Source organism: Medicago sativa, chromosome 3, assembly GCF_051527215.1.
Source record: "Medicago sativa cultivar Bolivia chromosome 3, Bolivia_mono, whole genome shotgun sequence".
Classification (NCBI taxonomy): Eukaryota; Viridiplantae; Streptophyta; class Magnoliopsida; order Fabales; family Fabaceae; genus Medicago; species Medicago sativa.
The window spans coordinates 37005173-37077261 of NC_140751.1; the positions used below are offsets into that span (position 1 = coordinate 37005173).

Here is a 72089-nt window from a genome sequence, read left to right on the forward strand (position 1 = left end):
CAAATTCCCACGACGATGACGAGCGGTAACTATTCGTTAGGAACCCCGTTCACCTTCTCGCTGTCGGTGAACCCTAATAGTGGTCTTTTCCTTGCTACTTTTGGGGGCTCTTCATGTATCACCCTTAGTTCAGCAATCTTTCTTTTGGCTGATCCCCTCGGCCCTTTGCTCGGTGTAGAGAATCTGCCCATTATAGCTCCGAGGAAGATCCGGTCTCCTTCTCTTTCACCCCTGCTATCGTTGTCCACGTCTACCCGTGTCTCCATTGGAGGCGTTTTGTGCCTTTCTTGGCAAGGACTCGCCCGTCTCCGAGGAACATTTCTTTGTTAGGGATTTTTGGAGGGAGCCCTTTTGGCACCAATCGTTCTACGGGCGTCCTTTGTCGGTGAGGCGGCTTAATTTCCCTTTCATTATCAATTCTTCAATCGCCTCTTGGAGTTGGTAACATTCTTCTGTATTGTGGCCCCAACTCCGATGGCAGCAACAATATTTAGTCATGTTGGTTTTCGCTGACTCTTTCAACGACTGTGGCGCATTGATGCCCACTTCCTTGAATTCCGTGTTGAAGCATTCTTGGAGGATAGTTTCTCGTGATGCGTTCAAAGAGGTGTAGTCTGCGGGTCGGAGGCGTGAGCCTCTAACCTTTTTGTTGTCGTTACGGCGCCTATCGTTGGCCATGTTCGACTGTTTGTTTCTCAGTGCTTACTCCACCAACTTCTTTTCTTCGTAGTTAATGTATGGTTGGGCACGAGTTAGTAGGTCGTTCATGTCTTTGGCCTCCCAGATTCCCAACTCTTCCTTGAATTTGCAGTCGTCCTAGAGGTTGCCCTCGAATGTAAAACATTTCAAGCCGTCCTGGGTGCCCTGTACATCTACTCTCGCCTGAGTGAAACGTTCAACGATGACGTTCAAGGCCGCCATGGTCTTCGGCCTCTTTCGCCTCGCGATGAAGTGAGAGGTGAACTCGCTTCAAAGCTCCCCCCCCCCTTATCAATTGATCCAGTAGTCATGTAGGCCCTTGAACTAGGTCATTGCGGCACCTTTCAACGTTAAGACGAATAGTTTGCATTTAACCGCGCTCCTTGCCCGGTGGTAGTCTGACGGCTTAGGCGTTGGGGAGAATCTTTTCTCTCGCAGTGCTTCGAAGGCTTGTATCGTTGAGGACGGTGCGGAGGTAGACTGCTACTTTCACCTTCCGAATTCTGGGAGGTTTCCTGCCTCCTCTTTGGCGGTTCACTGGAATGGAGGCGATGTCATCTACCGCCAACAGTGTTGTACGGCGTTTGCTTCATCGAGCTTCTTCAATTCGCGTGGCTACTACCGTCAGAATCTTTTTCCTGATTCTTCTCCATGTGTTTGAGTATGTCGTTCTGATGTTAGAGCAAATTCACAAGGTTCGTAAGGATCTCGTTCATCTCCGACGGTGGTGGAGCTTGAGGATACGGCGGTGGAGGAGGAACGCCCTCTTCGCGGGGTGGAGGCGGAGGGAGCATCGTTGTGTTCAACGTGATTGTAATGCGAGTGTCAATTGTAGTACCGAGGATAACGTTGTCTTCCTCGGTATTCACCGGTCCGAGAATCGGAACCGTTCGACTTTGGAGAACTTGGATCACTGAACGCGGTGCTTGAGAGATGGAGGAACGGCTCACGGCGGTTCTCCTGCGAAAGGAGCAGTAACTGTTAACCGTTGTGGTGGAGGAACGTGTAACTGAAAACGATTACGATGGAGATGCGCGTAACAGGAAAAGGTTACGATGGAAGATCGTTGGACCGTGGCGGTTAGCGAACAATCCCCTCCTTCTAGCGCCAAATGATCTGTCTGGTGAGAACAGTTAAGTGGCAACTACAGCAGAGAATGATCCGGTGTGACGGTAACGACTTTCGGCACGACAGTGATGGTCTTCGCGTTAGGACATAAGATGCATGCTGGCACATTAGCACTCCGACGCTCAAGTCAGTAGTGGAACTGAGAAAGAGTGTGTAAGAAGTGTTGTGAAAAGTGATGTGTATCTTTGAAGCAAGTTCACCCTTGTATAGGCGCGCGTTGGCCGTAACCGTCTCTGGGTTATGCGGCGTGTGATTAGGAACGGAGTTGGACACGTGTAGGGTGATCCTTGTCCGAGGTCGCGCTCGTGTGCGGTACGGTGCATGCAAGCTGGCATACTCTTTTGGGTGCAGAGTCTTAAGGCGGTGCAAGTTCGACCACGTGTCGGGGTACGCTTGGTCTTCTGACCGGTCCAGATGAAGATGAAGTAGTACCACCATCAAAATGAGCACTAAACCTGCAAGATAAAAATGAAATTCCAAGACTCGAGACATTGGGTCAGCATCAAAACTTGTCTGCAGAGTCATGGACCCAATATCCACGTTCACACATAGGATTATACTATAGGAGTATTAAAATAATCACATATATAGCCTTTATTATATATTCCTTCTCCATTAAATAACCTTCATAATTATATCCCAAAGCAGAATAAAACGCAACAGAACCAACAACTTCTCAGTCAGATCTTATTACCATGATATCTCATACTCATTCATGTGTTGTGATTGCAACAATAATATTTCTTGTTAGAGCACAAATTACTGTAGGAGTAAATTCCTTTTTAGAAGTTGATAAGATAAGTAGTTTACCTCAGCAGCCAAAAGTAGGATTTCAACAATATGTTGGTTACATTACAGTTGATGAAGTGTAGAAAAGAGCTTTGTTTTACTACTTTGTTGAAGCAGAAGTTGAACCAGCTTCCAAGTCAGTAGTGCTTTGGTTAAATGGAGGTATGTGGCTATGAAGCTGTTGGAGTAAGCCCTAATAGCCAATCTATGTTGATTGGGTTTGGCATTGTATCATGATATTGATATAAATATATATTGTGAATATATATAATAATAAGGCATTTCTTTATTGATTTTGTTATGTTTCAAAATAATAAAGTCCCTAGAATAGATAGTTCATGTAATGGAATATTAAGTGTGACTTAATCATGAGATTACATTACGTAAAGAACGCTATTCTTAAACATATCCATAGTCAAGCTTTAATATGAATTGGGATAATAATAAAGCATAAAGACTATTATGTATGTAGACTGATGACCGCATCTCATGGGTCATTGATATTGAGATATTAAGTCTATACATAGGTATAAATATTAGGAGTAATATTTATACTGGATTGACCCACCGTGAGAATACTACATAGTATGTTATGAAAATGTCATAAGATATTCTCACAATGATAATAATGTATATCGCTCTTAGACCTGAAACCACTATGATACCTAGATGTGGACTCAAGTGCTTTGTTGCCATTCTAACGTTGTCTGTAAAAGGATAACAATAACGTTGGTTGATGGGTACTTGATGAATCATGCTGAGGGACATGAGTGTCCTAGATGGGATTTGTCCCTCCTCATAAACAGGAGATATATCTTTAGGCCTCTTGATGAAATATGACTGTAAAATTGCATGGCCATGCCGAACTAAGTCAATATAAGATATTGGACTTATTCGTTATTCAGTATATTTCGGAATCAAGGAATATAAACATTGATCTATACAAGGGTGACAATATCTATGCCTTGGGATCAATAAAGATATCGAGACAAAGGAGTAAGTGTACACATGAGTATTATCATGGAAAGGTTTCGTCAGATCACTTGACATTCTTGTCACTTGGGTAGCAATGATGTGTTGCTAGATACCGCTCATTGTTTATAATATTAAATATTAGATTTAATATTATTGCCAACGTGACTAGAACCTATAGGGTCACACACAAAGAATAGTCAAAAGAGAAATATATAAGTATGACTTATATAAGGGGTACGTTTAGTAAATAACGCTAATTAGTTAGCAGAATTACTAAACTCGTTATTGGGCTTACTGAAGCCCAATAGTGACTTCTGACTTGCAGAGCACACTAGAAGTTCTATAAATAGAACTCTAGTGCTGAAGTTTTTGGTTACACGTTTTGAAGCAACCCCTTTCTTCTCTGCACTTCCAATTCATTGGCTAGCACCGAGTTTTGGAGGAGCACTGTTCGTGTGGACTTGCTAGAGGCTTTGCTGCTTGCTGCTTGCTTGGCTGTGATCGAGATTCCAGTTTCCAGTTCCAGCTTTCAGATTCCACAGTTCAAGGTAACAATCGAATCACTGATTCATGTTTGAATTTCGTAATGATCCAAGGAATGAAAATCGAAAATTTTCCGCTGCTTCTAGTCCATTCTTCTATTCGATTTTCCTTCAGTGGTATCAGAGCCAATTACGAAACCATGAATCGGATTGCTTTGTTACTGCTTTATGTTTTAATATGATTAAACATTTTGAATCGGAATTAAATAATAAAGAGAATTAAAATTGGCATCGTATCATGTTTTCTGTGCATGGCTTTTCGATTTGTTTGATGTTTCAGAAACCGTTTCTGGTGAAGTATCGACATATCAATTATACATATTGACGGGAACATGATTGGAAACAAATCAAATTAGATTATCTTTTAAAATTGTTTTAAGAGATAATAATATTTTCGCAAATATTTGATTTGCTAATATTTTGATATTCTATAAGGAATTAATTTGGAATGCAGATCCGTTAATAAAATAGAATATTAAATGTTAATATTTTATTATTTAAATTTAAATATTAATTAAAATTGATTGATCAATATCATATATGTGATATATGATTTTAATACAACATCATTATATATGATATATTGATGATATCATTCGTTCAATAGGTTTTATATAATTGATTGTGAAATTGTAGTCAACTCGTGAGATTGAGCTTCGAATACCGATTCTGGTGAAGCATCAAAGATCCGGTTGTCATACTGAACAAACAATTGTTAAAACTATCGATGTTTGATTGTTGTATTAGGATACCTAACTATACAAGCGTTGTATTATTATGGTTGTATCATTCGATCAATTGTTTTCAAAGAGATTGTTGTGAATTTGAACAATTCGTGAGAGTGAGCTTCAATATCCAAATCTGGTGAAGCATCATAGATCCGGTTGTTCATGCTAAACAAACAATCCTTGAAAAATATTTATGTTTAATTAATTTATTTAATTGGAGAAAGGTAGTAAATTTAAAAGATCATGATTTTGAAAGAGTTTCAATATCAGATATGATTTTTGAATTTGGTAATAAAATATTTGCTTAATTTTAGCCCTGTAATTTGTTTTGGAAACAAATTGATTGCCTAAATAAAGCAGATTTAATTATAATAATTATTGAGTGTCAATATTACTATAATTAAGTAAATAAAAATTTTACCTTTTGGATTGTTTTTCAAAAGTTGTTTGAAAGGTAATAAATGATCCTAAATTGATAGTTAATTTAAAAAATCATGATTTGAAATAGTTTCAATGTCATATATGATCTTTTGAAATTATTTAATCGATTTGCATGACTTTAACTTGATTTGTTTATAATTTAAAAGAATCATGATTTGAAAGAGTTTCAATATCATATATGATCTTTTGGATTTGATCATAATATTTGCCGAAACGATTTGGGTGTTCATAAACGTGTCAAGTGTTGATGCAAAATACGCAATCTAGAATATTTTGGAACACAATCTGAGATATTTTGGTATGCAATCTAATATATTTTAGTACTTGATCTGAAATATATTTTGGTACATAATATAATATATTTTGGTACTCAATAAAATATATTTTGGTACATAATATGAGATATTTTTGTACTTAATATAATATATTTTTGTACTCAATATAATATATTTTGGTACTCAATTAAACCCCCAGCTAATCTGCGTAGTGTGATCATATGTCAAATTTTAATTTAATTTATTTAATTATAAGGTATAATTAATAATAATAAAAGTGTGTTTGTTATTATTATCATGTGAATGATTATGACTCTAGTCCTTTTATTTTATTTCTTTTGGATATTAAAATACGGCCTGCGTGTCGTGCCTCTCTCTTATATCTCTATTGTACATTCTCTTCTCATCCACTCCCTCGTATGTAAAACGAGTTTCTTTCATATGTAATGTAAATAGAATGCAAAGAAGTAATAGGGCTCATGACGTTAGGATAGTCCTAGAGGTCAAGCTTGGAGAAGCAAGGTCGTTTCTAGGATTAGTTTAGATTCTCTCATTGGCATGAGAGAGTCATACCGTTAGGATGGCCATAATCATGTCACTTTTATTATTGTATAATCGTTATGCATGTTATGATTGGAGTGCGAATATATATGATATATAAGCCGTGGTGAGGTGAGATCAAACTTAATAAAAATCCTTCAATTCAAAATATTAAGTTTAATGCTTTCCAAAAGTTTAACACCCTTCAAGACTAATATCGAAATGTGTAGGTTTCGCCTCCGCGAGGTGCACTTTCTATACTAGTAAGTTGCGGTGCGGTAATCCAATTTACCCAAGTGTTATTCTTTTGGGTTTAACTTAACTAAATTAATTTTAATAAGATTAAAATAAATTTAGAAGCAATGTTTGGGAACATCTATATGATAGATTAGAGTAAGGAGTTATTCACTCAAATGATTTAAAAGTTGTATGAGATACAATTGGAAGGAGTTCCTACCTAAATAACTGAGTTTTGAGTACAGCCCCCGTTGACTTAAAGCAAGGTGAAATATGGATTTCAACCCACTAGAAAATCTTCCAACGGGATTTTCCGAATCAAGTGTTTTGAAGGTCATTTGATTTGAGTAAAATAGTGGGAGCGTATTTAATTAAAGACCTATTTAAATATGTTTTAAATCATGATACATTTATTTTATTTATTTTCTGTATTTAGAATTTCTTTAGCATATTAATTTTATTATACTGTTAAAAGTTCTTATGAAGAACAAAAAATTTCAGAAAAGAGTTTCTGAATTGGTACAAAATTTAAGAATTGTTCTTAAGAATGAGAAAAACTGTATATTCTCGAGCAGTTATTTCCTAGCAACTTTCTATATCTATATTTGAAAAACAACGCTTATCAGAAGCATTGGGTCAAATGAGTAGATATAGGATATCTCATAGTGGTAACAGCAATGGAGAATGATATGATCATTCAACCTCAATGTTATAAGATGAATAGTTTAAAGCCTATCAAGTAGATGTACATGGATAAGAATAAAATTCAAATTCTGTTTTTCTACCTTTGAAAGGTTAAACACGGTTGCAAAAGGGGGAAGCAATTATTTCAAAAGTTGAAAAACAAAAATTGCTCGTAGTTTTGAAAGGGTCAAAATATAAGAAAGAAGTAAGACTTCTTATTTACCCATATAGTTATAGAAAGTTAAATTTCTACTTCTTCATCATAAGTATATGATACTTGATGATTAATGTCATATTTGTTGAAATATAGAGAGTTTTAAAGAAGCAGAACATTAACTATAAGTGAAGTTCACCTACGTCTGGAATGGAACAATTTGTTTCATTGACTATAAGAGCTTATGCTTGGACATAAACTTAACTTGATATGGAACCAAATAATTGTTATTAAATTCCATATAAAATAGAAACATTAAATCATAAATCTTGTATTGACAAGAGAAGGATTATGTAGTTGAATGATAGACAATATTGTCCTATTGTCCTAATAATGTTTTCTATACAATGTGCTGATCAAGTAATGGATTTGAGTTCCATGATCTTGATAAGCTAGTCTATAACATATGAGAAAAGGATCAAATGAGATTTGAACCTTTTGTATATCATTGGCATCACTGTTTAGTACAAACAAGTGTGATTCACATTTCCAAAATCCATGGATATGGACTATTGGACTCATTTGGTTTTATATCATTTGAAGGATGTGAGTTCCACCTTTCAAAATAGATTAATATACCGGTAAAGGTGAAAAGGACACATAATCTATTTGAGTTGATATACATATGAGATGTATATGGAGCACTAAACATATTTGCTGGATATTTTATTTCTCTTACTTCATCTAACATTACTAATTAATAGTATATGAGAAAAGTGTATTTGACACAATTCATGAAATCTTTGAAATTGTTCGAAGAGTTTAACAATGAAGTAAAATAAATAGGTTTGAAAAGTATAAAGACCATATGAGTAAGTCGTGATGGTAAATGCTTGATTAATGAGTATAATTATTATTTATATCGCTTCATGTTTGACATGAATCGATCTAAAATAGTTTGGTTATAACTCATTGACTCTTGATATTAAATTAAATTACAGTTATTCTTCACCCACTACAAGTTCCAATAGAGTAATCATAGAGACACCATATTAGATATGGAGGTAAGAGTACCTAGTTTTTGACTTTATGATAATTTGAGGTTATATGGTTTATTAGATAAACTAAACTACAAATTAAATGAATGTAAATTTGTGGAGGTACCCTAAGGAAACTAAGGGATACTGATTATACATCTTCTCCCTTGACAAAAGTTGTTTGTCGCTAGAACTGAAGTATTCCTTATCAAGGAATATAGCTTTGCAAGAGCCAGTGGGAGTGATGTAGAACTTGAATTAAGTCAAGTAACACAAAATACACATCTCTCTAAGAATGGAACACGAGTTGATTCAACAAAGGGTTGTTGTTAAATCACCAGTTTGAGTAGCACAAGATCTAAATGGCTTGAACTTTGAGAGGTGGCTATATGCCATGGGATCTTATAAAGAATCTATGTACACAGACCATATATGGATATTGGAATGTGAGTTTTCTTTTAGAAAACTGACATGGATGGTATTATAAATACCTTTAAGATGTGATTGATTGTAGAAGGTTTCTTGCAACTCGTGATGCAAATCATGACGAAACTGTTACATCATTGTAATGCTTAAATCTATCGATCCCAAATTCCCGTTGTTGTATAATACATGTTCTAGAAGATGGATAACGAGGTTGTATTCCTTAATTGGAATAACCTTATATATGTATTTGACATATGTAGGATTTCGTTAATCCAAAGGATACTAGAAAGGTAGATGTATTATCAAATTCATTTATGAATTAGAGAAAACTTCTCGAAGTTGAATTGTTTATTTTATTAATGAAGTTTTATGAAAACTATGATTAATAAAGAAATCTTGTGCACACAAGTAAATTAGTGGGAGCATTTGTATTAGTTTGGTGGAGTATGTAGATGACATACTAGTCACCAAAACAATTCATCTACACATGTAAGACATGGTTAGAAAATTATTTCTAATATGTACCAAAATTGATTATAGTGTTCGACACTAGAATACCTTCAAGAATATCCTTGGATGTCTTAAAGGATATTGGATTGTTTCTTGAACACGGATGAAAGAAACGTTGTAAATGAGTTACAATGTTGTTGACTTTCATATCAGTGTACAGTATATGCTAGGATATAACCTATGAAATTTGTAAAAGTACAAGCTTCATATAGTTGTTGTTTCTATTACAGATGTCAAATATATATATGATTTGGATTGTTTAGCTCATAATTGAGTGAAAGCATGTGTTTCATGCATTGCGGATTCCATTGATCTCGTCTTAGGTAAAATTGGTTTAAATCTTGCGAGCAATGAAAACTTGATCTCACCAATGATCCAAATGTATACTTTGACACTTCAATTTCTTTTCGATAGAAGATCGAAAGTGGAAATTGAAAGAAGTATGACCTACCAACATAGGAAAGAGTTCCTTATCTGCTAGTAGAGTATCTTGTCCATAGTGTGCTTGATGCTAACACTTGACCAATAGATATTGAGTTAATATTTGATTGGCTTTTAGTGCTAGTGGGAGATTGTTGGAGTAATCCCTAATAGCCAATCTATGTTGATTGGGTTTGGCATTGTATCATGATATTGATATAAATATATATTGTGAATATATATATAATAATAAGGCATTTCTTTATTGATTTTGTTATGTTTCAAAATAATAAAGTCCCTAGAATAGATAGTTCATGTAATGGAATATTAAATGTGACTTAATCATGAGATTACATTACGTAAAGAACGTTATTCTTAAACATATCCATAGTCAAGCTTTAATATGAATTGGGATAATAATAAAGCATAAAGACTATTATGTATGTAGACTGATGACCGCATCTCATGGGTCATTGATATTGAGATATTAAGTCTATACATAGGTATAAATAGTAGGAGTAATATTTATACTGGATTGAGCCACCGTGAGAATACTACATAGTATGTTATGAAAATGTCATAAGATATTCTCACAATGATAATAATGTATATCGCTCTTAGACCTGAAACCACTATGATCCCTAGATGTGGACTCAAGTGCTTTGTTGCCATTCTAACGTTGTCTGTAAAAGGATAACCATAACGTTGGTTGATGGGTACTTGATGAATCATGCTGAGGGACATGAGTGTCCTAGATGGGATTTGTCCCTCCTCATAAACAGGAGATATATCTTTAGGCCTCTTGATGAAATATGACTGTAAAATTGCATGGCCATGCCGAACTAAGTCAATATAAGATATTGGACTTATTCGTTATTCAGTATATTTCGGAATCAAGGAATATAAACATTGATCTATACAAGGGTGACAATATCTATGCCTTGGCATCAATAAAGATATCGAGACAAAGGAGTAAGTGTACACATGAGTATTATCATGGAAAGGTTTCGTCAGATCACTTGACATTCTTGTCACTTGGGTAGCAATGATGTGTTGCTAGATACCGCTCATTGTTTATAATATTAAATATTAGATTTAATATTATTGCCAATGTGACTAGAACCTATAGGGTCACACACAAAGAATAGTCAAAAGAGAAATATATAAGTATGACTTATATAAGGGGTACGTTTAGTAAATAACGCTAATTAGTTAGCAGAATTACTAAACTCGTTATTGGGCTTACTGAAGCCCAATAGTGACTTCTGACTTGCAGAGCACACTAGAAGTTCTATAAATAGAACTCTAGTGCTGAAGTTTTTGGTTACACGTTTTGAAGCAACCCCTTTCTTCTCTGCACTTCCAATTCATTGGCTAGCACCGAGTTTTGGAGGAGCACTGTTCGTGTGGACTTGCTAGAGGCTTTGCTGCTTGCTGCTTGCTTGGCTGTGATCGAGATTCCAGTTTCCAGTTCCAGCTTTCAGATTCCACAGTTCAAGGTAACAATCGAATCACTGATTCATGTTTGAATTTCGTAATGATCCAAGGAATGAAAATCGAAAATTTTCCGCTGCTTCTACTCCATTCTTCTATTCGATTTTCCTTCAGAAGCATCCTCGCATATACAAACACCGAATATGACACTGATACATAGACACAATAAATAGTTTTAGAAAATTAAAGTGATTAAGTATAACCATTAACCACATGTGTTGGTGTCGTTATTGAAACCAACATATATCAGACACCAGATACACTTTTAATCTATATTATCAGCTTATTATGCATATGGTTAAACTTTTTATGTTCTAGGAATTTGAATGAAGTATTAAGATGTTTTGTGTTTTGAAGGGCCTGGTTGTTCTTCTATTGGAGCTGGAGCTTTTGTGGAGCATGGTCCATTCAAACCAACTAAAAATGGTCTTATTAAAAATGATTACAGTTGGAACAAAGGTAATCCCACAACTATGCAATTTTGTTGTATTTTTTAGTTGAATTTTGATAATCCTTTTGTGCTTAATTACTCTAAATTGCTTTCTGTTTCCTACTTGTTGTAGAGGCAAACATGTTGTACTTGGAATCACCGGCTGGTGTTGGTTTCTCCTACTCTACTAATGAATCATTTTACGACTCTGTGAACGATGATATGACAGGTTTTTTTAACTTCTTTTTGTGCAAAATAGCATGTGAATGGTATCACAACATTGTTTACTAATTGTTAAGAAGTTGAGTTGAATTATTAACTTCTTTTTCGTTTCATTTTTGGTGAATACAAAATTGATAACAAAGGGGTAAGATAGATTTTGCATATTTAGATGTTATCGAGTAGAAATTGATTACAAATGATTTTTAAGCTTCAATTTATTGTTCAACACAATTTGTCTGAATCAATCCATTCATAATTAATTTTCGCTACGGCAGAACCAAACATACACCAAGTTTATTTTGGGGGAAGCTTTATTTTGTTGTGTTCTAATTTGGTTGTTTAAATGTCAAAATTGATTTTGAATACAAACCTAAGATTAAATAGAACTAATAAAAATTTATTTTTGTTTTAGGCTGAGAAATTTACATTATATTTAAACCAAACTAGATTTTAAAGGAAAATAAGAACACTACTGTGTGCAAGTGTGAGTAATTATGTCCCACATCGGATAGTAAAGTGAAGGTTGAACACTTTTTAAGTGAGAGGACCCATAAACCTATAGCCTTAAGGTTTTGGGTAAGAGTGTGATGTCTCTCTCACTAGTGTGGTTGTTCTAGACTATACTAGTGTGGTTGTTCTAGCCTCAATGTGAACAGGCTCCCCTCAGTGACCCAACTCTGGTATCAGAGCTCAGGTTCGACGCAGGGTACGACCAAGGCAGCCAGTCTGTTGCGGAGAAACCAGCAACGGCGGTACAAGCTCCTTTGCTTTATTTAAAACACAATTTTAACAAAATAAACTTAATTCATATACTCACAAAAACATACACTTTTATATTAGCTTTGTATTCATATTAAGATGTCATCTTTATCCAGATTTGATACTAGCTCTATGTTCTACAGCAAGGGATAATCTTGTTTTTTACAGCATTGGTTCACTAAATTCTCAGAATACAAAAACAATGAGTTCTTTATCACAGGGGAGAGCTATGCAGGTAGAGAACCTTTGTACTAAATGAATAGTATTTTATTTTCATTTTGCAGCTTGTGCTGATTAATTCATGCTTGTGTCAGGTCACTACGTACCCCAACTAGCACAACTCATTGTCCAAACCAAAAGCAAATTCAATCTCAAGGGAATTGCAGTGAGTGTACATATATGAGAGATTTTATATTGAGTAAACAAGCATTTTGGTGCTTAAATGTGTGAAGCGCTGTCAATATAATCTATAAATAAATTGAAATTGCAAAAATATCCCAGCATGTGAATTTTGTTTGTCTTTGTAGTCCTTGAATATGTCTTATGTTTGCAGACATACCGAGGCTACAAATTTGTCGGCCGATTGATTCTTGAAATAACCTCTTGAGGAAAAAAGTAATGTGTTATATTAGCCAGTTTGGTCCACGGAATTACTAATTGAAGACACTAGCAAGGATATTTTTTGTAATTTCGATTGTTTTAAAGACTAAAACGACATTGCCTCGCATAATTATAGAATAAGAAACATTTTGGTCAGTATGAATAACACCAACTTATTACTTTGTTTATATTGCAGATAGGGTGTTGGGTATTTGTATTGGCTGCATTGTTGCTAAAACAAATATCCTTGTTCTGTAAGTTGGAACCAATGTTCCATCATGTGGTTAGGTAGCTCTGTAAGATGTTGGATAAAATGTTCCAACATCCTGGCACGGTTCAGTGTGCCTGGGTTTCTGCCTTATCTGTACGCGCATATTTTATTGTTTAAGGAAACTGTATTTCCTTTACTTACTGACCAAGTAACGCGCATATTTTATAAGAATCAGTTTTGGAATATTTCTAAAATAGATATTTTATTTTAGGAAAAATTTGTTACGATTTGGAATGTTTCAAAATAGGTTCCGACATATTAGGACTTTCCAGATTTGTTTCTGATTCTGTTTTGCAGGTTTGCTGAACCAATCTGCAAGTTTACTGAAGCCCAACGAATTATTTAGCCCATGCTGCTTCAGTATAAAAGGAAGACTTCAAGACCTAATTGCTCATTCAAGCCGTCATACTAAAAAGTTTAGATCTTTAGGGTTTGAGTCTTCATGTATTCTGTTCTTGTGTCGTTTTTGATGCAAGTCTAGAATCTATTGTGTGTTCTTTCCTGTATTGCCTGTGATACTTATTTAGGACTGAGTGTGTGAGTATTGATACTCTTGTGCATCAAACCGAAGTTGTGAAACAAGGTTTGGTTGTTTGCTTTGGAAGGTAACTTCTATCTTGTTGTGTTTGAGGTCTGATAGGTCACTGGGGCAGTGACTGACCATTAGGATAGTGAGATGGGATCTCAGATCTAGGAGTTCCTAGGTTGAAGTCTATACGGGTAGGTCCTAGGTCATATAGTGTAAACGAGGAGTTTGCTGAGAGCTATTGAATAAGGACTACACTAGTGGATTGGTAGCCCCCAGATGTAAGTGTGTTGTGCTGAACTGGGTCAACAAACTCATTGTGTTCTTTATTTTTCTGTCCTTTATTTTTCTTGTTTTTATTTCTGTTTTATCGCTCGATGTTGAAACATTAATCGGAACATTACAAACGTTAAAACATCTGACAGAACATATAAAACAAGTACGCTAGAATTACAATTGGCATCAGAGCAGGCACCCTGCCTATTTTAGGGTGAGCTCCAGGGAGTTCTATTCTAGCACTATGGACAAGGAAGGTGGATTTGTTAACAGGCCCCCTCTGTTGGATGGGTTCAACTATGATTACTGGAAATCACGCATGTGTGCCTTTCTTAAATCTATTGACAGCAAAACATGGAAGGCAGTTCTGAGAGGTTGGGAACATCCTGTACAACTTGATGCTGATGGCAACAGGACTGATGTGTTGAAACCTGAAGAAGAATGGAGTGCTGATGAAGATGAATTGGCTCTTGGAAACTCAAAGACGTTGAATGTTCTGTCCAATGGTGTAGACAAGAATACGTTCAGACTGATAAAGCAATATACTGTGGCTAAAGATGCTTGGGAGTTTCTCAAAACTGCACATGAAGGCACAACAAAGGTAAAAAGTGCTAAAATCCAACTTCTTACTACAAAATTTGAGAATTTGAAAATGTTAGAATATGAGAGCATCCAGGATTATCACTTAAAAATTCTAGACATTGCTAATGCTTTTGACTCACTGGGAGAAAAGATTTCTGAAGAAAAACTTGTGAGAAAAATCTTCAGATCTCTACCAAAGAGGTTTGACATGAAGGTAACTGCTATTGAAGAAGGTCATGATGTCTCAGGTATGAAAGTTGATGAACTTATTGGCTCACTTCAGAACTTTGAGTTAGTTGTTGACAATAAGACTGAGAAGAAGAGTAAAAATGTTGCACTCATCACAAATACTGAGATTGATGAATCACTTGAAAATCCAGTGAGTAAGGAAGACTTGTCAGAAAATCTTGTTATGTTGGGAAAACAATTCAGCAAAATTCTAAAGCAAGTAAACAAGAGATCCAGGTCAAATGGGCAGAACATCAGATTCAACAATGATCAACAAATCAGTAATGAGAGGATCGGTAGACCTGATGAGAAGAACAACCAATATAAGGGAGTTCAATGTCATGAATGTGAAGGATATGGTCACGTCAGACCAGAATGTGCTACCTTCCTCAAGAAACAAAAGAAAAGCTTAGCTGTTACTTGGACTGATGATGATGAATCCGATAGAGATGTGGAAAGTGAACCCATCAAACATGTTGCTGCTCTGACTGGAAGAGTTTCTTCTGAGAACGAATCATGTGATGAAGACCTTGTCTATGATGAGTTGGTTGTATCCTATAAAAAACTGAATGACAGAAACACAGACATCTTTAAACAACTTGAAGAACAGAAAAACATCACCGTTAAATTGGAGGAAGAAAATACTGGTCATCTGGAAAAAATCTCATATCTCAACAATGAGGTAATTCAGCTGAACTCTCAACTTGATCATGTTATGAAACAAGTAAAAATGATGACCACTGGGACTAATGTTCTAGATGAGATTCTGGAAGGGCAAATTCAGGGTAAACCAAATGGGATAGGTTTCACCTCTAAACATTTAAGTCAAAGTCAGACGTTTGCCCAGACTCTATTAGAATATGGAAAGGCCAAGAAGGAGAAACCTATAAAAAATATTCAGTTTGTAGCTTCCACTGGAAAAAATGATCCTACAGCCAGTAAAGGTATGTTGCAAAATACTAAGAAACATCAGGTTCATAAAGTTGAAAAGTTATCTCCATCTAGGATATGTCATTTTTGCAAGAAAAAGGGGCACATAAAACCTTTCTGCTACAGGCTATTTGGGCTGCCACAACAGCAACATCAGAGGACCCATATATCAAGAATGATAACTGTCAAGAAAGTATGGAAACCTAATAGTCATAATGTAGGGTTGATGGCTCACATTTCTCAGAAAACACTGTCTAAGGAAATATGGTATTTTGACAGTGGATGCTCTAGACACATGATTGGATCTAAGGGTCTGCTTAATATTGAGAAATCTTGTGGGAACAGCTATGTGACTTTTGGAAATCAAACAAGAAGTAAAATCCTTGGTTCAGGAAGATTGGTCAGTCCTGAGTCACCAGAACTTGATAGTGTCCTATGGATAAACGGTCTAACCACTAACCTGATTAGCATAAGTCGATTGTGTGATCAATGAATGAGTGTGAACTTCATTAAATTTACTTGTTGTGTAAGTGATAGAAAAGGAGAGGTAATAATGAATGGAATCAAATCTGAAGGCAATTGTTATTTGTGGATTCCTCCTTACAAAGATCAGACTAAGGATCTAACTCAATTTAATCAAATTTTGACTTTAGAGAACAATAAATGTGTCTCCCAATCTACGTATGAAGTCATGTTCACTCTAGTTGGAAACAGACTCTCAAGGCATATGATGCAAGAAAAAAGGTTATTAAAATGTTATGTTGAACAAGATGTTCCAACATTATGTTGCATCAACTTAAGCATGCTTGTTCCACAAATCACTTCTCAGTATAGGTGGGTAAATCCACTTATCCACAAGTTCATCTATTTTGGAATCTCTAATTTGAGAATCTTGAATTGTCAACTTCTTGAAGATGTGAAGGGCAATTCAGACATTATACTTCGAGAGGGACTGTGGCAGTTATGTGTATCTAAGTTTGTTCCAATACTACACGTAAATCTAGGGCAAACTTCTCTAACTTTACTAAAACCATCAAACAAAAGCAATAACCTTTATCCCATCATTATCTTCTCTTTCTCTTCACTTAAATTCAGAGAAATCGTGTGTGTTCTCTTCTTCCCGTTCAGACACCTCCTTGCTCATCACGTCTCTACCTCTCACAAAATCAATCTAGTTGCTATGATCTTCAAAAACGACCCACAGATCACCAAAGAATCTGTCACAAAACCTTGTGATATTGAATCGCCTAAACAGATTGATCCCATCTCAACTGTGACTTCTCCAAAATCTGAAAAGAAAACTGCAACAAAGTGTTTTTCAAAGAAGAGGATGGCTCCTAAAACAAAAAGGGGTGAATCAAAAACCCCCTTGAGCATGTTTGACTTGTACCAAAAGGAGAATCCTTTCATCTCCACTGTTGTCGAACCTAGTGTTGGGACATTCAAGAAGGATCCTCTCGTTGGTGATATTGAAGCTACTACCAAGAATGCCTCACTCAAGGCTGAAAAAGGTAACTCATGTAAAACCCTAATTTATGTTGTACCTGAATCTGGTAGAAAATTAGGTTTAGAGGACTTGAAAGAAGCTATAGATCGGTCCGAAAATGTGTAGGTAGTTGATTCTTATGTTAATGTGGAGATTGCTACAAAAGACACTATTCAACCCTCTCCTAACAAAAGTAATGATCTAGAGAATGGTGAACCAAATGTTGGAACATCCTTGGATCAACAGAAAAAATAGTTTGACAATGTTGAATCACCTGAAGTTGAATTAGGCCATGAGAAAGAAACTGAACAGGAACAAGTGTCTGGTAATAATACTGCAAACTCTTCCTCTGACAAGAAAGAACAGACTGAGGCAGAGCAGAATGAGGTAGAGAGTAATCCAGAGAGGATGTTGCCAGTAAAGAGGATGAAGAAAACATGGTGGGTGTTGATGATATAGATTCTGATGATGTTCCACTGAGCAGGAAATTTAGTGGGAGTATGGCCAAAAGACTAAGAAGTAGCAAAGGAAATGCAGTTCTCTCTGAGGCAGAATCTCCAAAGACTAGGGTCAAGAATGTTGGTATTGGACCCAAGTAAGGATGGAGCAAGGTGAGGTTAAAACCACTGTTGGTAGGACAAGAAAGAGGAAGGGTGTTTCCTCTAGTGAATCTGAGTATGATGTTGAACTGGATGTCGAGCACACCACCTCCTCAGCTTCGAGGAAATCTGCTGGTAAGAAGGCTCAAAGAACTGTTGAAAGTGTGCCTATTTTGATTTGTAATACCTTAACACTCTGGATCTTTATTGGTATTCTACTAGTACTCTGCATTTCTGAAATCATTCTTCTGGTCTCTCTCTCTCTGGTGTTATTCCTCTTTGTTTGGCATATTTTGTGGCTAAAAAGGGGGAGAAAAATTTGATGTTTCTTTGAATGTACTCCTTATCTGTATATGTGCTCTGCATGTATCTATAATATGCCTGTATGTGTATGCCTGACTGCTTATATATATTATATGTTGCATTTTGCAACTATTTCAGGCTTGTGTGTAGATGTTGGCTCTCATGATGCAACATCTTGATGGTTTGATAAGTCTTCATGTTAATCTGAGAATCTGTTCTGAGCATTTTTGTTTGTACATGTTCCCTTGCTGACATCCTCTGATATGTTGGGACATCTCTATGAAGACTAGTGTAGAAGTTAGCACTTGTGCTAGAACATCTCTGTGCTTCTGAGATTCTGGTTTTCTCAGATGTTGTACATGTTCCCTGCAAATGCTCAATCCAAGGTTGGAACATGTTTGTAAGACTCTGTGCAGATGTTGGCACTTCAGCTGCAACATCTTGATGTAATTCTGAGAGTTTTCTCAGAATTCTAGTGTACATGTTCCCTGCTACTCTTATATTATGGAACATGTGTGGATGACTTCTTAATGTCAAAGTGTGTGTGTGACCTTTGATAGGTCTGCTAGTATATATCTGCTGATAGTTTGCTAGTTTGTGAATATTCCTTGAATGTCTATGTCCAGATCCTGAATCTTATCTGTCTATGCATTTGGAGCTTGTTAAAAGGTTAAAATTTCATGAATGCATATATTCAAGGGGAGTGATACTTCTATGTGTGCTTGTGCTTAGACAAATCTGATTGAAGGATGTTGAGTCAGTAGTTTAAACATGTGTATCTATCACTTGTAAGTTAGGGGATTTGTGTTTCCTGACTTCTTTTTGTTGTTGTTGATAGTTCTCTGAAGACATCCAAGTTTGTCACATGTAAGTATGGGAATCTAGGTTTCTGTGCTTCTATGGTTAGTTGGTGACAGTACTCTGTAGGTATGGGTAATTTGTTTTTTCCTTGCCTCTATGTGTGGCAGGTACTCCTGTCTGATGTGCTAAAGGATGTTGGAATATCCTATGTCTGTAGCATTGGAACTTAATTTTCCTCTGCTCTTGAGAGAGCTTGCATCTCTCCTCTTCTGTGTTGGAAGTTATCTTCCTTGACTGTAGCATTGGAATTTATTTTTCCTCTGCTCTTGAGAGAAATTGGTTCTCTCTTCATCTCCTGTACAAGAACTTATGTTCCCTAGTTGTAGCTTAGGAATTTATTCCTTAGCTCTGGAGACTATGCTACAAATCTGATCCGCTGCTGCATGTCTCTGATCCAGTGTAATACCTCTGCCAGCTTAAGCTGTGATTGAAGATCTGTGAGGTATTCTATGTATGCACACCTTTGTTTTGTCTAAAGTGATATTGTCTGCTACTTCTTCTTCTTGAATATGTGTTCGTGATGACTTGAGGAAGTGTATCTATGGTGTCTCTTTAGATTCTGTGTGCTAGCTGTATCTTCATTGGTGTGTGCTCATGCTCTTGGAGGAATGGTATCTTTTGTATCCCTGTGTTTCGTAAGTATTGGCCTTGATTTGTTTTAGCAAAAAATTTGCCAAAGGGGGAGATTGTTGGGTATTTGTATTGGTTGCATTGTTGCTAAAACAAATATCCTTGTTCTGTAAGTTGGAACCAATGTTCCAGCATGTGGTTAGGCAGCTCTGTAAGATATTGGATACAATGTTCCAACATCTTGGCATGGTTCAGTGTGTCTGGGTTTCTGCCTTATCTGTACGCGCGTATTTTATTGTTTAAGGAAACCGTATTTCCTTTACTTACTGACCAAGTAACGCGCATATTTTATAAGAATCAATTTTGGAATATTTCTAAAATAGATATTTTATTTTAGGAAATATTTGTTACGATTTGGAATGTTTCAAAATAGGTTCCGACATATTAGGACTTTCCAGATTTGTTTCTGATTCTGTTTTGCAGGTTTGCTGAACCAATCTTCAAGTTTACTGAAGCCCAACGAATTATTTAGTGCAAGCTGCTTCAGTATAAAAGGAAGACTTCAAGACCTAATTGCTCATTCAAGCCGGCATACTAAAAAGTTTAGATCTTTAGGGTTTGAGTCATCATGTATTCTGTTCTTGTGTCGTTTGTGATGCAAGTCTAGAATCTATTGTGTGTTCTTTCCTGTATCGCCTGTGATACTTGTTTAGGACTGAGTGTGTGAGTATTGATACTCTTGTGCATCAAACCGAAGTTGTGAAACAAGGTTTGGTTGTTTGTGCTGGAAGGTAACTTCTATCTTGTTGTGTTTGAGGTCTGATAGGTCACTGGGGCAGTGACTGACCATTAGGATAGTGAGATGGGATCTCAGATCTAGGAGTTCCTAGGTTGAAGTCTATACGGGTAGGTCCTAGGTCATATAGTGTAAACGAGGAGTTTGCTGATAGCTATTGAATAAGGACTACACTAGTGGATTTCCTTCCTGGCTTGGTAGCCCCCAGATGTAAGCGTGTTGTGCTGAACTGGGTCAATAAACTCACTGTGTTCTTTTTTTTCTGTCCTTTATTTTTCTTGTTTTTATTTCTGTTTTATCGCTCGATGTTGAAACATTAATCGGAACATTGCAAACGTTAAAACATCTGACAGAACATATAAAACAAGTACGCTAGAATTACAATTGGCATCAGAGCAGGCACCCTGCCTGTTTTAGGGTGAGCTCCAGGGAGTTCTATTCTAGCACTATGGACAAGGAAGGTGGATTTGTTAACAGGCCCCCTCTGTTGGATGGGTTCAACTATGATTACTGGAAATCACGCATGTGTGCCTTTCTTAAATCTATTGACAACAAAACATGGAAGGCAGTTCTGAGAGGTTGGGAACATCCTGTACAACTTGATGCTGATGGCAACAGGACTGATGTGTTGAAACCTGAAGAAGAATGGAGTGCTGATGAAGATGAATTGGCTCTTGGAAACTCAAAGACGTTGAATGTTCTGTCCAATGGTGTAGACAAGAATACGTTCAGACTGATCAAGCAATATACTGTGGCTAAAGATGCTTGGGAGTTTCTCAAAACTGCACATGAAGGCACAACAAAGGTAAAAAGTGCTAAAATCCAACTTCTTACTACAAAATTTGAGAATTTGAAAATGTTAGAATATGAGAGCATCCAGGATTATCACTTAAAAATTCTAGACATTGCTAATGCTTTTGACTCACTGGGAGAAAAGATTTCTGAAGAAAAACTTGTGAGAAAAATCTTCAGATCTCTACCAAAGAGGTTTGACATGAAGGTAACTGCTATTGAAGAAGGTCATGATGTCTCAGGTATGAAAGTTGATGAACTTATTGGCTCACTTCAGAACTTTGAGTTAGTTGTTGACAATAAGACTGAGAAGAAGAGTAAAAATGTTGCACTTATCACAAATACTGAGATTGATGAATCACTTGAAAATCCAGTGAGTAAGGAAGACTTGTCAGAAAATCTTGTTATGTTGGGAAAACAATTCAGCAAAATTCTAAAGCAAGTAAACAAGAGATCCAGGTCAAATGGGCAGAACATCAGATTCAACAATGATCAACAAATCAGTAATGAGAGGATCGGTAGACCTGATGAGAAGAACAACCAATATAAGGGAGTTCAATGTCATGAATGTGAAGGATATGGTCACGTCAGACCAGAATGTACTACCTTCCTCAAGAAACAAAAGAAAAGCTTAGCTGTTACTTGGACTGATGATGATGAATCTGATAGAGATGTGGAAAGTGAACCCATCAAACATGTTGCTGCTCTGACTGGAAGAGTTTCTTTTGAGAACGAATCGTGTGATGAAGACCTTGTCTATGATGAGTTGGTTATATCCTATAAAAAACTGAATGACAGAAACACAGACATCTTTAAACAACTTGAAGAACAGAAAAACATCACCGTTAAATTGGAGGAAGAAAATACTGGTCATCTGGAAAAAATCTCATATCTCAACAATGAGGTAATTCAGCTGAACTCTCAACTTGATCATGTTATGAAACAAGTAAAAATGATGACCACTGGGACTAATGTTCTAGATGAGATTCTGGAAGGGCAAATTCAGGGTAAACCAAATGGGATAGGTTTCACCTCTAAACATTTAAGTCAAAGTCAGACGTTTACCCAGACTCTATTAGAATATGGAAAGGCCAAGAAGGAGAAACCTATAAAAAATATTCAGTTTGTAGCTTCCACTGGAAAAAATGATCCTACAGCCAGTAAAGGTATGTTGCAAAATACTAAGAAACATCAGGTCATAAAGTTGAAAAGTTATCTCCATCTAGGATATGTCATTTTTGCAAGAAAAAGGGGCACATAAAACCTTTCTGCTACAGGCTATTTGGGCTGCCACAACAGCAACGTCAGAGGACCCATATATCAAGAATGATAACTGTCAAGAAAGTATGGAAACCTAATAGTCATAATGTAGGGTTGATGGCTCACATTTCTCAGAAAACACTGTCTAAGGAAATATGATATTTTGACAGTGGATGCTCTAGACACATGATTGGATCTAAGGGTCTGCTTAATATTGAGAAATCTTGTGGGAACAGCTATGTGACTTTTGGAAATCAAACAAGAAGTAAAATCCTTGGTTCAGGAAGATTGGTCAGTCCTGAGTCACCAGAACTTGATAGTGTCCTATGGATAAACGGTCTAACCACTAACCTGATTAGCATAAGTCAATTGTGTGATCAATGAATGAGTGTGAACTTCATTAAATTTACTTGTTGTGTAAGTGATAGAAAAGGAGAGGTAATAATGAATGGAATCAAATCTGAAGGCAATTGTTATTTGTGGATTCCTCCTTACAAAGATCAGACTAAGGATCTAACTCAATTTAATCAAATTTTGACTTTAGAGAACAATAAATGTGTCTCCCAATCTACGTATGAAGTCATGTTCACCCTAGTTGGAAACAGACTCTCAAGGCATATGATGCAAGAAAAAAGGTTATTAAAATGTTATGTTGAACAAGATGTTCCAACATTATACGTGTGTGGGGACTTGCATACTAGACGGTCGTGCATGCTAGGGCCATCATAGTCTCATCTCAACTTGTTATAGGCTTCACTTCCTATACATGTCATGGCGGTTAAGGGGAAACTAAAACCGCATTGCCAAGAATACGTACCACTTATCGAGGCCTAAGCATAGCATAATCATGACACAATTCTAAACCGGACGATTTGGGGAAACCTAAGATCGTCATCGGCATAACATTCTTTACTTGTTCTATACATAACAGTTGTCTTATAGCATCTCATGCTCTTGCTCTTAACTTAATCTTACATGAAATCATACTTGCATAAACATAACATACATGGTCGTGCATAAGTTCATTCATTAGGCTAGTGTTGAACAAACAATCATTATCTTGATTCATTTTACGGAGAGCCCCGGGTGGAGTAACCCCAAGAACAATCCCATACATGACCGATGTACGTACATCGGACTCCCTCGGTGTCGTGCGGGTCCCTTACGGCTTGAACTGTTCCCCTTAGATCAAGAACCTCTCGTATCCCCTGGCGTGGATAACAAGATACACGAACACCTACATCTTGTAATAGTCTTGTTCTTATACATACATGAAAGGTTAAACTATTCGAGATAATTCCTTATCTCGGGATCCCTGCTCGATCCTTTGTTGGTGAACTACATACTAGTTCATTCTTGTTCATGAGGATAGAAAATATTACTAGCATCTTAACATACATAAATATTCATGATCATCATTCTAATTCTCGACAACTATGTCGAGGCTCTAGTTCCATTCCCCCTCTTAATACATCACTAACCGGATGTATTGCATAGCCTATCATAACATCTCATGTGCTATTCGTTATTGAAATTCATGATGTTGTTAATGCATTTCTTTACCAATATCCTTAGGTGAAAAGTGCAATGATAACTTGACTTTGAGGGGTGTTTAAAGTTATAAGAGACTGCAGGGAAAAGCTTGGTCGAAACCACTGCATTTCATGAATTTTCTTGTAAAAAGTGATGTGCTGTGAAATCTCGCTTGAGCGAGATTCATCATGCTTGAGCGAGATTCCAAGCGAGATTTTAATTCGGTTCTGCCTTGATCTCGCTTAAGTGAGGTTCTTCAGTACCAGACCTGCAGAATTCGTAATTTTGACCTCTAAACCTCAAAATAAGTTTCCAATGCACACAAACCACTTAGAATACATAGAAAATAGCTTAGAACAAATACATAACAACAAACAACATAATTTCAATGACTAATGGCAAAAGGGGTACTAAAACCCTAACTTACATACTAATACAAATCATGTTTTCGCCGAAGAATTGCACATCCCAAAGGTAGGAAAAACTATCTAAGAACTCACCTAAACATGTTTCTTGCAACTTCTCAAGCATCAAGCATCAAACCCTAGCTTTCTCTTCATTCTTGATCTTTAGCTCTTTCCACCAAACCATGCTTTAATCGCTTCCTCCACTTGTATCTTGCTTGATAAGCTACCTTAATCCATGCTTGATCATGTTTTGGAGGAAGTTTGGATGCCTTTAAAGAGAGAGGGAGGGCGCAGGTCTAGAGAGAAGAGGGAGAGAAATATTTCCACAAAACCTAGAGAGAGAGAAATGAAATGGGAAAATGAGTATTTGGTGCCCAAACATACTTATATACTCCCTTGTGCGAAATTAATTAAATGTCCTTTGTCTCGGTCGCATTTAGCCTGGCACTGATACATAAATCCTTGCTTGACTGATATTACATAATATTATCTTCCGTCGTACTTAACATTTTCATCATACTCGCTTTCCATGAACCTTAGTCCTCTGATACATTTAATAGATAAAATTTCCATTAGCTGACGAGCGGGATATTACATCAGGACTATTATGATGGTAAAATTATTACAGAAAGGCTACATTTCATTCATTTTCAACCTTTTTTCATTACAACTCTACACACACATGAAACAATACGATAGCATGGACAAAGCCATCTCCATCAATCTTGTCTTTCTCCCATGACCAGCACCAATTTCATTGTTTTTAAAGTAACCCAGTTCTTCAACTTCATCAACCCAGACAAAAAATTCACAATTTCAACATCATGTATAAAACAAAATTCAGAATCAGTAAGGTGTTGATCACACCATTCTTATGTCACACAAGAATGGTTAAACAAACCTTTGGCAGGGGGCAAGCATAGAAAGACCTTTCTAGGTTTTTGAGAGTGTTGGCTTTACTTACAACACAAATTCTACCAAACCAACATTCAAGCACTCTCACATCACCATTAAACATGGATCTTGAAAATGGAGCTTAACTTTAATAACTCTTTTTGCCCATATGCCCACCCCCAATCATTTCAGATTAAATTTGAACAGTTTTGCTTTATGAAATTTTGGAGATTCTGGTTTTCGGATTCAATAAAAAAAAGTTAGGGTTTGGACTTTTTTGAATTAGGGAACAACATTACCACTAATTATTGGAAGAAATTTTGGGGATTTTGGAGTGTGGGTTAAAGATTGTAAAATTAGAGTTCCAATTTTATTGGGGAAGAAAGAGTCGTTGGGGAAGAAAGAAAGAGCCGTTGGGGGTATTTTCTACAAATCAATAAATTTCGTCCTTGAAATTTTGGTCACTATCGGCCAAATTAGTCCCTGCTTATATGGCATCTAACATGTGAGAGGTTAACGGCCACGTCTGCACCGTTAACACTTCAATTGGACAGAGGTACTAAATTGATTGACATTTTACAAATTCACGGACTATTTTGATATTTCGTTAAATTGGGGGACGAATTTGGTCGATTCGTGCAAATTCAGGGGCGAAGTTGATTATTCACTCAAAAATTAATGTATTTGGTTAAAAATCCATATCAAATCCATCGGCTTATAATGTCTTATTTTTGCTTATATCTTAGGACGAAGGGGTGTTGACATTAATTGCTCGTTCTTCTTTTTCTCTTGAAAATTTCATTCAAAAGCTTTTTATATCAATAATATTTATCCTTTTAGGGCTGGCCTCTATCATCACGATTTGTTACACGGATTGTTTTTATGTTTCGTTCCATATAAAAATGAAATTTAAACATTGTAAGAATTAAAACAGCAAACATATCATAACGTGCAAAATTAAAAGAACGAGTAATGTATGAGTCAAAATCACCACACCCATTTACATGCATGATTTATTAAAATCCAGACTTACATCGTAGAAATACAATTTATTAATTGGAAACAAAGGTCGTTGTTTTTAAAGTAATGCATGATAACATCCATGGTTTTTTTCATTTTTTTGGAGGATAACATGCATGGTTGGTGTTTAGTTTTTGAGACATATCATTCTTAGGTGGCAATTTCCAAAGTCGTCTTCAAGTAGTCTTTTTCAATAGTGTCCGAAACTATTTTCAGAGTGACCGGCATATACCTTTAATTAAGTATCTGAATCTATTTTCACAAGTACACTCTTTGATGTCGCCGCAATCATTCAACATAATCGTGAACAACCCTTACCATCGGATGGACATTCCCCTGCTTTCGAATCAACGTTCTTCGTCTGAAAGATTACTGCAAATGGCAAAGGAAGTTAAAGTTGTAACCAATACACATCTATGCATATAATTAACGTATATATTTAGGAAAGTTTGGCATTAAATTGAGCATGCAGTATAATTTTCTTTCATTGATTAAGAATAATTTTTGAGTTCCTAAAATATAAATATATCAGTGAGAAAGATGAACACAATGTTAAAAAATTATACATACAGAATATGGTGAGCATGAAGACAGCCAAAGTAGCAAGCTTAACATAAGTCATTGTTTGATCAAAAGAAAGAATAAGCTGAAATTATTTGTTATCAGCTTAGCTTAGTGTTGCATAGTTCATTGTTACTTGCAACATTTTATAGAGAGGTGCATATACTAGCAGACACTATAGCTCCCTACGTTAATTGTTAGGAAAGGTGAAATGGCTATATTTAATAATTTATAGAGAGGTCCATATACTAACTGACACTATAACTCCCTTATTAAATTGATGGTGATATTTAACAATTTTGTGGTATCATCATGAAATTAAAATTGTTTCATTCCCTTTCATCAACAATAAATATTCACTTCCTGTACAATAATGGAGCTGCTTGATGGTGTTTGACAATGTTTATATAATCTCTTTTCGGCGTATTTACCTCTTAGAACTGAAAAGGCAAGGCTTGTAAATAATGACATTATTTTTACCTTTTTAACTAAAAAAAAACCTTGTCAAAAAAAAAACTATAAAAACATCATTCAATTGAATACATCTAACTACACAAATTCAAAATCATTAAAACCGAGCTCAATCATTGGTCAGATTTTACTTATCTCTCGATCGAATTCAAATTATCAATGTCTCTTTTTCCTGTGAATTTTACGGTTGCACAAACAAAATTAGTAAAACCAAAATAGATGAATTTACAAACTTATTTACAACATCTAGGTTAATAAAATATAGCACCATATATGAAAGTTAATAACTAGCAAAAATACAATTTTTTCCTAATATTTTTTAGCAAAAATACAACATCTTATTTATTTATAAAATCTCTAAAAAGAATCTCTAAATTATTGAATGTCAAAATATTTTTTATTCTAATCCGTAACGAACAGAGCCTACAAGGTTTGTTATAGTTTTTAGGGTTAAATATGTTTTTGATCCCTATAAAATTGGAAACTTCTAAGTTTAGTCCTTACTTAATTTTAATAGCTTTTTTAGTCCCTACAAAAAAAAATTACTTTTAATTTTAGTCCCTGCTAAAACAAAGTTTGTTTAATTATTCTTAAATTCTTAAATTTTTGAACGATTTTTTCAGGCAAGTTTAGAACACTATGAAATGTTCATATACTAAAATTTAGAATTTTTTAATATGAAACGAATTAAATATGAATTTTTTAAAAACACAAAAGTTAAAGATAAAAGTAATAAAATTTGGACGTAAAAATCATATTTTGCGATAATTTTTTCCGGATGAACTTTTAGTAATGTTCTTAACACGTGTACAAAAAATTGTTCAAAAACTTTAGATTTAAACATAAATTTAACAAATTTGAATTGAGCAGAGACTAATACCGAGTGCATATTTTTTTGCAGAGAGTAAGAGAACTATTAAAATTAAGTAATGACTAAACTTAAAAAGTTTCAGTTTTATAACTCGTGGAACTTCTTTATAATGGCTACGTTCCATGCATCGTTTCATAGGTAAATTCATATACATATACAAAATCATTAAAACTGAGCTCAATTATTAGTCAGATTTTACTTATCTCTCGGCTGAACTCATATTATTGATGTCTCTTCTTCCATTGAATATGAATTTAAAACATATGAATTTAAAACATATTCACAACATCCAGGTACATAGAATATAGCAGCGACATGTTTACGAATGTGACAAAGACTACAAATATGACTATTAAAATGTTTGGAAGATTCATGCATCAGGATCTTTAATGTTAGTGACATCAAAGTCATTAAGTTTTTTTTCGATAAGCCAAGAGCAAAATGACATAAAAAGAATAGTGTCCAACTCAAAAGCACAAAATGACTAATAATTTTCCTTGTTAGTTCTGTTTCCTTGGTATTGCCTTATTTTTCTTTAAATAAAAACGGTCACTAGATTGTGCATATATATATGAAATTAGTGGCCATGCAATAGTGTGTATTCACACACCTAAACTTTCAAAACGTGGAATGCCATTTTCTTGGTCACAATTTTACTTCATATTTTTCCTCTCCTTCCAACAATTGAGTTCTCTGGGTTACATCTTCCTGAAAATAATTTTCCTTGTTAGTTCTGTTTCCTCGATTATACATTGAGAAGGGTCTGTTAAATCCTGGGGGATTAGCGTATAATTACGCGGAAAATCCTTAAGGACAGTGCGATCAGCACGCCTCAGACTATTTCCACTATTTGTTCATCTTGCAGTTCTCTTATTGAATTGATGAATAGAGATGGTGATTGATGAGTTATGTCGGTGGTCAACAATCTCAACACAGATAAGTTTCCTTAAAATCTTCCTTGATTATTCATATTAACATAAATTGATTTTTATATTTATTTGTTGATTATTATTTATAGATATTCTTATCCCTAATTTTACAACACTAAGTGCGTGCGTGTTGCAGAAATTACTGTTAGCCATTGTGATTCTGACAAACTCACCATGAATCTAAACATTTATAAAAAGACTCAAGTTTTCTATTTTTCAATTTTCATTTTTAAATTCCAATTTTTTTTTCCTTCAGGTGACAATATCAACTATTCACGACATAACAAGAATAAATGAAGCACAAACACGCACCTTAGACATGACATTGACACATTAACATATGTAATAATTTGAGAAAATAAAAGAATTGAGTGCGACTACATGCATCGCTGCTGTGTCAATATTAAACACTAACATGTGTCTAACAATGAACAACCTTCAATTTGAAGTATCAGCGCTACATAGAAAAATTTCTTAAAATCATCAATTCTATAGAAGATTACTTACTAGGATTGTAAACCTCATACAAGATTGCTAATAGGGTGACCGTATCTGTTTTGCATAAATAAGCTGTTTTGAATAAGTTATTTTTTAAAATTAAATCGGAATATGCTGTTTTGTATAAATAAGCTGTTTTGAATAAACTGTTTTGCACAAATTAGCTATTTTGCATAAATAAGTTGTTTTGAATAAGCTGTTTTGCACAAATAAGCTATTTTGTATAAATAAGTTGTTTCGAATAAGCTGATTTGCATAAATAAGTTGTTTTGCATAAATAAGTTGTTTTTTAAAATGAAATCGTAATAAGCTATTTTGTATAAATAAGTTGTTTTGAATAAAAAAAACTTTAAAAATAGTTTTTTTTTTTTAAAACTTTAAAAGAAAATGTTTATAGAAATTTTGGGGCTTGGGGCCTTGAGGGCTTTTGATTTGTGGGCTTGCATGAATGTGGGCCTTTTAATCTTGTGGATTTTTAAGCCTCATTACTATGTGGGCTGGGGCCAAAACTTCAAGGCCCCATGATATTGACACCTCTAAGCCTAAATAGACCGGACAAGGATTCTATTTTGTATTTATGTATTGAAGTGATAATGAATCTTATATAACTATTTTGGCAGAAGGTTGTATTGCCCGTGTAAAACTCAAGAAGTAAAACCAAAAAGCTTGTTGATGTTGCTATTACATAAAAATACACAACTTTGGTCTGTACAAAATTGTGTCTTTAGTTAAAGATTACAAAAAACGACATGGCATATCTTGTGTTTTATTTATGGCTAAATTGCACCACCTTTAAAGTATTTAATTCTAACAACAAGTAAAGACCAATTTATTACAGTTAAATAACTTAAAGGACAGTTGAGGTAATACTTATAGAAAAAATATGATGGAAAATTGAGTTAGGTGGTTTCATTGAGTCGAGAAAATACATATAAATTATGTAAGAAAGAGTATAGATTAAATGGAAGATAGTTAGATATCTAGATGCAAAGAAAGACATGGAAAAACCAAAATATAAACTATTAGAAAATGTTTGGAGATTAATGAATTAAATCAAAATATGATAGAACATTATGACATGGATATCCATGTAACCGATATCATTTAGTGGATAAAATCTGATATTTGATTGTTGTTGTATGCTTTATATATAATTATATATACTTCAGAAAAACACAAGAATAGTGATTTGTCCGGTGAGAACGGTTAAGTGGCAACAGCAGCAGCGACGACGGGTCGTCGTGTTGAGACGAAAGGTGCCTGCAGGCACGTTAGCACTCCGACGCTCAAGTCAGTAATGGAACTGAGAAAGAGTGTGTAAGAAGTGTTGTGAAAAGTGATGTGTACCTTGAGGGTGAAGCAAGTTCGCCCTTAGATAGGCGTGTGTTGGCCATAGTCGTCTCCGGGTTATGTGGAGTGTGATTAAGGACGGAGCAAGACACGTCAAGGGTGGTCCTTGTGCGAGGGTGCGCTCCTTTGCGGTATGGTGCACGCGGCCACGTGTCGTCGTGTGGTTGGTCTTCTGACCAGTCCAGAACAGTTTCCCCCAAGTCGTTGATGCCTTTATGGCGCAATGGCTTTAGCAGTAGAAGGAGGCTTTCGATAAGGGCGCCCGTTGATAACTTGGTCCGGCGGTCCTCGATGCGTTTTGTCAGGAAGTTTAATTGTGTTCGCAAGGAAGTGGCGCCCGATCGTAAGTTACTGCGGATAGTTGGCATTTAATACTTCAATGGAAACGTTTGCTCCCGAGGGGGGTAGCTGTTTAGGAAACGATGCACGCGTAGATTTGACTATGTTGCGTTTTTTCCAAGGCTACTGTCAGTCGTTCAGATCGTGGCCCTTTGCTTTCATATGATCTGGTTTGTTGGTTTGGACAGATTCGGGGCTATTTAAGGAAGAGTTTCCTTTGTCTTTCTTTGCACTCGTCGTTTTCTTTTTAGCATGGTTGCTAGAAAACTCTTCTTACTTCTTTTCCTTGGATTTGTTCGTTTGAGTTTGAATAAGATATTGTTTTTCCTTTTATGGGTTATGGAGGCAGGTCTTATGTATTTATCAATGCAATTTGTGGTGGAGAGAAGGAAGATTAGTTGGTTGAAAGGATCGCCATAGTTAGGTCAGGACGTGTGATTTACGGTTCTATTGTTGCCTTTCTTCGGGAAGTTTTGGCTAAGATTGCAGGTGTTGTGGATGAGATGAAGAGTTTTCTTTGTTTAACCTTATTATCCGAGACCGTGTGGCTTGCTGGCGCCATCCGGTGGATCCATTTCTTCCAATGAAGAACTTGAGTCCTCTATTGGGTGGAGGACCGCCATTCGGCTTTGTCAGGCTTAATGTTCACAACTATGCTTGTCCAAGGCCATACATAGTTCTCACTTTGAACGGTTAGGTATGATTAGTTAGGATAGGTGTCTTGCCCTCAGTGCTCGTCCTGAGGTTGAAAAGAAGCTTACGAACCTCTGAGATCGATACTTTGTTTAATTTCCGCTGCGGCGGCCCTTTTTTAATTGATTTAAATGTTTTAATGAAAAGAAGCTTAAAAGCCTTTCTCTTCTTTTTGTTGTTTTGTTTTCGTTCCGCTCGAGCTTTCCTTTCCCCTTCCGTGTTTGCGCATATAATTTTATGATGTGTTTCGTGTTGTATGCATTTTTATTTCATTCCACGTTTCACGTTTGTGCATTTTTACTTTATGCCACGTTGGGTAGGATTACCCAGCCATTTTGCACTGATGAATTTTGTTTCATGAGGCGCTCAGTTTCATTTGGCCTGCGCAAATGCATTTTCTTTAATGCGGCGGTAGGTTGAGAATCTTGGCGCCTCATCGCGTTGATGCATTTTGTTTCATGTCGTGTTCCCTTCTTTTGCTTTGAGCTTAATTAGCCACCTGAGGGAACATGTACGGCCAATGCTTAGTTCTCGCTTCAGGGCATTTAGGGGCAAGACACTCTACCATGGGGTGGCTAGACCCTCAGGCGGGTCCCGTGACGGATGCAAGACTTTTGCTCCACTTAAAAGCATAAGCCTTGACACCCGTCCACCACGAGGTTGCTTCCCTCGTTTGTGGCATTGAGTCATGTCAATCACGAAACAAAGAACAATTTGCAACAAACGTACTCCCTTTTGGGGAAGACGCATGTTTATTAATATTCACAAAGTGGATTTACAATGGTTTGTCATGATTGAATTAAGGTACATTGTGAGGTTGGGATGAGGCTACCGGTACTTAACTATAATAGCGTTTGAGCTTGTTCACGTTCCATGTTTTGGGAATTGGGAGGTTGTCCAATGTCTCGAAGACGTAGGCATCGGTTCCTGTGGTAATGCTGACTATGTACCGTGCTTCCTAGTTTTCAGCCATCTTTCCTTCCCGGACTTTCTTGTTTCCCACGTTCGCCCGTATAGGACGAGGTCTCGCAGATCCAAATCTCTTGGTCTCACCTTCCTGTTGTATCGAGTGGTCGTGGCTTGTTTGATGGCGGCCTCCGCGTTGGCGATGAAGTCCAACTCTTCCATCGTGGCCTCCGCGTTGGCGGTCTAGTCGAGCGGGAGTTCTGTCCTCTAGCTCAATTCCTTTACTTCGACTGGTACCATGGCCTCCATCCCGAAAGTGATACAGAAAGAGGTTTCTTCGGTGGTTGAGTGTGGTGTGGTGCGGCATGCCCACAAGATGTGCGGGAGTTCCTCGGGCCTGTTCCCCTTCGCTTTTTCTAACCTTCTCTTCAACCCCCTTAATATGACATTATTGGTGGATTTCGCTTGTTCGTTCGTCTGAGGGTGTTTCACCGAAGTGAAGTGTTGCTTGATGTTCAGCTCTTCTAGGAGTTCCCTCATTCTTTTTTCTGCGAATTGTGTCCCGTCATCGGTTATTACGGATTGTGGAATGCCGAACTTGGATAGGATATTCTTTTTGAAGAACTTAATGACATTTGTTGCCGTTATTTTGGGGTGTTCAGAAGATGGGGTGTTCAATACGTCCACATGCCTCTCACAATTTCCTAGCCTGCTCTTAACAATTTCCTATCCACGACGCGCCCTCCCAAGTGTTAGTCGGTGATGCCTTCATGCACTTCTTTCAGTGTATATGCGGCTTCATCAGGGTCGGGGCATTTCAAAAGCGGGGTGGAGAATCCTCCCTTAAAAAGTTGTCCTTCAATGATGGTGTGTTTGCAAGTCCTCCATTTTATCATCTTTGCTTCCGTCAGGTCGTCCGGGAGCTTTCCTTCCTCAATGTAGGCTCTCATAGGTGTCATTCATGTCTCTGGTGCAGGCTCAGCCATGGCTACTATTATTGTGCTTGCCCCATAATTGGGTCTCTCCAGAGTTTCTTGTACGAAGGAGTGATTTATCCCGTTTGCTCTAGTGCTTGCCAGCTTGGACAATACTTCCGCCCTCATGTTTACCTCCCTTGTGATGTGCACTATTTCCACCGAGTCAAAGTTGTTGATCCTTTCTTTGACCATAGCCAAGTATTTTTATTGAGGGCGTCTTTTACTTTCGCCTGGCCCTTCACTTGGGACACTACTAGCTGAGAATCTGTCTTCACTTGGACTTCTCGGGCTCCCAAATCTCGAGCTAGGTTGAGCCATGCTATCACAGCTTCGTACTCTGCCTTGTTGTTGGTTGCTGAAAATCTGAATCTGAGGGATAATTCGACCACTAATCTTTACATGCTTTCGAGGATGACGCCGCCCCGCCGCCTCTAGTATTGAAGGATCCGTCAGTGAATATTGTCCATTTCAAAAATGGTCCGGTTATGGGTGGGGTGAACTTCGCCAAGAATTATGTGAACGTATGTGCTTTCAGCGCCTTCCTTGCTTCAAAGGTTATATAGAACTCAGAAAGCTCTTTCGACCATTTGGTCATCCTTCAAGCCAAATCCAAGGGAAACAATACGTGCTTAAGCAGCTAATCGGTCTTGACTACAATGGAATGGGCCAGAAAGTATCTTCTCAGTTTCTTGGCGGCCACCATGAGGTCGAGCGTCACCTTTTCAATCTTTTGCTAGCGGATCTCGGGTCCTGTTAGGGCTTTTGAGTAGAAGTAAACATGGTTCTTATTGGTCCATATCTCTCTTACCAGAACGACGCTGACTGCTTCTGCCGATATTGCCAGATAGAGGTAGAGAACTTCCCCTGCCATCGACCTAGACAGGACGGGTGGTTGCGACATGATGTTTTTCAATTTGTCGAACGCCTCTTCACATTCTTGGGTCCATTGGAAGTTTGTCTCCTTCCGCAAGAGTCTGAAGAAAGGAAGGGCGTGCTAGGCGGATCTGGAGATGAATCTACTGAGTTCCATCAGCATCCCATTCAACTTCATGATTCGTTCTTTCAAGGAGGGGGGCTCCATTTCCAGGACGGCCCGACATATGTCTGGGTTATCTTCGATCCCCCTCTCCATCGGGTAGAAGCCTAATAACTTGCCCGCCTTGACTCCAAAGGTACATTTCTCTGGATTGAGGCGCATGTTATATTGGTGCACGCGGGAAAATACCACCTCCAAGTGATGTCTCTGTTGGGTTTCTTCAGCCGATTTCACTATCATGTTATCCATGTATACTTTGAGCATGTCCCATATTTCCTTCTGAAAGACTTTATTCATCATCCTTTGGTAAGTGGAGCCCGCATTTCGTAACCCGAATTACATGGCATTGTACATGTAGTTGGCGCCTTCAGTTATGAAAGTTGCATTTTTCCTGTTGTTTATGTCCATGGCGATCTGATTGTAGCCAGAGTAAGCATTCGTGAAGGACAACAACTTGTAACCGGACGAGTTTTCCACCAGCTTGTCAATGTAGGTAAGTGGGTACATGTCCATTGGGCAGGCCTTGTTCAGGTCCATGTAATTGATGCACATCCACCATTTCTCGCTTGCCTTCTTCATGAGAACCACATACGTTGGAGAGCCACTACGTCTAATTGATTTCGGAGATAAACTTGGCTAGGAGCAATCCTTCGACTATTTCTTTGGCGGCCTTTGACTTCTTTGAAGATTGATGGCGCCTCTTCTGGCTCATGGACTTAGCCTCCAGGTTTACGTTCAGTTTGTAACAGGCAACACTGGCGTTTATCCCCGAGCATCTCCTCGGTGGAACAAGCGAAAAGGTCTGTGTTGGCTCGTAAGCACTCGACGAGGTCCTTCTCTACAGGTGGCGGCATGTTGGCCCCGATCTTAAGTTTCGTGGCTGGGTTCTCGTCTAGCTGGACGGATTTAAACTCCCCGTTAAGGGTATGGTGCTTGAAGGGTAGTTTTGCTTCCAGGGGAAAAGGCATCTCATGTCCCTTCTCGCCCTTGAGATATTTTTCCTCCTGGCAGGTGTCTAGGTTGGCGTTGCTACAACTTGGAATGGGGCGCCATAGGTCCCTTCCTGCTCTTTTAAGGATGGACACCGATTGGGGTATGGGTAGCTTTCCCCAGGCCTTGTGACACCTTTTGTCCCCCTTCAAGTCCGGGTGGATCATGGCTACGTCTATGTTCTTGTTATGATACTTCATCTTTTAATGGACCGTTGACCTGACCGATTCGAGCACCGCTAAGGTGGGGTGTCCTAGGATGCAGTTGTAGATGGATACGACCAGTATCCCTAGGAAGGACACTTCGACCGTACGTTCTTCCATTTCTTCTCCAAAGGTTACGCCCAGTTTGACATACCCCCATGGGCGTGTGCTTATCTCATTGAAGCCATGGAGGTCGGTTCCATCATAGTATTCCAAATCCTCTTTCCTTAGGCCCAATTTCTCAAAAAGCGTCTTAATTCAAAATGTCCACAGAGCTTCCTTCGTCTACCAGGCACCTAGCGACGTCATGGCCTCAAATTCCCACGACGATGACGAGCGGTAACTATTCGTTAGGAACCCCGTTCACCTTCTCGCTGTCGGTGAACCCTAATAGTGGTCTTTTCCTTGCTACTTTTGGGGGCTCTTCATGTATCACCCTTAGTTCAGCAATCTTTCTTTTGGTTGATCCCCTCGGCCCTTTGCTCGGTGTAGAGAATCTGCCCATTATAGCTCCGAGGAAGATCCGGTCTCCTTCTCTTTCACCCCCGCTATCGTTGTCCACGTCTACCCGTGTCTCCATTGGAGGCGTTTTGTGCCTTTCTTGGCAAGGACTCGCCCGTCTCCGAGGAACATTTCTTTGTTAGGGATTTTTGGAGGGAGCCCTTTTGGCACCAATCGTTCTACGGGCGTCCTTTGTCGGTGAGGCGGCTTAATTTCCCTTTCATTATCAATTCTTCAATCGCCTCTTGGAGTTGGTAACATTCTTCTGTATTGTGGCCCCAACTCCGATGGCAGCAGCAATATTTAGTCATGTTGGTTTTCGCTGACTCTTTCAACGACTGTGGCGCATTGATGCCCACTTCCTTGAATTCCGTGTTGAAGCATTCTTGGAGGATAGTTTCTCGTGATGCGTTCAAAGAGGTGTAGTCTGCGGGTCGGAGGCGTGAGCCTCTAACCTTTTTGTTGTCGTTACGGCGCCTATCGTTGGCCATGTTCGACTGTTTGTTTCTCAGTGCTTACTCCACCAACTTCTTTTCTTCGTAGTTAATGTATGGTTGGGCACGAGTTAGTAGGTCGTTCATGTCTTTGGCCTCCCAGATTCCCAACTCTTCCTTGAATTTGCAGTCGTCCTAGAGGTTGCCCTCGAATGTAAAACATTTCAAGCCGTCCTGGGTGCCCTGTACATCTACTCTCGCCTGAGTGAAACGTTCAACGATGACGTTCAAGGCCGCCATGGTCTTCGGCCTCTTTCGCCTCGCGATGAAGTGAGAGGTGAACTCGCTTCAAAGCTCCCCCCCCCCCTCATCAATTGATCCAGTAGTCATGTAGGCCCTTGAACTAGGTCATTGCGGCACCTTTCAACGTTAAGACGAATAGTTTGCATTTAACCGCGCTCCTTGCCCGGTGGTAGTCTGACGGCTTAGGCGTTGGGGAGAATCTTTTCTCTCGCAGTGCTTCGAAGGCTTGTATCGTTGAGGACGGTGCGGAGGTAGACTGCTACTTTCACCTTCCGAATTCTGGGAGGTTTCCTGCCTCCTCTTTGGCGGTTCACTGGAATGGAGGCGATGTCATCTACCGCCAACAGTGTTGTACGGCGTTTGCTTCATCGAGCTTCTTCAATTCGCGTGGCTACTACCGTCAGAATCTTTTTCCTGATTCTTCTCCATGTGTTTGAGTATGTCGTTCTGATGTTAGAGCAAATTCACAAGGTTCGTAAGGATCTCGTTCATCTCCGACGGTGGTGGAGCTTGAGGATACGGCGGTGGAGGAGGAACGCCCTCTTCGCGGGGTGGAGGCGGAGGGAGCATCGTTGTGTTCAACGTGATTGTAATGCGAGTGTCAATTGTAGTACCGAGGATAACGTTGTCTTCCTCGATATTCACCGGTCCGAGAATCGGAACCGTTCGACTTTGGAGAACTTGGATCACTGAACGCGGTGCTTGAGAGATGGAGGAACGGCTCACGGCGGTTCTCCTGCGAAAGGAGCAGTAACTGTTAACCGTTGTGGTGGAGGAACGTGTAACTGAAAACGATTACGATGGAGATGCGCGTAACAGGAAAAGGTTACGATGGAAGATCGTTGGACCGTGGCGGTTAGCGAACAATCCCCTCCTTCTAGCGCCAAATGATCTGTCTGGTGAGAACAGTTAAGTGGCAACTACAGCAGAGAATGATCCGGTGTGACGGTAACGACTTTCGGCACGACAGTGATGGTCTTCGCGTTAGGACATAAGATGCATGCTGGCACATTAGCACTCCGACGCTCAAGTCAGTAGTGGAACTGAGAAAGAGTGTGTAAGAAGTGTTGTGAAAAGTGATGTGTATCTTTGAAGCAAGTTCACCCTTGTATAGGCGCGCGTTGGCCGTAACCGTCTCTGGGTTATGCGGCGTGTGATTAGGAACGGAGTTGGACACGTGTAGGGTGATCCTTGTCCGAGGTCGCGCTCGTGTGCGGTACGGTGCATGCAAGCTGGCATACTCTTTTGGGTGCAGAGTCTTAAGGCGGTGCAAGTTCGACCACGTGTCGGGGTACGCTTGGTCTTCTGACCGGTCCAGATGAAGATGAAGTAGTACCACCATCAAAATGAGCACTAAACCTGCAAGATAAAAATGAAATTCCAAGACTCGAGACATTGGGTCAGCATCAAAACTTGTCTGCAGAGTCATGGACCCAATATCCACGTTCACACATAGGATTATACTATAGGAGTATTAAAATAATCACATATATAGCCTTTATTATATATTCCTTCTCCATTAAATAACCTTCATAATTATATCCCAAAGCAGAATAAAACGCAACAGAACCAACAACTTCTCAGTCAGATCTTATTACCATGATATCTCATACTCATTCATGTGTTGTGATTGCAACAATAATATTTCTTGTTAGAGCACAAATTACTGTAGGAGTAAATTCCTTTTTAGAAGTTGATAAGATAAGTAGTTTACCTCAGCAGCCAAAAGTAGGATTTCAACAATATGTTGGTTACATTACAGTTGATGAAGTGTAGAAAAGAGCTTTGTTTTACTACTTTGTTGAAGCAGAAGTTGAACCAGCTTCCAAGTCAGTAGTGCTTTGGTTAAATGGAGGTATGTGGCTATGAAGCTGTTGGAGTAAGCCCTAATAGCCAATCTATGTTGATTGGGTTTGGCATTGTATCATGATATTGATATAAATATATATTGTGAATATATATAATAATAAGGCATTTCTTTATTGATTTTGTTATGTTTCAAAATAATAAAGTCCCTAGAATAGATAGTTCATGTAATGGAATATTAAGTGTGACTTAATCATGAGATTACATTACGTAAAGAACGCTATTCTTAAACATATCCATAGTCAAGCTTTAATATGAATTGGGATAATAATAAAGCATAAAGACTATTATGTATGTAGACTGATGACCGCATCTCATGGGTCATTGATATTGAGATATTAAGTCTATACATAGGTATAAATATTAGGAGTAATATTTATACTGGATTGACCCACCGTGAGAATACTACATAGTATGTTATGAAAATGTCATAAGATATTCTCACAATGATAATAATGTATATCGCTCTTAGACCTGAAACCACTATGATACCTAGATGTGGACTCAAGTGCTTTGTTGCCATTCTAACGTTGTCTGTAAAAGGATAACAATAACGTTGGTTGATGGGTACTTGATGAATCATGCTGAGGGACATGAGTGTCCTAGATGGGATTTGTCCCTCCTCATAAACAGGAGATATATCTTTAGGCCTCTTGATGAAATATGACTGTAAAATTGCATGGCCATGCCGAACTAAGTCAATATAAGATATTGGACTTATTCGTTATTCAGTATATTTCGGAATCAAGGAATATAAACATTGATCTATACAAGGGTGACAATATCTATGCCTTGGGATCAATAAAGATATCGAGACAAAGGAGTAAGTGTACACATGAGTATTATCATGGAAAGGTTTCGTCAGATCACTTGACATTCTTGTCACTTGGGTAGCAATGATGTGTTGCTAGATACCGCTCATTGTTTATAATATTAAATATTAGATTTAATATTATTGCCAACGTGACTAGAACCTATAGGGTCACACACAAAGAATAGTCAAAAGAGAAATATATAAGTATGACTTATATAAGGGGTACGTTTAGTAAATAGCGCTAATTAGTTAGCAGAATTACTAAACTCGTTATTGGGCTTACTGAAGCCCAATAGTGACTTCTGACTTGCAGAGCACACTAGAAGTTCTATAAATAGAACTCTAGTGCTGAAGTTTTTGGTTACACGTTTTGAAGCAACCCCTTTCTTCTCTGCACTTCCAATTCATTGGCTAGCACCGAGTTTTGGAGGAGCACTGTTCGTGTGGACTTGCTAGAGGCTTTGCTGCTTGCTGCTTGCTTGGCTGTGATCGAGATTCCAGTTTCCAGTTCCAGCTTTCAGATTCCACAGTTCAAGGTAACAATCGAATCACTGATTCATGTTTGAATTTCGTAATGATCCAAGGAATGAAAATCGAAAATTTTCCGCTGCTTCTAGTCCATTCTTCTATTCGATTTTCCTTCAGTGGTATCAGAGCCAATTACGAAACCATGAATCGGATTGCTTTGTTACTGCTTTATGTTTTAATATGATTAAACATTTTGAATCGGAATTAAATAATAAAGAGAATTGAAATTGGCATCGTATCATGTTTTCTGTGCATGGCTTTTCGATTTGTTTGATGTTTCAGAAACCGTTTCTGGTGAAGTATCGACATATCAATTATACATATCGACGGGAACATGATTGGAAACAAATCAAATTAGATTATCTTTTAAAATTGTTTTAAGAGATAATAATATTTTCGCAAATATTTGATTTGCTAATATTTTGATATTCTATAAGGAATTAATTTGGAATGCAAATCCGTTAATAAAATAGAATATTAAATGTTAATATTTTATTATTTAAATTTAAATATTAATTAAAATTGATTGATCAATATCATATATGTGATATATGATTTTAATACAACATCATTATATATGATATATTGATGATATCATTCGTTCAATAGGTTTTATATAATTGATTGTGAAATTGTAGTCAACTCGTGAGATTGAGCTTCGAATACCGATTCTGGTGAAGCATCAAAGATCCGGTTGTCCATACTGAACAAACAATTGTTAAAACTATCGATGTTTGATTGTTGTATTAGGATACCTAACTATACAAGCGTTGTATTATTATGGTTGTATCATTCGATCAATTGTTTTCAAAGAGATTGTTGTGAATTTGAACAATTCGTGAGAGTGAGCTTCAATATCCAAATCTGGTGAAGCATCATAGATCCGGTTGTTCATGCTAAACAAACTATCCTTGAAAAATATTTATGTTTAATTAATTTATTTAATTGGAGAAAGGTAGTAAATTTAAAAGATCATGATTTTGAAAGAGTTTCAATATCAGATATGATTTTTGAATTTGGTAATAAAATATTTGCTTAATTTTAGCCCTGTAATTTGTTTTGGAAACAAATTGATTGCCTAAATAAAGCAGATTTAATTATAATAATTATTGAGTGTCAATATTACTATAATTAAGTAAATAAAAATTTTACCTTTTGGATTGTTTTTCAAAAGTTGTTTGAAAGGTAATAAATGATCCTAAATTGATAGTTAATTTAAAAAATCATGATTTGAAATAGTTTCAATGTCATATATGATCTTTTGAAATTATTTAATCGATTTGCATGACTTTAACTTGATTTGTTTATAATTTAAAAGAATCATGATTTGAAAGAGTTTCAATATCATATATGATCTTTTGGATTTGATCATAATATTTGCCGAAACGATTTGGGTGTTCATAAACGTGTCAAGTGTTGATGCAAAATACGCAATCTAGAATATTTTGGAACACAATCTGAGATATTTTGGTATGCAATCTAATATATTTTAGTACTTGATCTGAAATATATTTTGGTACATAATATAATATATTTTGGTACTCAATAAAATATATTTTGGTACATAATATGAGATATTTTTGTACTTAATATAATATATTTTTGTACTCAATATAATATATTTTGGTACTCAATTAAACCCCCAGCTAATCTGCGTAGTGTGATCATATGTCAAATTTTAATTTAATTTATTTAATTATAAGGTATAATTAATAATAATAAAAGTGTGTTTGTTATTATTATCATGTGAATGATTATGACTCTAGTCCTTTTATTTTATTTCTTTTGGATATTAAAATACGGCCTGCGTGTCGTGCCTCTCTCTTATATCTCTATTGTACATTCTCTTCTCATCCACTCCCTCGTATGTAAAACGAGTTTCTTTCATATGTAATGTAAATAGAATGCAAAGAAGTAATAGGGCTCATGACGTTAGGATAGTCCTAGAGGTCAAGCTTGGAGAAGCAAGGTCGTTTCTAGGATTAGTTTAGATTCTCTCATTGGCATGAGAGAGTCATACCGTTAGGATGGCCATAATCATGTCACTTTTATTATTGTATAATCGTTATGCATGTTATGATTGGAGTGCGAATATATATGATATATAAGCCGTGGTGAGGTGAGATCAAACTTAATAAAAATCCTTCAATTCAAAATATTAAGTTTAATGCTTTCCAAAAGTTTAACACCCTTCAAGACTAATATCGAAATGTGTAGGTTTCGCCTCCGCGAGGTGCACTTTCTATACTAGTAAGTTGCGGTGCGGTAATCCAATTTACCCAAGTGTTATTCTTTTGGGTTTAACTTAACTAAATTAATTTTAATAAGATTAAAATAAATTTAGAAGCAATGTTTGGGAACATCTATATGATAGATTAGAGTAAGGAGTTATTCACTCAAATGATTTAAAAGTTGTATGAGATACAATTGGAAGGAGTTCCTACCTAAATAACTGAGTTTTGAGTACAGCCCCCGTTGACTTAAAGCAAGGTGAAATATGGATTTCAACCCACTAGAAAATCTTCCAACGGGATTTTCCGAATCAAGTGTTTTGAAGGTCATTTGATTTGAGTAAAATAGTGGGAGCGTATTTAATTAAAGACCTATTTAAATATGTTTTAAATCATGATACATTTATTTTATTTATTTTCTGTATTTAGAATTTCTTTAGCATATTAATTTTATTATACTGTTAAAAGTTCTTATGAAGAACAAAAAATTTCAGAAAAGAGTTTCTGAATTGGTACAAAATTTAAGAATTGTTCTTAAGAATGAGAAAAACTGTATATTCTCGAGCAGTTATTTCCTAGCAACTTTCTATATCTATATTTGAAAAACAACGCTTATCAGAAGCATTGGGTCAAATGAGTAGATATAGGATATCTCATAGTGGTAACAGCAATGGAGAATGATATGATCATTCAACCTCAATGTTATAAGATGAATAGTTTAAAGCCTATCAAGTAGATGTACATGGATAAGAATAAAATTCAAATTCTGTTTTTCTACCTTTGAAAGGTTAAACACGGTTGCAAAAGGGGGAAGCAATTATTTCAAAAGTTGAAAAACAAAAATTGCTCGTAGTTTTGAAAGGGTCAAAATATAAGAAAGAAGTAAGACTTCTTATTTACCCATATAGTTATAGAAAGTTAAATTTCTACTTCTTCATCATAAGTATATGATACTTGATGATTAATGTCATATTTGTTGAAATATAGAGAGTTTTAAAGAAGCAGAACATTAACTATAAGTGAAGTTCACCTACGTCTGGAATGGAACAAATTGTTTCATTGACTATAAGAGCTTATGCTTGGACATAAACTTAACTTGATATGGAACCAAATAATTGTTATTAAATTCCATATAAAATAGAAACATTAAATCATAAATCTTGTATTGACAAGAGAAGGATTATGTAGTTGAATGATAGACAATATTGTCCTATTGTCCTAATAATGTTTTCTATACAATGTGCTGATCAAGTAATGGATTTGAGTTCCATGATCTTGATAAGCTAGTCTATAACATATGAGAAAAGGATCAAATGAGATTTGAACCTTTTGTATATCATTGGCATCACTGTTTAGTACAAACAAGTGTGATTCACATTTCCAAAATCCATGGATATGGACTATTGGACTCATTTGGTTTTATATCATTTGAAGGATGTGAGTTCCACCTTTCAAAATAGATTAATATACCGGTAAAGGTGAAAAGGACACATAATCTATTTGAGTTGATATACATATGAGATGTATATGGAGCACTAAACATATTTGCTGGATATTTTATTTCTCTTACTTCATCTAACATTACTAATTAATAGTATATGAGAAAAGTGTATTTGACACAATTCATGAAATCTTTGAAATTGTTCGAAGAGTTTAACAATGAAGTAAAATAAATAGGTTTGAAAAGTATAAAGACCATATGAGTAAGTCGTGATGGTAAATGCTTGATTAATGAGTATAATTATTATTTATATCGCTTCATGTTTGACATGAATCGATCTAAAATAGTTTGGTTATAACTCATTGACCCTTGATGTTAAATTAAATTACAGTTATTCTTCACCCACTACAAGTTCCAATAGAGTAATCATAGAGACACCATATTAGATATGGAGGTAAGAGTACCTAGTTTTTGACTTTATGATAATTTGAGGTTATATGGTTTATTAGATAAACTAAACTACAAATTAAATGAATGTAAATTTGTGGAGGTACCCTAAGGAAACTAAGGGATACTGATTATACATCTTCTCCCTTGACAAAAGTTGTTTGTCGCTAGAACTGAAGTATTCCTTATCAAGGAATATAGCTTTGCAAGAGCCAGTGGGAGTGATGTAGAACTTGAATTAAGTCAAGTAACACAAAATACACATCTCTCTAAGAATGGAACACGAGTTGATTCAACAAAGGGTTGTTGTTAAATCACCAGTTTGAGTAGCACAAGATCTAAATGGCTTGAACTTTGAGAGGTGGCTATATGCCATGGGATCTTATAAAGAATCTATGTACACAGACCATATATGGATATTGGAATGTGAGTTTTCTTTTAGAAAACTGACATGGATGGTATTATAAATACCTTTAAGATGTGATTGATTGTAGAAGGTTTCTTGCAACTCGTGATGCAAATCATGACGAAACTGTTACATCATTGTAATGCTTAAATCTATCGATCCCAAATTCCCGTTGTTGTATAATACATGTTCTAGAAGATGGATAACGAGGTTGTATTCCTTAATTGGAATAACCTTATATATGTATTTGACATATGTAGGATTTCGTTAATCCAAAGGATACTAGAAAGGTAGATGTATTATCAAATTCATTTATGAATTAGAGAAAACTTCTCGAAGTTGAATTGTTTATTTTATTAATGAAGTTTTATGAAAACTATGATTAATAAAGAAATCTTGTGCACACAAGTAAATTAGTGGGAGCATTTGTATTAGTTTGGTGGAGTATGTAGATGACATACTAGTCACCAAAACAATTCATCTACACATGTAAGACATGGTTAGAAAATTATTTCTAATATGTACCAAAATTGATTATAGTGTTCGACACTAGAATACCTTCAAGAATATCCTTGGATGTCTTAAAGGATATTGGATTGTTTCTTGAACACGGATGAAAGAAACGTTGTAAATGAGTTACAATGTTGTTGACTTTCATATCAGTGTACAGTATATGCTAGGATATAACCTATGAAATTTGTAAAAGTACAAGCTTCATATAGTTGTTGTTTCTATTACAGATGTCAAATATATATATGATTTGGATTGTTTAGCTCATAATTGAGTGAAAGCATGTGTTTCATGCATTGCGGATTCCATTGATCTTGTCTTAGGTAAAATTGGTTTAAATCTTGCGAGCAATGAAAACTTGATCTCACCAATGATCCAAATGTATACTTTGACACTTCAATTTCTTTTCGATAGAAGATCGAAAGTGGAAATTGAAAGAAGTATGACCTACCAACATAGGAAAGAGTTCCTTATCTGCTAGTAGAGTATCTTGTCCATAGTGTGCTTGATGCTAACACTTGACCAATAGATATTGAGTTAATATTTGATTGGCTTTTAGTGCTAGTGGGAGATTGTTGGAGTAATCCCTAATAGCCAATCTATGTTGATTGGGTTTGGCATTGTATCATGATATTGATATAAATATATATTGTGAATATATATATAATAATAAGGCATTTCTTTATTGATTTTGTTATGTTTCAAAATAATAAAGTCCCTAGAATAGATAGTTCATGTAATGGAATATTAAATGTGACTTAATCATGAGATTACATTACGTAAAGAACGCTATTCTTAAACATATCCATAGTCAAGCTTTAATATGAATTGGGATAATAATAAAGCATAAAGACTATTATGTATGTAGACTGATGACCGCATCTCATGGGTCATTGATATTGAGATATTAAGTCTATACATAGGTATAAATATTAGGAGTAATATTTATACTGGATTGACCCACCGTGAGAATACTACATAGTATGTTATGAAAATGTCATAAGATATTCTCACAATGATAATAATGTATATCGCTCTTAGACCTGAAACCACTATGATCCCTAGATGTGGACTCAAGTGCTTTGTTGCCATTCTAACGTTGTCTGTAAAAGGATAACCATAACGTTGGTTGATGGGTACTTGATGAATCATGCTGAGGGACATGAGTGTCCTAGATGGGATTTGTCCCTCCTCATAAACAGGAGATATATCTTTAGGCCTCTTGATGAAATATGACTGTAAAATTGCATGGCCATGCCGAACTAAGTCAATATAAGATATTGGACTTATTCGTTATTCAGTATATTTCGGAATCAAGGAATATAAACATTGATCTATACAAGGGTGACAATATCTATGCCTTGGCATCAATAAAGATATCGAGACAAAGGAGTAAGTGTACACATGAGTATTATCATGGAAAGGTTTCGTCAGATCACTTGACATTCTTGTCACTTGGGTAGCAATGATGTGTTGCTAGATACCGCTCATTGTTTATAATATTAAATATTAGATTTAATATTATTGCCAATGTGACTAGAACCTATAGGGTCACACACAAAGAATAGTCAAAAGAGAAATATATAAGTATGACTTATATAAGGGGTACGTTTAGTAAATAACGCTAATTAGTTAGCAGAATTACTAAACTCGTTATTGGGCTTACTGAAGCCCAATAGTGACTTCTGACTTGCAGAGCACACTAGAAGTTCTATAAATAGAACTCTAGTGCTGAAGTTTTTGGTTACACGTTTTGAACCCTTTCTTCTCTGCACTTCCAATTCATTGGCTAGCACCGAGTTTTGGAGGAGCACTGTTCGTGTGGACTTGCTAGAGGCTTTGCTGCTTGCTGCTTGCTTGGCTGTGATCGAGATTCCAGTTTCCAGTTCCAGCTTTCAGATTCCACAGTTCAAGGTAACAATCGAATCACTGATTCATGTTTGAATTTCGTAATGATCCAAGGAATGAAAATCGAAAATTTTCCGCTGCTTCTACTCCATTCTTCTATTCGATTTTCCTTCAGAAGCATCCTCGCATATACAAACACCGAATATGACACTGATACATAGACACAATAAATAGTTTTAGAAAATTAAAGTGATTAAGTATAACCATTAACCACATGTGTTGGTGTCGTTATTGAAACCAACATATATCATACACCAGATACACTTTTAATCTATATTATCAGCTTATTATGCATATGGTTAAACTTTTTATGTTCTAGGAATTTGAATGAAGTATTAAGATGTTTTGTGTTTTGAAGGGCCTGGTTGTTCTTCTATTGGAGCTGGAGCTTTTGTGGAGCATGGTCCATTCAAACCAACTAAAAATGGTCTTATTAAAAATGATTACAGTTGGAACAAAGGTAATCCCACAACTATGCAATTTTGTTGTATTTTTTAGTTGAATTTTGATAATCCTTTTGTGCTTAATTACTCTAAATTGCTTTCTGTTTCCTACTTGTTGTAGAGGCAAACATGTTGTACTTGGAATCACCGGCTGGTGTTGGTTTCTCCTACTCTACTAATGAATCATTTTACGACTCTGTGAACGATGATATGACAGGTTTTTTTAACTTCTTTTTGTGCAAAATAGCATGTGAATGGTATCACAACATTGTTTACTAATTGTTAAGAAGTTGAGTTGAATTATTAACTTCTTTTTCGTTTCATTTTTGGTGAATACAAAATTGATAACAAAGGGGTAAGATAGATTTTGCATATTTAGATGTTATCGAGTAGAAATTGATTACAAATGATTTTTAAGCTTCAATTTATTGTTCAACACAATTTGTCTGAATCAATCCATTCATAATTAATTTTCGCTACGGCAGAACCAAACATACACCAAGTTTATTTTGGGGGAAGCTTTATTTTGTTGTGTTCTAATTTGGTTGTTTAAATGTCAAAATTGATTTTGAATACTAACCTAAGATTAAATAGAACTAATAAAAATTTATTTTTGTTTTAGGCTGAGAAATTTACATTATATTTAAACCAAACTAGATTTTAAAGGAAAATAAGAACACTACTGTGTGCAAGTGTGAGTAATTATGTCCCACATCGGATAGTAAAGTGAAGGTTGAACACTTTTTAAGTGAGAGGACCCATAAACCTATAGCCTTAAGGTTTTGGGTAAGAGTGTGATGTCTCTCTCACTAGTGTGGTTGTTCTAGACTATACTAGTGTGGTTGTTCTAGCCTCAATGTGAACAGGCTCCCCTCAGTGACCCAACTCTGGTATCAGAGCTCAGGTTCGACGCAGGGTACGACCAAGGCAGCCAGTCTGTTGCGGAGAAACCAGCAACGGCGGTACAAGCTCCTTTGCTTTATTTAAAACACAATTTTAACAAAATAAACTTAATTCATATACTCACAAAAACATACACTTTTATATTAGCTTTGTATTCATATTAAGATGTCATCTTTATCCAGATTTGATACTAGCTCTATGTTCTACAGCAAGGGATAATCTTGTTTTTTACAGCATTGGTTCACTAAATTCTCAGAATACAAAAACAATGAGTTCTTTATCACAGGGGAGAGCTATGCAGGTAGAGAACCTTTGTACTAAATGAATAGTATTTTATTTTCATTTTGCAGCTTGTGCTGATTAATTCATGCTTGTGTCAGGTCACTACGTACCCCAACTAGCACAACTCATTGTCCAAACCAAAAGCAAATTCAATCTCAAGGGAATTGCAGTGAGTGTACATATATGAGAGATTTTATATTGAGTAAACAAGCATTTTGGTGCTTAAATGTGTGAAGCGCTGTCAATATAATCTATAAATAAATTGAAATTGCAAAAATATCCCAGCATGTGAATTTTGTTTGTCTTTGTAGTCCTTGAATATGTCTTATGTTTGCAGACATACCGAGGCTACAAATTTGTCGGCCGATTGATTCTTGAAATAACCTCTTGAGGAAAAAAGTAATGTGTTATATTAGCCAGTTTGGTCCACGGAATTACTAATTGAAGACACTAGCAAGGATATTTTTTGTAATTTCGATTGTTTTAAAGACTAAAACGACATTGCCTCGCATAATTATAGAATAAGAAATATTTTGGTCAGTATGAATAACACCAACTTATTACTTTGTTTATATTGCAGATAGGGTGTTGGGTATTTGTATTGGCTGCATTGTTGCTAAAACAAATATCCTTGTTCTGTAAGTTGGAACCAATGTTCCATCATGTGGTTAGGTAGCTCTGTAAGATGTTGGATAAAATGTTCCAACATCCTGGCACGGTTCAGTGTGCCTGGGTTTCTGCCTTATCTGTACGCGCATATTTTATTGTTTAAGGAAACTGTATTTCCTTTACTTACTGACCAAGTAACGCGCATATTTTATAAGAATCAGTTTTGGAATATTTCTAAAATAGATATTTTATTTTAGGAAAAATTTGTTACGATTTGGAATGTTTCAAAATAGGTTCCGACATATTAGGACTTTCCAGATTTGTTTCTGATTCTGTTTTGCAGGTTTGCTGAACCAATCTGCAAGTTTACTGAAGCCCAACGAATTATTTAGCCCATGCTGCTTCAGTATAAAAGGAAGACTTCAAGACCTAATTGCTCATTCAAGCCGTCATACTAAAAAGTTTAGATCTTTAGGGTTTGAGTCTTCATGTATTCTGTTCTTGTGTCGTTTTTGATGCAAGTCTAGAATCTATTGTGTGTTCTTTCCTGTATTGCCTGTGATACTTGTTTAGGACTGAGTGTGTGAGTATTGATACTCTTGTGCATCAAACCGAAGTTGTGAAACAAGGTTTGGTTGTTTGCTTTGGAAGGTAACTTCTATCTTGTTGTGTTTGAGGTCTGATAGGTCACTGGGGCAGTGACTGACCATTAGGATAGTGAGATGGGATCTCAGATCTAGGAGTTCCTAGGTTGAAGTCTATACGGGTAGGTCCTAGGTCATATAGTGTAAACGAGGAGTTTGCTGAGAGCTATTGAATAAGGACTACACTAGTGGATTGGTAGCCCCCAGATGTAAGTGTGTTGTGCTGAACTGGGTCAACAAACTCACTGTGTTCTTTATTTTTCTGTCCTTTATTTTTCTTGTTTTTATTTCTGTTTTATCGCTCGATGTTGAAACATTAATCGGAACATTACAAACGTTAAAACATCTGACAGAACATATAAAACAAGTACGCTAGAATTACAATTGGCATCAGAGCAGGCACCCTGCCTGTTTTAGGGTGAGCTCCAGGGAGTTCTATTCTAGCACTATGGACAAGGAAGGTGGATTTGTTAACAGGCCCCCTCTGTTGGATGGGTTCAACTATGATTACTGGAAATCACGCATGTGTGCCTTTCTTAAATCTATTGACAGCAAAACATGGAAGGCAGTTCTGAGAGGTTGGGAACATCCTGTACAACTTGATGCTGATGGCAACAGGACTGATGTGTTGAAACCTGAAGAAGAATGGAGTGCTGATGAAGATGAATTGGCTCTTGGAAACTCAAAGACGTTGAATGTTCTGTCCAATGGTGTAGACAAGAATACGTTCAGACTGATCAAGCAATATACTGTGGCTAAAGATGCTTGGGAGTTTCTCAAAACTGCACATGAAGGCACAACAAAGGTAAAAAGTGCTAAAATCCAACTTCTTACTACAAAATTTGAGAATTTGAAAATGTTAGAATATGAGAGCATCCAGGATTATCACTTAAAAATTCTAGACATTGCTAATGCTTTTGACTCACTGGGAGAAAAGATTTCTGAAGAAAAACTTGTGAGAAAAATCTTCAGATCTCTACCAAAGAGGTTTGACATGAAGGTAACTGCTATTGAAGAAGGTCATGATGTCTCAGGTATGAAAGTTGATGAACTTATTGGCTCACTTCAGAACTTTGAGTTAGTTGTTGACAATAAGACTGAGAAGAAGAGTAAAAATGTTGCACTCATCACAAATACTGAGATTGATGAATCACTTGAAAATCCAGTGAGTAAGGAAGACTTGTCAGAAAATCTTGTTATGTTGGGAAAACAATTCAGCAAAATTCTAAAGCAAGTAAACAAGAGATCCAGGTCAAATGGGTAGAACATCAGATTCAACAATGATCAACAAATCAGTAATGAGAGGATCGGTAGACCTGATGAGAAGAACAACCAATATAAGGGAGTTCAATGTCATGAATGTGAAGGATATGGTCACGTCAGACCAGAATGTGCTACCTTCCTCAAGAAACAAAAGAAAAGCTTAGCTGTTACTTGGACTGATGATGATGAATCCGATAGAGATGTGGAAAGTGAACCCATCAAACATGTTGCTGCTCTGACTGGAAGAGTTTCTTCTGAGAACGAATCATGTGATGAAGACCTTGTCTATGATGAGTTGGTTGTATCCTATAAAAAACTGAATGACAGAAACACAGACATCTTTAAACAACTTGAAGAACAGAAAAACATCACCGTTAAATTGGAGGAAGAAAATACTGGTCATCTGGAAAAAATCTCATATCTCAACAATGAGGTAATTCAGCTGAACTCTCAACTTGATCATGTTATGAAACAAGTAAAAATGATGACCACTGGGACTAATGTTCTAGATGAGATTCTGGAAGGGCAAATTCAGGGTAAACCAAATGGGATAGGTTTCACCTCTAAACATTTAAGTCAAAGTCAGACGTTTGCCCAGACTCTATTAGAATATGGAAAGGCCAATAAGGAGAAACCTATAAAAAATATTCAGTTTGTAGCTTCCACTGGAAAAAATGATCCTACAGCCAGTAAAGGTATGTTGCAAAATACTAAGAAACATCAGGTTCATAAAGTTGAAAAGTTATCTCCATCTAGGATATGTCATTTTTGCAAGAAAAAGGGGCACATAAAACCTTTCTGCTACAGGCTATTTGGGCTGCCACAACAGCAACATCAGAGGACCCATATATCAAGAATGATAACTGTCAAGAAAGTATGGAAACCTAATAGTCATAATGTAGGGTTGATGGCTCACATTTCTCAGAAAACACTGTCTAAGGAAATATGGTATTTTGACAGTGGATGCTCTAGACACATGATTGGATCTAAGGGTCTGCTTAATATTGAGAAATCTTGTGGGAACAGCTATGTGACTTTTGGAAATCAAACAAGAAGTAAAATCCTTGGTTCAGGAAGATTGGTCAGTCCTGAGTCACCAGAACTTGATAGTGTCCTATGGATAAACGGTCTAACCACTAACCTGATTAGCATAAGTCGATTGTGTGATCAATGAATGAGTGTGAACTTCATTAAATTTACTTGTTGTGTAAGTGATAGAAAAGGAGAGGTAATAATGAATGGAATCAAATCTGAAGGCAATTGTTATTTGTGGATTCCTCCTTACAAAGATCAGACTAAGGATCTAACTCAATTTAATCAAATTTTGACTTTAGAGAACAATAAATGTGTCTCCCAATCTACGTATGAAGTCATGTTCACTCTAGTTGGAAACAGACTCTCAAGGCATATGATGCAAGAAAAAAGGTTATTAAAATGTTATGTTGAACAAGATGTTCCAACATTATGCTGCATCAACTTAAGCATGCTTGTTCCACAAATCACTTCTCAGTATAGGTGGGTAAATCCACTTATCCACAAGTTCATCTATTTTGGAATCTCTAATTTGAGAATCTTGAATTGTCAACTTCTTGAAGATGTGAAGGGCAATTCAGACATTATACTTCAAGAGGGACTGTGGCAGTTATGTGTATCTAAGTTTGTTCCAATACTACACGTAAATCTAGGGCAAACTTCTCTAACTTTACTAAAACCATCAAACAAAAGCAATAACCTTTATCCCATCATTATCTTCTCTTTCTCTTCACTTAAATTCAGAGAAATCGTGTGTGTTCTCTTCTTCCCGTTCAGACACCTCCTTGCTCATCACGTCTCTACCTCTCACAAAATCAATCTAGTTGCTATGATCTTCAAAAACGACCCACAGATCACCAAAGAATCTGTCACAAAACCTTGTGATATTGAATCGCCTAAACAGATTGATCCCATCTCAACTGTGACTTCTCCAAAATCTGAAAAGAAAACTGCAACAAAGTGTTTTTCAAAGAAGAGGATGGCTCCTAAAACAAAAAGGGGTGAATCAAAAACCCCCTTGAGCATGTTTGACTTGTACCAAAAGGAGAATCCTTTCATCTCCACTGTTGTCGAACCTAGTGTTGGGACATTCAAGAAGGATCCTCTCGTTGGTGATATTGAAGCTACTACCAAGAATGCCTCACTCAAGGCTGAAAAAGGTAACTCATGTAAAACCCTAATTTCTGTTGTACCTGAATCTGGTAGAAAATTAGGTTTAGAGGACTTGAAAGAAGCTATAGATCGGTCCGAAAATGTGTAGGTAGTTGATTCTTATGTTAATGTGGAGATTGCTACAAAAGACACTATTCAACCCTCTCCTAACAAAAGTAATGATCTAGAGAATGGTGAACCAAATGTTGGAACATCCTTGGATCAACAGAAAAAATAGTTTGACAATGTTGAATCACCTGAAGTTGAATTAGGCCATGAGAAAGAAACTGAACAGGAACAAGTGTCTGGTAATAATACTGCAAACTCTTCCTCTGACAAGAAAGAACAGACTGAGGCAGAGCAGAATGAGGTAGAGAGTAATCCAGAGAGGATGTTGCCAGTAAAGAGGATGAAGAAAACATGGTGGGTGTTGATGATATAGATTCTGATGATGTTCCACTGAGCAGGAAATTTAGTGGGAGTATGGCCAAAAGACTAAGAAGTAGCAAAGGAAATGCAGTTCTCTCTGAGGCAGAATCTCCAAAGACTAGGGTCAAGAATGTTGGTATTGGACCCAAGTAAGGATGGAGCAAGGTGAGGTTAAAACCACTGTTGGTAGGACAAGAAAGAGGAAGGGTGTTTCCTCTAGTGAATCTGAGTATGATGTTGAACTGGATGTCGAGCACACCACCTCCTCAGCTTCGAAGAAATCTGCTGGTAAGAAGGCTCAAAGAACTGTTGAAAGTGTGCCTATTTTGATTTGTAATACCTTAACACTCTGGATCTTTATTGGTATTCTACTAGTACTCTGCATTTCTGAAATCATTCTTCTGGTCTCTCTCTCTGGTGTTATTCCTCTTTGTTTGGCATATTTTGTGGCTAAAAAGGGGGAGAAAAATTTGATGTTTCTTTGAATGTACTCCTTATCTGTATATGTGCTCTGCATGTATCTATAATATGCCTGTATGTGTATGCCTGACTGCTTATATATATTATATGTTGCATTTTGCAACTATTTCAGGCTTGTGTGTATATGTTGGCTCTCATGATGCAACATCTTGATGGTTTGATAAGTCTTCATGTTAATCTGAGAATCTGTTCTGAGCATTTTTGTTTGTACATGTTCCCTTGCTGACATCCTCTGATATGTTGGGACATCTCTATGAAGACTAGTGTAGAAGTTAGCACTTGTGCTAGAACATCTCTGTGCTTCTGAGATTCTGGTTTTCTCAGATGTTGTACATGTTCCCTGCAAATGCTCAATCCAAGGTTGGAACATGTTTGTAAGACTCTGTGCAGATGTTGGCACTTCAGCTGCAACATCTTGATGTAATTCTGAGAGTTTTCTCAGAATTCTAGTGTACATGTTCCCTGCTACTCTTATATTATGGAACATGTGTGGATGACTTCTTAATGTCAAAGTGTGTGTGTGACCTTTGATAGGTCTGCTAGTATATATTTGCTGATAGTTTGCTAGTTTGTGAATATTCCTTGAATGTCTATGTCCAGATCCTGAATCTTATCTGTCTATGCATTTGGAGCTTGTTAAAAGGTTAAAATTTCATGAATGCATATATTCAAGGGGAGTGATACTTCTATGTGTGCTTGTGCTTAGACAAATCTGATTGAAGGATGTTGAGTCAGTAGTTTAAACATGTGTATCTATCACTTGTAAGTTAGGGGATTTGTGTTTCCTGACTTCTTTTTGTTGTTGTTGATAGTTCTCTGAAGACATCCAAGTTTGTCACATGTAAGTATGGGAATCTAGGTTTCTGTGCTTCTATGGTTAGTTGGTGACAGTACTCTGTAGGTATGGGTAATTTGTTTTTTCCTTGCCTCTATGTGTGGCAGGTACTCCTGTCTGATGTGCTAAAGGATGTTGGAATATCCTATGTCTGTAGCATTGGAACTTAATTTTCCTCTGCTCTTGAGAGAGCTTGCATCTCTCCTCTTCTGTGTTGGAAGTTATCTTCCTTGACTGTAGCATTGGAATTTATTTTTCCTCTGCTCTTGAGAGAAATTGGTTCTCTCTTCATCTCCTGTACAAGAACTTATGTTCCCTAGTTGTAGCTTAGGAATTTATTCCTTAGCTCTGGAGACTATGCTACAAATCTGATCCGCTGCTGCATGTCTCTGATCCAGTGTAATACCTCTGCCAGCTTAAGCTGTGATTGAAGATCTGTGAGGTATTCTATGTATGCACACCTTTGTTTTGTCTAAAGTGATATTGTCTGCTACTTCTTCTTCTTAAATATGTGTTCGTGATGACTTGAGGAAGTGTATCTATGGTGTCTCTTTGGATTCTGTGTGCTAGCTGTATCTTCATTGGTGTGTGCTCATGCTCTTGGAGGAATGGTATCTTTTGTATCCCTGTGTTTCGTAAGTATTGGCCTTGATTTGTTTTAGCAAAAAATTTGCCAAAGGGGGAGATTGTTGGGTATTTGTATTGGTTGCATTGTTGCTAAAACAAATATCCTTGTTCTGTAAGTTGGAACCAATGTTCCAGCATGTGGTTAGGCAGCTCTGTAAGATATTGGATACAATGTTCCAACATCTTGGCATGGTTCAGTGTGTCTGGGTTTCTGCCTTATCTGTACGCGCGTATTTTATTGTTTAAGGAAACCGTATTTCCTTTACTTACTGACCAAGTAACGCGCATATTTTATAAGAATCAATTTTGGAATATTTCTAAAATAGATATTTTATTTTAGGAAATATTTGTTACGATTTGGAATGTTTCAAAATAGGTTCCGACATATTAGGACTTTCCAGATTTGTTTCTGATTCTGTTTTGCAGGTTTGCTGAACCAATTGATAGACGTTTGGCAAGTGCACCAAATACTATCGAAGTAGTAAAAATATCGTTCCCACGAGGACTGCTTTTAACTTCAATAATTCAATTGCGTTATATAATTAGGATGTATAAAAGTTATTTTTGGTTTGCCACTAGGCAGTAGATTTGGTTTGATTTTAAGAAATCAAATAAAGAAGTAAAGATTTGATTAAGAAAATAGGAGAGAGATGAGATCAGGTCTTCGAATCCTCTATGTTTCCCCTAATTGGTTACTGCACCTATTATTACTAATGATTCTCTAGTTTCACGATAGTTAACAAATTAGCCCTAATCAATCCCTTGAGTTAGAACCCTCTTTTTAAACTACAGCCCCTAATTCCTTAGGTGGTCTAATAATCATCAAAGGTTTAAGCACGTTAACCTAATATCACTAACAAACGATTATCCATTCCTAGACTAACCATGTTTATTAGAACAATTCAATTAGGTCTAAGTCGAAAGCTATGGTCAGTAGTCATTCGATCTCACAAAATCATGTTTATATTTGATCAGGATATAAAAAGCAGTAAGAACAATTGAATTGAATGAAAACTAGAATATCATTAATAAGTAATAGAGTTTCACAGCAACATATGATCAATTAGGGTTACATAGGTTCATCTCCGACCTAATCTCTAAGAGATTTAGCTACTCATAATTGAGTTTACAAATAGCATAATCAATGAAAGAATTAAAACATACATAAACTGGGTTAGAGATGATGAAATCCTCTCCGCTGCAGCCTTCTGGGTGTTAAAATCGCACTTTCGTTCTCCAAAATCGTAACCCTTGTTCTTCAGATTGAGTGCAGTATTTATAGAAGTCATGGGCCTGACCCATCAAAATCGCGCCGCGCCATGTATATAGGCGTGCCGCGATTTCCCTCAAACAGGGAGGATGTAATTTTGTTTCAAAAATCGCAGCACGGCTTGAAATTGGCGTGGCGCGATTTCCTTCGAACAGACTTCAACATTTAAGCTTTTTGCACTCCAGAACAGTAGAAATTGCATAAGAACTCTATCAAAATGTCACAATAAGTCCCTAATATTACGTAATGACAGAATGTCATCACAACCCCAAACTTAAACCATTCCTTGTCCTCAAGGAATTTGCTTGCAACAGTGACAAACGACAGTAAAATAACAGTTACCTGACAAAACGATAGTACCCAAAAGTTCATTCTCCTTCTAGCTAAAGATGAGCTAGTTTGACTTGTTCGCATCCACCAATTCACAACTCCACGCATTCAATTGAACAAGGTTCTACCAGTCGACATGCAGGTCTACATATTACCATACGCTTGAAAAGTTTCTAAATATCAATCAAAGTCAATATCATTACACACTTTTGAGGTCTTTAGGGTTATAACGGGGCTTAGGTGAAAGGTGGGATATATTTGGATAAGTAGGCTACACAAAATTTGAGTTAGGCATTCCTACGGAAGTTAAAGCACAAAATTCAATCCTTCATTCATTCACCTTGTGGAAATACAATCAATGCAAAGGTACTAGAGAATATTTTTAACATTTAGGGACAATCGAGTTTGAAGTTACTCGGATTTTCAATGTTTTGTCCCTTTTTCATCATTCAATTTCTTTTTTTTTTTTTTTTGATACACCATTTTTGTGTGTATTTTGCATGTCAATTTCATATTTCTTTCATTTTTGTTCTCTAATTCTCTAGTACCCCCACCCCAAACTTAGTTGGCTGCAAATTCCAATAGCAACCCCAAACTTAATCTTTAGCAACATTCTACAATGCCTTAACTCAGAAAATACATTAAGGGACAAGTCCTAAAAGTCTCTAGGCTTGTAATGTAGTTTGTCACCGAACAAAAAGTTCTAATCCTACCGGCTCATAATTGGTTAAGAAAGGATAAATTCAACAAATTAAAACAGGGTAGGCTTCAAAAAGGCTCACAGGACCAAGCACTTTTGCCTCAGTGTGTAATTGACAAAGACCAATCAATAGTAGAGAAACAATGCAAGTTCTAGAAATGTAGTTGCATGGAAAACTAATCTAAATATAAGTAAATTGAAAAACAAGATTTGGCAATGAACCTTATGGCTGAGATTTCTGGGAGTATGTGACTACCTAGCAACGCCGTACACTTCGCCTTTGAATCAAGTCACCCCTCCTTTAGAACTTTTGGAATACCGTTTCATCAAACAACTGTTACTAAACTGGAATAAGTCACATGAAACAAAACAAATTCATTAATAATAAACAAGTGCAGGAGCAATTACAATAGGGAAATAAGTTCAATGGACTTCGACATAAAAAGAAAATAAAGAAAATACATCAAAAGAAAAATAACTAAAAATAAAATACAAAGCAGAAAATGCTAATCCATCAGTAGATCAGCCCATGTTCACACCATCATCCGAGTGTCCAGCCCCCGGTGTCCTCAATCCTTCGAAGATGCCATCCCCTTGATCTTGCTCGGTGGTGTTGAAATCATCAGTGATTTCCCTCCTCATGCGCAGCCCATACTCTTCTTGATGTGTAAAATATTGCTCCATGTGCTCACGGGAGCCTCCAAACCTCTCATAAGACCCACGAATCGGACCCATATGCAATTGAGCCTCCGCAGCAAACGCAGCTGAGAACCTAGGACGGTTCACCCACAACTGGTCCGAAGTCTCATTCATCCAATTAGCTTGCACATGCATGAATTCCTCAAGCTTTGGATGAAGAGGAGCATAACCTCCTTGGCTACTACTCCCTCCTTGCTCCATTTGTTGTTGCCTCGCTGCCTCCCTCTCTCTCTCCTTCATATAGCCTTCATATTTCTTGACAAACCCATCCATGACCGAGTCGGTGATTGGCTTCATATTGCTTGTGTTGAGATCACTATCATAAGCCGGTACCAACTCTTGCTCACACAACCAATTAATTAGACTCCCATGCCCCAATTGTGTGGTGTTTCCGGTTGCTAGATCATGAAGACTATTGGCCAAGAGGCGGCCAATATCTATAGGGTGCTCCTTGATGATGGCATAGGCAGCAAGCACCCTCTTGAGAGGAATTTCAGAAGTGCAGGATGCACTCTCAAGAGTCTGGACCACATATGATACCCACGCCTTGGGTACCGGCAGCATCTCCGCATAGGTAAGCATCCGGGACTTTTTCCAAGTCGACCCAGGCCTACACATGGTGGTGATGATCTCATCAAAAGTATCCTCCGTAATAGCAAATCTCTCCCTCCTCAATTTTTCAACCCAACACTCTTCCGGTGCTTGAACATTCAGCCATGCGTTGAGAGCATCCGGGCTGAAGTCAATGTACTTTCCTCGAACAAAAGATTGAAAGGGTGTATCGGACACCCTTGCATTTGCAAAGAATTCGACGATCACCGTTTTGTTGTTTGCCTCGTCGATCATTTCATTCAATCTTGTCCATCCCCTCCTTCGTATTTCAGACTCAAAGAAAGGATATTTCACAAGCTTTGTGAAATCAAACTTCCTCTCCCCTATGACTTCAAAACTCTTCATAGATTGATGGAACTCCTGGGCTAGGTCATTGATGAAATGGATGGCGTTTTCGGGTGGTTCGGATGCGGCACGGGGGCGTTTGGATTTGCTTGTGGATGGTTTGGGGTTGGTGGCTTTCTTGGAGCGAGTGTTTCTTTGGTTGGAGGCCATTTGTGGTTTAGGAAGATGGTGAAAGGAAAGTTTTGTGAAGTTTGGGAAAATTTGGAATGTTTGTGGTTTGATGGTGGTTTGGGTTGGTGAATTTGTGATAAGAATGTGGTTTGATGATGGTTAGGAAGTGAATATTGAGATGAAGATGAAGAGAATTCGTGAATGGAAGTTTAGGGAAGTTTTGGTAGAGAAAGGTAGGAAGAATGGAATGAAAATGATGATGAACAGTGAAGGATTTATAGGTCTGTTTGGGCAAAATCGCGGCACGCCAAAATGCAAGGCGCGGCGCGATTTTGAGTTGCAACGGTCAATAACGGGCAAATTTTGTAACGGCTAGTAACGGATAGTTCCAACGGCTATTTTTTTTTTCACAAAACAGTCAAAATCGCGCCGCGCCTTGTATATTGGCGTGCCGCGATTTTGGTGAAACAGGGGGTAATTCCTTGCTTTCTCAGGCCAAAAATTTTGTTTTCTTGAAAAATGCCTGAGTTCATTGAATCTTTGAAAAACTTTTGAGGAGAAAATCATGCAAGACATCAGTACCTTGCATGATTTTCTTGGCAAGAGGTATCCTTGAACAAATTTTTAAACTTTCCTGCCTTGTATTAAAAGAAAAGAAAAATATTTTTGTGTTTTTATTTTAGAAAGCAATAAAATCATACCTGAAAAATAAATAGTGGGTTGCCTCCCACTTAGCGCTTCTTTACCGTCACTAGCTTGACTGATGACTATCCCTAAGGATCAGTTGATGTGGCTCCCTCTTCATTGTTTGGGAGTCCTCCTTCACGGTACCGTTTCAGCTTTTGTTCCTTACCCTTGAAAGTTCCTTGTGCACCAGACTTCCTTAGGTCCACAGCTTCATCAACAGGCTTGTTTCTGGCCAACCCTTCGTCATAGTACCTCCTAATTCTTTCTAAAGTATCAGAGAGAGTTGAAAGCATACACCATTGAAAAGCAGCCGGCCCATTACGCCTCCCATAGGGAATCCTCTTATAAGCCAATTTACCACCTGGACCAGTGGTAGTAGTCTTTATTTCATTGTTACCAGCTGTCAATCCCCCATACTTGTTGTCACGGATGTCTCCTAATGATTGCTGTTGCATCTGTCCTTTGCTTACTTCCAGTTGCTTAACACCCTCTATCATTCCAACATCTTCAATCACTTCTTGTCTGTCTCTAGATTCCACACTTTCCACCTCCGTAGATCGAATAGGTTGAGATTCAAGGGATTTATCTTCGTCTGTTTCTTCCACCACGTCAATCCGGTAACACTTGGGATTCTCATCTTGGTGCTTCATTGCCTCAAAGATATTGAAGACTACCTGCTCCTTATGGAATCTCAACATTAGCTCTCCACGCTCAACATCAATCAAAGCACGACCAGTTGCAAGGAAAGGTCTCCCTAGAATGAGTGGCATGTCTTCATCTTCAGCCATATCTAGGACCACAAAATCTGCTGGGAACACCAAGTCATTAACCTTGACTAGCACATCTTCAAGTATACCGAAAGGATAAGAGATTGACCGATCAGCTAAAGTAATGGTCATTCTTGTTGGTTTTGGTTCCCCACACTTAAGCTTCTTCATCATTGAAAGAGGCATCAGATTTATACTTGCTCCCAAGTCACATAAATCTCTTCCAATGTCTACCGGTCCAATTGAACAAGGGATAGTAAAAGCACTAGGATCCTTCAGCTTAGGTGGCAGCTTCTTTTGAAGAATAGCACTACAATTCTCAGAAAGTGCTATGTTCTCATCATCCTTAGGCTTCCTTCGTTTAGTCAACAAGTCTTTCATGAACTTAGCATATAACGGCATTTGATCAAGAGCTTCACCAAAAGGAATATTCACCTGAAGTTGTGAGAAAAGTTGCATGAATTTCTTGAATTGGCCTTCATCCTTTTCTTTCTTCTTTGAAAGGTGAGGGTATGGAAGCTTCACATATGATGGAATAACCTGTGGTTTGTCTCCATCTTTCAAAATCTGACTCTTCGACTTCCTCAAGATTGAATCTTCATCAATTAACTTCTCACTTTTTTCTCCCTCTATTTTTTTCTTCCTTTCGTTTTCAACTTCTCCATGATCATTTTCTTTTTCAACTACACCCTCATCATTTTTTTCAACTACATCATTCTCCTCCACCTCAACCACTTCATCAACCTTCTTTGGAGCTTTTGGAACTAAAGGTGTCAAAACCTTTTTGCTCCTCAGTTCAATAGCATTACAAGACTCATTCTTAGGGTTATCTTTAGTGTTACCTGAGAATCCGCCTTTGTTTTGTTCAGCCAACTGCTTAGCTAATTGCCCCAGTTGAGTTTCAAGCATCTTCCTAGAAGCTTCATTGTTCTTTCTTTCAGCTTCTTGACTCTTCTTCATCTCTTCAAAGTTGCCTTGAGTCATCTTCATGAAGTTCATCATAGTTTCCTCAAGAGCTGATGGCTTCCTTTGTTGTTGTTGAGGAGGAGTAAGCATCTGAGAGTTCAAAGCATTGTTATTTGAGTAGCTTAAATTTGGATGCTTATTAATGCCTGAATTGTAGTATTGATTCTGCCTTTGATATCCTCCCATGAAGTTAGCTTCTTCACTTGATCCTTCCGGAACACATTCACCGTTGGGATGTTCTTCACCACATAAGTCACACTTGATTGCAGCCACTTGTTGTTGCTTATGAGCCAAAGTGAAGCCTTGAAACTCCTTAGTTAGAGCTTCGATTTGTTTGTTCATAGCTGCTTGGTTAGCAAGGATAGCAGTTTGTTCACTCACCCCAAACACTCCTCTTTCTTTCTTTTTAGCTTGATCACGATACTCATTGCCAGCCATGTTTTCAATTAGAGCTTGAACTTCATGATCAGTTTTACTTTTGAGACTACCTCCCGCGGAAGCATCTAAGAACATTCTAGTGTTTGGTGTTACCCCCTCGGTGAAGATTTGGAGGTATTGTTTCTCAGTGAACTCATGATTAGGGCACCTCTTAAGAAGCAAATTGAATCGCTCCCAAGCATCATACAATGATCCGCCTTCTCCTTGCTTGAAGTTAGAGATCTCCATCTTCTTTTCCCAATATTTAGACATAGGGAAATATTTCTCCAAGAACTTCAGCTCTAACTCTTCCCATGTTTGGACAGTCCCGTTTGGAATTGTTAGCAACCAATCTTTTGCTCTTCCCGTCAAGGTGAAAGGAAACAGCCTTAGCTTCTTTTGTGCTTCAGTTACGGTTGCTGGTTGCACACAAAACTCGCAGGTTTCAGCAAAGCGGCTCAAGTGTTCATGAGGACTCATAGCTTCAGTCCCATCGAATTGCTTGTCCCTCAAACCGTTGAGGACAGTTGTCTTGATGTCGAACGCTACGGGGTTAGCTGGTTGAAAAGTGTGGGTCAGTTGACCGCGATGAGTGGCTAACCCGTAGTCTCCTAGTTTAGGTCTTGGTGGTACAACTCCTTCTCCTTCCATAGTTGCAGATTTAGGAGAAGAGATTGTTTCAGATTCACTTGAGAGTTGCTCCGGTATTTGTTCTCGAACACCCGGTGGAACGGACTGAGCTAACCTTTGCGATCGGACAGCTTTCCGAAGTGCTCTAGCAGTCCTTTCAATTTCCGGATCGTACTCTAAGTCGTCAGAGCTCTGTTTACCTCGCATAAACAGCAAAATACCTTAGTAGCACTGCACAACGCAAAGTAATCAAGTGAATATGAAAACAGAAAAATAAAAATTAAAAACAGAAAATTAAATTGCAAAAACCCTAAACTATAACGTAATTGCCTTGTTGAAATAATTCAACAGTCCCCGGCAACGGCGCCAAAAACTTGATAGACGTTTGGCAAGTGCACCAAATACTATCGAAGTAGTAAAAATATCGTTCCCACGAGGACTGTTTTTAACTTCAATAATTCAATTGCGTTATATAATTAGGATGTATAAAAGTTATTTTTGGTTTGCCACTAGGCAGTAGATTTGGTTTGATTTTAAGAAATCAAATAAAGAAGTAAAGATTTGATAAAGAAAATAGGAGAGAGATGAGATCAGGTCTTCGAATCCTCTATGTTTCCCCTAATTGGTTACTGCACCTATTATTACTAATGATTCTCTAGTTTCACGATAGTTAACAAATTAGCCCTAATCAATCCCTTGAGTTAGAACCCTCTTTTTAAACTACAGCCCCTAATTCCTTAGGTGGTCTAATAATCATCAAAGGTTTAAGCACGTTAACCTAATATCACTAACAAACGATTATCCATTCCTAGACTAACCATGTTTATTAGAACAATTCAATTAGGTCTAAGTCGAAAGCTATGGTCAGTAGTCATTCGATCTCACAAAATCATGTTTATATTTGATCAGGATATAAAAAGCAGTAAGAACAATTGAATTGAATGAAAACTAGAATATCATTAATAAGTAATAGAGTTTCACAGCAACATATGATCAATTAGGGTTACATAGGTTCATCTCCGACCTAATCTCTAAGAGATTTAGCTACTCATAATTGAGTTTACAAATAGCATAATCAATGAAAGAATTAAAACATACATAAACTGGGTTAGAGATGATGAAATCCTCTCCGCTGCAGCCTTCTGGGTGTTAAAATCGCACTTTCGTTCTCCAAAATCGTAACCCTTGTTCTTCAGATTGAGTGCAGTATTTATAGAAGTCATGGGCCTGACCCATCAAAATCGCGCCGCGCCATGTATATAGGCGTGCCGCGATTTCCCTCAAACAGGGAGGATGTAATTTTGTTTCAAAAATCGCAGCACGGCTTGAAATTGGCGTGGCGCGATTTCCTTCGAACAGACTTCAACATTTAAGCTTTTTGCACTCCAGAACAGTAGAAATTGCATAAGAACTCTATCAAAATGTCACAATAAGTCCCTAATATTACGTAATGACAGAATGTCATCACCAATCTTCAAGTTTACTGAAGCCCAACGAATTATTTAGTGCAAGCTGCTTCAGTATAAAAGGAAGACTTCAAGACCTAATTGCTCATTCAAGCCGGCATACTAAAAAGTTTAGATCTTTAGGGTTTGAGTCATCATGTATTCTGTTCTTGTGTCGTTTGTGATGCAAGTCTAGAATCTATTGTGTGTTCTTTCCTGTATCGCCTGTGATACTTGTTTAGGACTGAGTGTGTGAGTATTGATACTCTTGTGCATCAAACCGAAGTTGTGAAACAAGGTTTGGTTGTTTGTGTTGGAAGGTAACTTCTATCTTGTTGTGTTTGAGGTCTGATAGGTCACTGGGGCAGTGACTGACCATTAGGATAGTGAGATGGGATCTCAGATCTAGGAGTTCCTAGGTTGAAGTCTATACGGGTAGGTCCTAGGTCATATAGTGTAAACGAGGAGTTTGCTGATAGCTATTGAATAAGGACTACACTAGTGGATTTCCTTCCTGGCTTGGTAGCCCCCAGATGTAAGCGTGTTGTGCTGAACTGGGTCAATAAACTCACTGTGTTCTTTTTTTTCTGTCCTTTATTTTTCTTGTTTTTATTTCTGTTTTATCGCTCGATGTTGAAACATTAATCGGAACATTGCAAACGTTAAAACATCTGACAGAACATATAAAACAAGTACGCTAGAATCACATAGGGAATCCTCTTCTGGAATTCAACACAGATTTCAACTCTAGAGCTGAATATCTCTGGTCTCATGGACTGATATCAGATTCAACCTATGATTCCTTCACAAAAATATGCAACTTTTCACAAATTAGAAGACAATATGCAAGCGGCGCACTTACTACCGGTTGTGCAAGAGTAAATAGGCTAGTGTTAATGGAGGTTAGTAGATATAATTTTTTTTAAAAAAAGAAGTTGGGAATGAAAAATAATTAATATTTAAAATCACACTAATAATTATTATATAGTTCGTTTTGAGGGGATTTAAACTCCGTCCATTGAAGCTATTAAACTAAACTCTTACCTCTGAGGTGGCACCTTATCGACAGGTTATTAGATATATTAATTTATATGATGTTACTCTTGATGTCTGTTTATCAACAGTAGAACAACAAGCATATGTGCTTACTCAACTGGTAAACGCACTTCTCCACTCCCTTTCAATCTAGATTCTCTTTCTATTTTATGTTCATTTTCATATGCTTACCAGGGCCGGTCCTAGGGCATAGGCCGCGAGTGCGATGGCCTAGGGCCCTTGTCGGTAGGGGGCCCAAAAAAAATTTTAAGGTGGGGGGTGTATATAGAAATATTTGGATTTTGGGGGATATATATAGCAAAATTCTCTGAAAAGGCCCAAACTTTGACATGATATAGGAATGGGCTGATATCTGTTAATGTTTTTGGTCCTTTTAGTGAGATTTGCTATATATATCCCATGCAGCACAAAAATTTCTATATACACCCTCCAATAAAAAAATTTGGTTGTTCTTCATAATATGCTCGAAAATTTATTATCGAAGAAATTGGCGATATTTTTTTTTGCCCTTTGTTCCTAATAATGTGCTTCACTAATATTAAAAATATCGACGATATTTATTATCCAAGAAATTGGGATAATTTTCATAACAAAGCAAATTCTATTTAAATTGAAAATGGGGTGCTAAAATTTCAGTCTATTTCGCATGTGCTATTTTTCTCTAATTTTACGATATTTTATTTTGTTTTGGTGTATATAGAGTATTTAATTTATTTTTAGATGTTGTCTAAAAAACATTTATTTGGTAGTGAAAAACGAAATGAAGATCTAAAAAAACACAACGAGCTAAAAAAAATTATGATGTATTATATAAGGCTTTTTTTTCATATTATGCCTAAGGCCCGTAAAACTCTAGGAACGGCCCTGATGCTTACCTTCATGTCTGGTTTAGCAAGAGGAAGAGAAGATAGATGTTTGTGTGGAAGATGAAACATTCACATACTTGAATAGGAAAGAAGTGCAAAAAAGCTCTTCATGCTAAGCTTGTAGGGATCACCACATGGACCGCTTGTAGTGGGTAAGTTTTATAGTATGAAGGATGGCTTTGCATTAAAATTTAGAACTTATTATGATTCTTAAAATCACTTGGATTAATTTATGGAAATGAATGGGATAAAGTTGAATTGCATTGATGAGTTAGTCACTAAAGTTACAAAATGTTCCTTAAAATTGAAACTTTTAAATCATACTAATTTTTTAAGGAAAGTTAAATTAACCCCTGAAATTGTCTTAGGTAACAAACATGCTCAATGATTTTTAATTTGGCCAAATACCACGTTTGGTCCTTTTAGTTTGACAGAATTACCAAGTTAGTCTTTTAAGTTTCGAAAGTTTCAATCAGGTCATTTTAGTTTGACAGAATTTCCAAGTTAGTCCTTTAAGTTTTAAAAGTTTCAAATAGGTCCTTTTAGTTGATAAACTATTTCACCGTTACCCATGTTGTCAGTTAATAATTAACTGATGCTGATGTAGCCGTTAAGTTGTTGACTTGGATCAAAACGTTGCCTTTTAAAAGCTTCAGGGTGTCAAAACGTTACATTTAATCGTCACAAATGATCATTTTAGCATTATAAATGTCATTTAATAGTGCTAGAAAGACATTTGTTATTGTAAATAGCTGTCTTTCTAGCACTATAAATGATCATTGACCAAATTATTCTTTGATTTCAAAGACTAAAATAATGATTTTTTTCCTTCCGATATAGCAAAAGATAGGTTAAGCAGAGAGAAGAATCAGAAACTTCTATCCTCTATCGCGTACTCAAAATATATTATTAAGAAAGGGAATATATGGGGTGGCGGGGGGGGGGGGGGGGGGGGACTTGGCCAGAACCCCCCAAAAGCCAAAGAAACAGCTAAAAAAGAATAACAATCTAAGGAAAATGGTACTCCAGGGACGCTACGACCATGCATGGCTAATTTATCCGCACTGCAATCTCCATCGTGGAAAAAATAGATTGGTTGCATACAAATTTACTTTATGAATAAATCACTGAGGGAAACTCGGAAGTTCGAATTACCTATACCCTTGATATTCCAGTAATTAATCTTCATTAGGGAGAGGAGGGAGGAGGACCCTTAGAGCGGGTTTGATAGGTTGCCTTTCGAATTTTCTTTTTCTGACTATTAGATAAATACAGCGTAAATATCATATCACGTCAACATCTCCAGGATTAGCAATAATATCCCTAACATCCCATGTAGCGCCTGCAACCAAAGTCTGAATCAGTTGATGATTACGAAGAATTTCTCACAACTTTATCAATAACATTATTTCGGTTAATGATTCCTTCAAAATTAAATAGAACAGTAATATATTCCTTTATTTTTATTGTTAAATTTATTCGGAAGCAAGAGAATATGGTAGTTCATCTTTATATTTCTCCTGTATGTATTCGCTCTTTGTTGATTAATTTTTTTTCAAGGACTCTTGTTGATAACAATCTAAGGAAAATGGTACTCCAGGGACGCTACGACCATGCATGGCTAATTTATCCGCACTGCAATCTCCATCGTGGAAAAAATAGATTGGTTGCATACAAATTTACTTTATGAATAAATCACTGAGGGAAACTCGGAAGTTCGAATTACCTATACCCTTGATATTCCAGTAATTAATCTTCATTAGGGAGAGGAGGGAGGAGGACCCACTACTACAAAATTGGGAAAATATAGCGCCTCATTACCAGCGCTTTTAACACTAAAGCGTTATAAATCAAAACACGGAGGCTTTAAATAGCGCTTTTACAAAAAAACGCTATTTCTGATACTTTATTTTTATAGTGCTTTATTCTAAAAGTGCTATCGTAGGTTCATAAAAAAATATTAAATATAATAAAACTTGAACGATTGTACATAGGCTGCGTTTTATTTAGAAAGCGCTATGTATGGGTCAAGCTTAAATAGCGCTTTAAAGCACTATCATAGGTAATGAAAATATAGCGTTTATTTACTGACGAAAAGCGCTATATAACAATTAATTTCGTTCCATCCCAGTGGTTAAATCATTTGACGCGTAGGTTTTGACGCGTAGGTAAGTGTCACCTGTTCGATCCCCTCTGTTTTGGTATTTTTCATTCCTTTCATTTTTTGTTCGATCCCCTCTGTTTTGGTATTTTTCATTCCTTTCATTTTTTTGTTCGATCCCCTCTGTTTTAGTATTTTTCATTCCTTTCATTTTTTTTTTTAATTTTTTTGAATGGCTTTCATTCCTCATCAATTAAAATACGCTATCCCAAAAATAAAAAAAAAATATGCTTTTTTTTTTATTATAAACGAAACCCACAGAACTTTACTTTCCTCAAAACTTTTGGAAAACATCGATCTCCCTCTTAACCCAAACCTTTACTTCCCACAAACCCTAAACCCAATCTGAGAAAACACAATCTTCCTCACACAAAGTCTTACGATTCATCACGAAACGTCGTCACATTCGATACCGCAATCTGGTGTCCATCACCACCACTCACCGTCGCCACTCTCTCTAAATCACCACAGTTGAACGGTGTGGTTTGTTTTCCCCAATCTATCTCTCTCTCCCTCGAACGGTGATCTCCATGTCTTCGGCGATTCTTTCTTTTTCCAGGTGTCGATCTTGATATCTTTTAACTCTTTGTTTGTTGTAATCAATAGAATTATCTGTTTATTCAATGTTCATTAAGTTTTTTTTTTTTTTTGAAATAAATCGATGTTCATTAAGTTGTTAGGTAGCAATAAAAGGGTTGTTGTGGTCAAGAAAATTGTTAATTTTTTTTTTCTATACAAATAAAAATTGTTCTTTTAGACCGTGTAGTTCTAAGTCTACAATTTCAACTAGCTCTCTGTTCCTATTAGGAAGATATATTGAGCGGTGTTACCTTTTATTTTAGATTGGGATGATTTAATTTCATTTCTTTCCAATGTTAATTGTATATTCTCTCCAATTATTTTAGTTGTTCACTCTGATTGATTCAATAATAGCAGTAATCCAATGGTTTTATTAGTACTCTTTATATGGTTAATTGATGATGAGAGGTTGCTAGTATATATGGTAATCAATTCATACGTAAATAAAGCTTAGTCTAATATGTATACTTTTACCATTAACTAAGATATTTCTTCTAGTAATTAGATATTATATTAGGTTGTTTTACAATACTCAACAAAATGATGACTATCAATTTATAATTGTCATCTCAACTGGCCATTTATGATTAATATTTACACTATAAGTTTATCATCTAGTAAATGCATAAAGAATTTTAACACAATTGACAATTATCGTGAACATCAAAAAACAAAAAACAAAAAAACTTTAAAAGTTGTAGAAAGTTGAAATGTCCGTGTGATGCCATGGACAATATGGTTAGGATTTTTGGGTGAGGGAATATCTTGTTTGGAGTTTAAGCTTGGGGAGAGTGAGGGTAAGTGGGTTTGGCATCAGGGCAGTGAGTTCTCGGTGAATTCCGTGTATATGTTGTTTGAGGGGCTGTTGGTGAGAGTAGGTAGCATGGGCGAGGTGGAGGAGAGTGTTCGAGAAATTATGGAAAAGCACGGCACCCTCCAAAGTATCGCCTTCTCTTAGAAACTGTTGCTTGACAGTATCCCAACTATGAGAAATTTAGTGGTTTGTCGTGTCATTCCCCATGGGGCTTCGACGAATTGTGCTTTCGGTGTTGGAAGGGAGAAGTCGTCAATTAATCTTTCATTCATTGTGATTTGACGCTTAAAGTGTGATCCTAGGTGTTTTTTCATTCATTGTGATTTGATACCTAAAGTGTGATCCTAGGTGTTTTTTCATCCATTGTGATTTGGCGCTTAAAGTGTGGTATGTCCTCGTTGTTTAGGTCGCTGTATATTGGTTTTTGTTGTTATATGTTGTTTGTGTAAATCCATTTTCACTACCCAATTGCTAACATCTTATGCGGCCCTATACCTTATGCGGCCCTAATTTAGATGTTTATTGGCTATGCTTGTAAAAAATTTAAAGCCTCTTGGTAATAACTTTTATTATGTGTAATGACAAAGCCTCTTTGTTTGTTTGAATGTTCTTGTTAATTTGGTGATTAAGCTTTCAGGCATTTCAGAGGGGAATGGATAGGAATTGAGCTACATGCATGTCATCGAACTGAATTGCTCCCATCAAGATTTAATTGTATCTTTTAACATAGGTTTCAGAGTGTTGTTAATTATACATTATTTTGACATTGTTCTGAATTTTTTCAGCCATCTGGTCTACATTCTCAGCCAAAATTTATTGAACCCTTGCTCATATTACACTAGAGGTCTTGTCAAGAAGAGAATATGACGGGAAGGTAACTAACTTAATCAATATATTTAATCAACTTTTTTTTTAATTATCTGTTACTCATTATGAATAAAGATTTGGTCAACATATATGTTTGTATCCTTGATAAGCCAAAGAGTTTCTAAGAAGTCACATAATGATAGCCTATATAATATCAAAACACGGTACACGTTTGAATCCAGCCAAGAGTTACCAATGTCTTTTTTCTATATTCAGGTGAAGGCGGTTACCAAAATATGAAAGTGCATCATGATCTATATGTCTGTTATGGGGAAAAAGACTGAGACGACCAAGGAAGATTGAGAAGACCAAGAAGATAGATGAAGACTGTATGATACCATTGAAGATTTTGATCTTTATGTTAACTAATTAGTTGTAACTCTTAGAGATATCCATGTTACCATATTAGAGGCTATACATTTATGACTTTT

At 36.8% G+C, this 72089-nt stretch overlaps 2 protein-coding genes and 2 long non-coding RNA genes across 5 annotated transcripts in view; 3 read left to right on the forward strand and 1 right to left on the reverse strand.

The window, feature by feature from the left end:
* The first annotated feature begins 14407 nt into the window (after window positions 1–14407).
* On the forward strand, window positions 14408–16396 carry LOC146937432 (uncharacterized). The gene has a single exon (XM_085749427.1). The coding sequence runs from the start codon at window positions 14408–14410 to the stop codon at window positions 16394–16396; it is 1989 nt and encodes a 662-aa protein (XP_085605553.1).
* Window positions 16397–26349: 9953 nt separating this feature from the next.
* LOC146937433 (uncharacterized) lies at window positions 26350–27121 on the reverse strand. The gene is made up of 2 exons (XR_015030934.1): window positions 26995–27121; window positions 26350–26796 (listed from the first exon to the last, which is right to left on the reverse strand). It is a non-coding gene; the product is annotated as an uncharacterized LOC146937433 (long non-coding RNA).
* Window positions 27122–50966: 23845 nt separating this feature from the next.
* On the forward strand, window positions 50967–52955 carry LOC146937434 (uncharacterized). Its single transcript, XM_085749428.1, has 2 exons — window positions 50967–51769; window positions 51815–52955. The coding sequence occupies exons 1-2, from the start codon at window positions 50967–50969 to the stop codon at window positions 52953–52955; spliced, it is 1944 nt and encodes a 647-aa protein (XP_085605554.1).
* Window positions 52956–69691: 16736 nt separating this feature from the next.
* The window catches only part of LOC146937435 (uncharacterized), a 2426-nt gene continuing 28 nt past the window's right edge, over window positions 69692–72089 (forward strand). Inside the window, exons 1-3 of one of the 2 annotated variants that reach the window (XR_015030936.1) lie at window positions 69692–69957; window positions 71577–71665; window positions 71875–72089. The exon at window positions 71875–72089 is cut by the window's right edge and continues 28 nt beyond it. This is a non-coding gene — a long non-coding RNA (uncharacterized LOC146937435). Of the gene's footprint in view, window positions 69958–71349; window positions 71666–71874 lie in introns of those variants that run through there. The other variant, XR_015030935.1, reaches the window with a different exon arrangement.

Coding starts and splice junctions, on each gene's coding strand:
- LOC146937432 (XM_085749427.1), top strand. CDS start 14,408: ATGGACAAGGAAGGTGGATTTGTTAACAGGCCCCCTCTGTTGGATGGG.
- LOC146937434 (XM_085749428.1), top strand. CDS start 50,967: ATGGACAAGGAAGGTGGATTTGTTAACAGGCCCCCTCTGTTGGATGGG. Junction 51,770..51,814: donor CAAGTAAACAAGAGATCCAG/GTCAAATGGGTA, acceptor TCAACAAATCAG/TAATGAGAGGATCGGTAGAC.